The sequence below is a fragment of the Misgurnus anguillicaudatus genome, chromosome 18, assembly GCF_027580225.2.
Source record: "Misgurnus anguillicaudatus chromosome 18, ASM2758022v2, whole genome shotgun sequence".
In the NCBI taxonomy this organism is placed as follows: Eukaryota; Metazoa; Chordata; class Actinopteri; order Cypriniformes; family Cobitidae; genus Misgurnus; species Misgurnus anguillicaudatus.
Genome location: NC_073354.2, coordinates 19,280,421 through 19,352,509, shown reverse-complemented (window position 1 = coordinate 19,352,509; position 72,089 = coordinate 19,280,421). Strand labels below are relative to the sequence as shown.

The following is a 72,089-nucleotide window of genomic DNA, read 5'->3' as shown; positions in this document are numbered from 1 at the left end:
AAGGCCATACGTTGTAATGCATTGTGAGTTGCTTTGGATAAAAGCATCTGCCAAATGCATGAATGTAAAGTCTCAAAATCTAATTATGAGTTAGGAGCATTAAAGGCAAGAAGTATGCTTTGGTTCTTCAACTAGAAGTATGCATACTCCTGAGGATTATTTTGTACGTTCCAAATGACACTTTGCATGACATTGTTTCTCCATTATAAAGCTTTTATATTATTGTAACAGTGGGGGTTACGCATTTCAAGTAACGCGCATTACGTAATAATATTGCTTTTTGAAGTAACGAGTAAAGTAACGCATTACTTTTCTAAATGTACACATTAATATTTGAGTTACTTTTTTAAAACAAGTAATGCAAGTTACTTTCAGTGTAGTTAAAGGCGGAGTCCACGATGTTTGAAAAACGCTTTGGAAAATTAGACGGGCCGTCTACCAAAACACACCTTTAGCCAATCAAATCAAATCAAATGCCGGGTTGCGTATGTGTGGGGCGGGTCTATCAACAGAAGATCCAGATTCTATTGGGGTAGGGGCGTATTTGTTTAGGTGATTTCAAATGTCAACATTGGCTTTCAAACATCATGGACTCCGCCTTTAATTCAATTTAAAAATAAAATAATGTACTGAATTAAACTAAACATATTAACGTAGAATTATGCACTCTGTGCGCCTTAGCGGAGATGGCAGGCCATAGCTTGACATTTTTGTGATAAAAAAAAACACCTGCAAGGCCAGAAAGCGATCAAGCCTCAGCCAAGTAAGAAAAAGTAATGCAAAAGTAACGCAAAACTAACTTAAAAAGTAACGTAAGCATTACTTTCCATGAAAAGTAACTAAGTAATGCAATTAGTTACTTTTTGGGGAGTAACTTATGCATTACTTTTAAAAGTAACTTTCCTCAACACTGAAACACTGATTGTAATTGGGCTTTATTTACAAAAAAATTTACTGTAAGGTCTTACTGATAAATTTGGGTATCTTACTGTATTAAATTGAGAAGCATTTGTGGCTCAAATAGAAAAATATTTTGATTACTGATAAGCATGCACTAAATAAAGTTTCAGTTTGTTTTCCTAGATGGACATACAAAAAGACGGATGGCATTGAGGGTAAGAAAGGAAAAAAGGAAAGGGAACTCAGCGGAGGAGTCAGAACAGACTTATAAAAATAAAGACGAGATTCCCAAGTCAGTGAACTGAATCAAAACTGAGCTATTTTTAAAGTCTCAAGCCCCTGAGGCTTCAGCTGTCTGTGAATGAACAGCTCCTGCTGACATCCGTTACATCACTAACCTGACCCGAAACACCATCAGGTCCACACATTGGATGCGCAGATGTCTACTTCTACAGTATCTGCTGTGCTGATACATTAGTCTTATAGAAAGTAAAAACACTATAGAATGATTAATACTTTGTTGGTGGTTAGTTAAACAGTGGCCTAAATCTGTCCCTTTATTAATAACTGGTAATATCACATTGGTTAAGTATAATAGCCTTATACTGATGTGCTGACTATGCTGGCCGTTTTTGTTTCTGTGCTATTCTGTAAGTCGGTTGCTTTGCCCAATGACAGTACAGTACAGTATGTGGCTTTATATGTTTGTCCATCAGGTCTTTATTTAACTTTGTATATCCCGTAGGTGTGTATTACTGGATCTCTGTGTGATGTCAGACCATCAAGATGAATGTTTAAAACTCAGACAGACAGATTAAAATTACTGTATTCACCAGACAGTGCACACCATGGAGATGTAACCACTGTTCATAATTTCATCACTCATTTGTCTTGCGCGTGACACCGGTTGCTCGGGAACATTTCCGAAAACACGCCGGAGGTCTCGAGGTCTTCTCAGCCACACACGACGCCTGTGGGTGGCGGAAATGACCACCAAAGTAATCCTCTCTCGCACACTTTCTAAAGCAAGGACGAATGCAGTCCGCAACGCAGATGTTGGCTCGTCCCGAGCCGTCTCTGTGGTGGTACGCTTCCGCTGAGCCGTTATTAGAAACGCGGACATTACAAAGGCACGGGCTGTTGGCTGCGTCATGGTTATTCTGTTCTGTGTCAAAAGGTCACAGCAGGCCTTTCAGGCCACTACGAACATATTTAGAGTCTCGTGATGTAATGGCAGATGTATTTTTGTGAGCTCAAGTAGGTCAGATTCGGGCGATCAGATAGCACTCCGAACTTACGGCCTCGCCATTGTTATGTGATGATGTTAGTCTCTGGCGTTTCATTGGTTGTTTTTGGGTTGGCACTTGAGGGTCGTATATCAGCTGCTATCTAGTGCTAGGAGAAAAATTTTATTATATAAAACAAACTGCATATTTTAAGAAGTATTGAACACAAACTCTATATTTATATAATTATAATCATAATTTAATAAAAATAAATAAAAAGTTAGTCAAAATGGAAAATTTGGGTTTGCTTGACATGGCGTGGTCCCAATCAGGACAAGTTCAGTACACAGTTTTTGTACCAAATTTTGAGGTGGACTAGTCAAACCCAGTACAGAATTGGAAACCAAAAGAACAAAAAAATGACCTCTCGTTCATGTTTGTTGCTTGTTGACCAACAAAGATAATAAACTCATATGTACATAACTTGTAATCCGGCAGCTCTGTTAGTAGAGTATTGCGTTAGCTGCGCAAAGGATTGTGGGTTTGATTCCCAAAATGCACACGTACTGATAAAATGTAGCTTAAATGCACTCAAAAAATGAACTTTCACGTTTGCCAATTTTACTTAATTCTTATATGTTGTAATAGCTTTAAAAAAAAATCTATTTAACAATGTGAACTTAATTTAATCTAGTTGATTCAACAAAAGTGTGTCTTGTCAGCTTTACTTAAAATGATTTGTTCAGCCAACATACCATTGTTGCATAAAAGTAACAAATTTATACGTATGCAGTGATACGCGTCTCCGTGTGGACAGCCCCTTAATTAAACCCACCATTTCATTTTTTGAGTGTATTGTAAGTTGCTTTAAAATAAAGTGTCTGGCAAATACAAACAAGTAAATGTTGTGTGGATCTAATACATCTGTTCTGGTTAGGACATGGGTGAAAACACTGTAATCTTGTCTCCTATCTAGAAACCACAATACTGAAAAACATGAAAAGGCACGACTATAATTTTAACACTCTCAAGGGTCTCAAGCTCAGCCTCTGTGGCTTTGGGTGTAATCTGTTTATAAAGCAGCTGGCCTGATGTTTTTAGTTTTCCCAGCACTTAAGTGTATGCACGCACCTCCACGTTGAAGTCATTGTTCCAGAAGTGCACACCTTCAACAGAGGTCAGCAGTCAGCAAAAATGTTGGGAAATACCCTCTCGGAGGATTGCGGTTCGTGCATTTCAGATTTATATCTCAGTGCCAGGGGATCGAGATGAAAGGACTGTAAGAAGTCAGGTCTGGGTCTTGTTCATTTTCAGCTTAATGATTGGAGCGCTGGGAAGTCACTCGGAGAGAGGAGAAAGTGGAATTATGATGTGGCCCATAGTCTGTTTTCAGCATGGGCTCATAAAACAGTAAAACGTTTCGCAAGCATAGGCCCTTCGCGTGGGAATCTGTGTCACGCCAGGTGATCACACCTCATTTAGCCATATTACAAAATCTTTAGCAAAGAGAATCTCACAGTTTCAGACTTTTGGTAAACAAATGCTTTTGCCACTCTTTTAAAGTAGTAAGTTGCAAATGCCCGATTTGAAATTGATCTCAACTGTGGAAAAGGTTCTTCCAAGCCAGAAAAATAAGCAATGCCGGAGGCCTGGGAGTGGAATAATCTTCTCACTAAGTAAAGTTTAATAACAACAACAACATCTTGCAAGACTGGTGCAAAATAAAAATCATTCCAATTATAATCAACAGAATTTATTTACACTGTACACGCCAGATTCAGCGACAATGCGGCATGTGTTTGCTTGACTGAACGTTCTGTTCCAATGTAAAGTATGATACGTTGCACGGCTCTAACTTTATTTTCACAATATTAGCCTTATCCACCTTATTTTTGACACCATCTTTGAGCTCTTTTGTGTAAAACTTCCGGTGAGCCACTAAAGCTAGTGGTAGTCGTATTGCAAGGGACATGACTGTGCCGTTTTGGCTGGCTTTTTCATGTTTATTATGATATCCAAGAAGACCGGCATAATTTGTGCAGTTAGGGGTTGCCATAATAGCTGGTACAAATGCAATAAATCTCTACAAAACATTTGTTTTAACCATAATACATGCACAAGAGCCGAATGTTTACAGGTATGTGGCACACATGCATCCATTATCCACACATCCATCCAGTAAAACCTTATATAGACACTGCCAGTAAAAATAATTCCAATAGTTGTTTAAAAACAACTTATATTATGCTGATAAAATATGCTGATTTAGCTGTTTTATTTATTCTGCTACTATATATTATTACAAAAATGTGATTACAGTACAGAATATATCTGATATAAACTTAAGCAATAAGCCCCAAGAAGCAGTGGGTTACCAGTGCATTTTATAACAGCTTAGGGGCGTTAGCTGTTATAAAATGCACTGTAACCCCACTGCTTTGTGGGGCTTATTGCTTTTATAAAACAGTTACTTCATATGCATAGCAGGATTTCATAAAATAAAACACAAATAAGTTGTAATGTAGTACAAATATTACTCTTCTGCCAAACAAAGTAGTTCCTCAGAATCAAGTGTGTCTACAACAGAGCGCAGTTCCCAAGTAACACAGACCCAGCAAAGACACAATGAAAATATGATTTAAGACTGTGGCGTTTATTTTTATAAATCAACATTCATCTAATTTATACATTAAAGGCGGAGTCCACGATGTTTGAAAAACGCTTTGGAAAAGAAGACGGGCCGACTACCAAAACACACTTATAGCCAATCAAATCAAATCAAATGCCGGGTTGCGTATGTGTGGGGCGGGTCTATCAACAGAAGGTCCAGATTCTATTGGGGTAGGGGCGTGTTTGTTTAGGTGATTTCAAATATCAACATTTGCTTTCAAACATCATGGACTCCGGCTTTAAGATTTATACCGTGCTGTTGTATATAACTGTTTAAGTGATGTTTAAATATGCTTGGAAGCATGTTTAAACTGGGTGACAACTTAAAAAAAAAACGCTGACGGGGAAAGAGTTTAGTTTAATGCCTTCCAGAAAAATTATGTTAAATAAACATAAAATATATCAAATGAAAGAACAGACCCTCTGCTTTAAAAAAAGTTTCATCCTACCTTCATTTGTTTCACTGGCTATTGAAATGGACGAAACGGACGTCTCGCACAAAGAAGGGAAATACGTCACATTACTTACTTCCACATTCGAAAATAAGGTTAATACAATTAAAGGCGGAGTCCACGATGTTTGAAAAACGCGTTGGAAAAGGAGACGGGCCGACTACCAAAACACACTTATAGCCAATCAAATCAAATCAAATGCCGGGTTGCGTATGTGTGGGGCGGGTCTATCAACAGAAGGTCCAGATTCTATTGGGGTAGGGGTGTGTTTGTTTGGGTGATTTCATATATCAACATTTGCTTTCAAACATCGTGGACTCCGCCTTTAAAGCATAAAGGTGTCTAAAAATGTGTTCTAGTGATTGGCTGACTGATTCATTGTAATACATCATCTGATCTCTGAACAGCATATTTGGAATTGATTATTGTTACAGTAAATCAAATACATTTTCCTTGTGGGAAAGGGTTTTTTTGGGGGGGATAATGTCAGGGTGGTCTTTCAGGGTGGAAACTTTTGTATGCATAGAGGAGCATTTGTTTTGCACACGATAAATTCTTCTTTTTTTGGCATTAGGTCAAAATGGGGTAAAAACTCCTCACTTGTAAATGCCAGGACTGTTAGTTGAGCGGCTACTGTTTGCCCTTAAAGCAACATTCTGGATTTGCAGAGATTTATTGCCTCTGTGTGGGTACAGTTTACCTCCGGTCTCTCTGATAGGCAGAAAAAAACAAAACAATCAGACTATTTAAATCTCCTAAAAACATGTTTTTCATGCACATTCATGTCCAAAGATAACTTTAATGTCAATAACTGTGTGACCTATTGACCCTTAGCTTAAAAACACGTACAGTAGGATCAGGCTAAACCCAGCAAAAACCAATAAAGCATCAAAACATATTTTTGGCATTTTTTTTCATAAACAAAGAGTTTTATTTCATCATGCAATAAAAGCCCAGCTGAAGCCAGTAATTATTAGAGTACGTGCTGTTTTAAACGTCTTTGCCCAGTGCTGAACGGAGAAGTTGGGAAATGGGATAATTCTTCCTATTGCAGCTGCCACAGTAACAGAGGACAAAACAGGCTCTGCATTTCCTAATCACAGATCAGTTTGTCTCTGTTCCAAGTATTAATACAGTTAAAATAAAGCAAACACGTCATAGACTGTTTCTGCGCCAGAACTCGAGAGGGGGTGAAGTCATTGTAATTGTTCAGGGTGCCAAAGTTGAACACAAGAAGAGACTTATGTGAGGCAGATGTCATGGGTGATGTTTAAAACAGCCCGACGCGTCAGAGCAGCCGTGTTTAGATATCATGCACTTTTTTAGACACGTCAAACAGTAACAGGTCCAGTGCCATGACTAGGATTATTTAATATGCTCAGAGAAGCAATATATATTCATTTACAGAATCTAAATAGGAAGTTTATACTTAATATATAAATAATTACGATTAAGAAAGATGTAACATTCCAAAGTATAAACAACATTTTTATTGTTCATAGCAAGTCTCACAGAGAAGATTTAAAAAAGCAATAATAAAATGATAATTTTATAATAGCATGCCTGAAAAACAGAGATGGGTGATTTTCATGAAATCCAGTTTCCATTCTCACGAAATCCATGTCCATCATCAGAATTTTTAAAAAGCCCTTGAAGCCAATTTTTTTCACATATAAGATTAAGGTCTGAACTTACTATAACCATTATTTTTAGAGGATTTAAAACATATTTCCTATAAAATTATTTACATGTTTTAGATTATCATGATATAAAATTATCATTACCGCAACATGATATTATGCATTTACAAACTCATGTTTTGGTAATGAGAACTAAAAAGTTGTTTAGGTACTATGACAAACAAAATTTCAACTTTTATCTGGAGAAAAAAAATGCTTACCTGGTAGCCATTTTGAGTGTCACAGTCAATTATGTCCCTTCCAACATTTTTTAAAATGTTAGTTCCTTGAGGGCTTAAACAATTATTGAAAATTGTTGCGGAGGATGAGAATTTTTTTCTTGGACACATTTATATTCCTTATTATATCTCTACATTTACCAATGATCACCAAATACCACGTGTTTCTTTACTGTAAATGCTTATAGTATAACATGCACTGAAGCTTTTTATTTTTTAGATTTTTTAATTTTAAATATTTCCATGTCAAAGAACCCAAATCCAGTAATGGACACATTGCGGTAATGAAAATTTTCCCCTTAAATGTGGAAAAAACAACAAAATTGGTTTGTATGATGTCATTTGAAATCATGTGCAAAATAGTACATGAAGAGATGTTTGTAACTGTATGCTTATTATTTTGATACTCTTACTTTGCATTTACTTTTTTTATCAAAATGTTTCATGATACCTCATAAGTCTAATTTTGCGAGAATCACCCAGATTTGTGAGGAACGTTTTATCAATGGCAACCTGAAAGAAGCCTCAGGTTTTATGTAAACTAGATTAAATCAGTAGTCACATACATTGTATATTTCATATATAATGTTACATTATAGTTTTACCACACCGTCATTAGTAAATAAGACTTGTGCGTGTGTTCATAAGCTGTATTTTAATCTTGGATAATTCTTGGTTTCCGAAGTCTATCCATCAGTGCATTATCCGCATTAGACCCTTCAGAGGCCCTCTAATCATTTTCTCGTGTCCGAGATTTACTGCAGATTTAACTCAAAGGGCATTACAGGAAGCTGGAAAACACATTGTTTCCGAAAAGACCTCAGGTGATCACTCTGACTTTTCACATTTTGCTATTTTACTCACCCTGCTACACTTTCCTGGGGTAACGTAAGGTTAGAAGAGTCACCGTGCAAAATCAGGAGATGAATCACACCTACCCAGAATGTTACCCAAACCACAATTACGAGATCAATGAGAGCTTTGAAATATTAAACCGTCCTTCACTTCAAACAGATTTTTAAATTAGTCCACCGCATTCATTCACTACGGCTAAACTTGAACTTCTAAATTAAAGACAAACATTTTCCTTACTTATTTCAGAAACTCAATAATGTTTATTTCTAATTTTACTTCATACGGTTCGCGGGATCAACTCCGACAGTTAGGCAAACTCCAATAGCACGCACACACTTACGTACTGTATCGAAAAATGTCAAAGAAAATAAACAAGTCTTGCATGCTGTAGGACAAACAACCCCAAAATTCCAGAGCGATCTGGTGTACTGTGTGGCCGGTCGACAGTTACAAAGAGCTCCAGTGTGCACGAGGGTGGTGAAACGGGGCCTTACGAACATTCCAGCGGACCTAAGAAAGCTCCTCTCTCTGCGCCCGTCCCAGCGCCTGTTTTCGTAAGCTACTTTAGAATGTTTGTGCAACCGCTGTTGACCACTTTATTAAAAATATCTTTTGATGCTGAAACCATGTACATCAGTGGGGTCGGCTCAAACCGGTTTTTGCGAAGAGAAACAACGCTTTGTGGTGAATGAACGAAGCGTCTGTAAATAGAAACGAGTCGAGAAGATGGTTTGAGAGGTGTTTGGCGACCCCGTTTGCCTAGGGTGTACACGAGGCATACCGCATTTCATGCACTCACCTGTCAAATTCGCTTTATTGAATGCACTTTCTTGATTTTTAGCCTGCCTGTGTTTTTGTTCATCCATCTGGAATGAGAAACAGAAAACAAGAACAAAACGGAAATGGGGCAGCCTGTGCAAGTTAGGAGGCATCATGTGACGAAAGTAACAGTGTGCTGTGAGTCAATAAACGCTGTACTGCAGGGCAATCTCTGTGTAAGAATGTGTCTACAGTATGTCTAGCTGAAAACCACAAATGTATGTTGTTCAAATGTCTTACTGTGTATTTGTGGGTTTCGTTTGTGTGAAGCAATAAGCAATTGTATGTTTAGTGTCTGACATACATGAGAATAAGGTGCTAGCTGCATTTATATTCATGCATTTTGGGGACATTTTGTCCAAAGTGACATAGAATCCATATCCAATCCTGGGATTTAGTTTACTGCGGTGCTAATGCTTTATCAGTTGAGCTACAGGAATGCTAACTAGGTTACCAACCCTGACCCCTTGTTTTTGACACTCAAGGCCTTTAATACCTGATCACTGATGCCTGTATGCAAGCATAATACTCAACATTACAAACAAGGTGTTAACAACCATAGTCAGAAACTTTAATAGAGCCCCGACTGTGTCTTATTTACACATTTCTTTAAGAAACCGAGCATGGAAACCGGAGCTTCAACCGCAACCCGTACTGTGATGTAACATGAAGAAAAACAGAATATTCATGATTAAGGCCTTGCTATGTTTGGCCTAAGTAAGTTAGTGCAAGCTCCAGACAGAGGTGGTTCCTGGCTTGATGAAGGACAGGAAATGGTATTTGTTAATGGTGCCCAGTGGTACTGACCTCGGTTTAGTTTGGTTTTAGCTGTGGTAATCAGAAAGCGATATTATTTGGTGAAAAGCATGCTGCTCAGCATCGCTCTGTATTTTGAGTTTCCACCATGCCGCTTTAACAACAAACAGTGTCTGTTGACATGGTTACTAAACGCGTAATGGTTTACACTGGCAAAGCTGATGTCACTTGCTTGGTAGAGAGGATTTACATCACTCATTTCTCTCAATTTTTCTGTTTGCTTTGACGCAGCAGGTCATGATTGCTTGTGGCACGGTGTGGCAACATCCAGAGAGTTGGATAGGAAATCACCAAGACGCGCTAATTCAAGGCAAATGTCAACGCAGGGTCTTCCGTAAGATGATGCATTGACACTGTGTCATCCGAGCATGTTTTTCGTCAGGAGAGATCTCTGCCCAAAAAGGAAAAAGACAGGTAAAAGGAAAAGTCTACCCTCATGTGCGTCAGAGACATTGGCAACTCAAATGTTTCACATTCCTTATAGACATGAGAGGAATCCTAACCATCCTAATGCTTCCCAGGAGTTGACAAACTAAGCCTAAACATCCGCGATTCTGAGCTTAAGAGTACCTTTACCCGACAACAATGTACTAAAACAGACACATTTTTTGTTTGTGTTTTTTGTGTACAGATAACATAATTATCTAAACGATCCACGCTCACATTGATCCACGAAAACAACTAAAAATGCTGTGTTATGCATACCAGGCCAGTAGTTGGCGAGGTCGCACAATGTCTAAAGATGTGACACACATGCACCTGTTGTCAGCTAAATGTACATTTGCACAATAAACTAGGAAAGTTTTTCCTTTAGGTTTTTTTTGTGTACATTTTCAAAACAATCCCTGTTCACACAGATCCACAAAAATCAACTAAAAATGCTGTAGTTGGTGATGTCACTGAACACGTAATGCTGTCTCCGTTTTCATAAGTTTGCATGTTTGTAATTTACAGTAGACAATAATGGTGTTGTTTTTAAACACATCCCCGTTTGAAACCAACTTTCTTTTTTTATGCAACCAAAACATCTTGTCATGTACTGTACGTGAACGGCCAAAACTAAGTATAAGTTCCGTTTTTAGTAGAAAACGGCCCCTAACCTAAACTCAAGGTCCTGAGTCTAAACTTAAACCTAAACTCAAGATCCTGAGTCTAAACGTAAACCTAAACTCAAGATCCTAAGTCTAAACTTAAAACTAAACTCGAGATCCTGAGTTTCAACGTAAACCTAAACTCAAGATCCCGAGTCTAAACTTGAGTCTCAACTTAAACCTAAACTCAAGATCCTGAGTCTAAACGTAAACCTAAACTCAAGATCCTAAGTCTAAACTTAAACCTAAACTCGAGATCCTGAGTTTAAACGTAAACCTAAACTCAAGATTCTAAGTCTAAACTTAAACCTAAACTCGAGATCCTGAGTTTCAACGTAAACCTAAACTCTAGATCCCGAGTCTAAACTTAAACCTAAACTCATGTTCCTGAGTCTCAACTTAAACCCAAACTCAAGATCCTGAGTCTAAACGTAAACCTAAACTCGAGATCCTGAGTCTAAACTCAAACCTAAACTTGAGATTCTTTGTCTAAACTTAAACTTAAACTCGAGATCGCGAGTCTAAACTTAAACCTAAACTTGAGATCCTTTGTCTAAACTTAAACCTAAACTTGAGATCCTTTGTATAAGCTCAAACCCAAACTTGAGATCCCGAGTCTAAACTTAAACCTTAACTCGAGATTCCAAGTCCAAACTTAAACCTAAATTTGAGATCGAGAGTCTAAACTTAAACCTAAACTTGAGAAACTGAGTCTGAACTAAAAACGAATCTCAAGATTCAGAGTCTAAACCTAAACTTGAGATCCTGAGTCTAAACTTAAACCAAAACTCAAGATCCTGAGTCTAAACTTAAACCTAAACCCATAATCCTGAGTCTCAACCTAAACCTAAACCCATAATCCTGAGTCTGAACTTAAACCTAAACTCGAGATCCTGAGTTTAAATGTAAACCTAAACTCGAGATCCAGAGTCTGAACTTAAACCTAAATTTGAGATCCAGAGTCTAAACTTAAACCTAAACTCGAGATCCAGAGTCTAAACTTAAATCTAAACTTGAGAAACTGAGTCTGAACTAAAAACTAATCTCAAGATTCAGAGTGTAAACCTAAACTTGAGATCCTGAGTCTAAACTTAAACCTAAACTTGAGATCCTTTGTCTAAACTTAAACCTAAACTTGAGATTCTTTGTATAAACTCAAACCTAAACTTGAGATCCCGAGTCTAAACTTAAACCTAAACTCGAGATTCCAAGTCTAAACTTAAACCTAAATTCGAGATCCAGAGTCTAAACTTAAACCTAAACTCGAGAAACTGAGTCTGAACTAAAAACGAATCTCAAGATTCAGAGTCTAAACCTAAACTTGAGATCCTGAGTCTAAACTTAAACCGAAACTCAAGATCCTGAGTCTAAACTTAAACCTAAACCCAAGATCCTGAGTCTCAACCTAAACCTAAACTCGAGATCCTGAGTCTAAACCTTACTAAAACCTGCCTACATTTACTTTGAGGTATCTCGTATGTTTTTTAATAGGTCTCAAATATGCCCATTCACACATCTACACACGTGAAGCTGTTACAACATGGACAACATGCCAAAGTAAAGTTAGCATTCAGCAGTGGTTTTGATGAATTTGACAAAATTATGTCAGGCTGCTCTGCCTGTATTAGCTGGACTCATTATACTGGGCAGTGGAGGAATGCACGTTCCTAACAAGACCTGTAGCTTTTTGGTTTAAAGTTATTTCCTTTCCCTCTGGAAAAAGTCAAATTCAGAAATGTATTTCTTGTGAGTCCTGTGAGACGTTTGGCCCAAGTGTTTTAAGGAATCTGACAGGACGAATCAAACGGGACAAATCCCGCTTTCAGTGGGAAAAATAAAGAATGAATCAGTTACAAATAATGGTCTGAGAATCAGATTTTCATTTTGCTTAGACAAATATCAATTTCTAATTTCAAACAAATTCTCTAATTAAAGGTCATCTGCAAAGTTTATCTGCAAGAATTTGTCAAGTCGCTTGTAAGTTCCAAGTTTTAAAATACCTGCATAAACCAGTTTAAAGCACATGTGGTTTAATCATTACAACAAATATAAAAAGTATATAAAAAGATCTTTAATGGTTTTAGCTGCCATTGTTTTTCCAGTCCCCAATAATCTGAACTCCATCTCGTGTTCCCTTTACTGGAAAACAGTAATGTTTTGGTTTGGGATATTTAGGTCAGTGTGGTCCCAGACTACAGTACAGTTCTCTGGTTACACCGAATTCTGCCTTAAGACTCCTAATGCGACAAACAGTGGGTTTTACTTTTTACAATAACAAAAACGGTTTCGGGACATCATCATTTTAAAGCTTCAGTTTGCAAAGTTATATAATCTTTAGATCAATGTAATCCTGCATTAGAATATGTGATGTTGATTAGATGAGGCAGCTGTTTTGTTTAAACAAAAACTCTTCAAGGACAAATTCCATTCATTCTGGACATACAGTTTTGTAACATAGCAGAACTGCGAGTGACGTACGAAATATATTTACCAGATAAATTTGGCTTCCGGTGTCATTGTGAATAAGCGTCAGCATAAGAATGTACATGAGGGAGGGAATAATAGGGGAACTGATGGGCTTTATCATTTACAAGTGTACTTTAGCAGAGGGCTTTGAATGGAGTTTTGTGGGCGCAAAAACAACTTGAAATGACAAAGCCAACCAATCAAAGGCAAACTCATCAGGGTGTCGGTCTCCCAAGCAACCTGATATTGAACACATTGACTGCATCCGAAATGGCCTACTTCTATAGCATGTGAAACACCTGGATGGTTTACTCAGTTATAGGGGTCAAGGGAGCTGACCAAATTAATAAAGTAAATTTATTTAAAATAATTAATGTATTAACACATTTGCGCCTGATGCTGCGCGCACCGGTGGTAGATGTAATTTTTCGGCCCAGCATCAGGCGCGAATAAAAATAACATAAATTGTAGGCTGTTTGTTTGACTTTTTTCATGGTTGTTGTTAATATGTAATAGCTAAACAAACATATAGGTCACATGACAATAAAAACATGGTGCTGTATGTAGTATGTCTTGTTTGAATGCACTCTGCACCCAACATACAACAGTATACAGAACATACTTGTTTAATGGTCAAGAAGTGGATACTTCATTTCACAATTCAGTACGTACTGTCATGATTTAAGACGCATGGATTCACTTTAAACTAAACCCCATTAAATTCACACAGTACACCACATATTTCAAAAAACATAGTATACTAAATCACTATCACTTTTCCATAAATCTTTAAAACCATGAAGCGACCATGAGTTCCATCCCTGACAAGCACTGCCATCTGCTGGCTGTATTGGGAATTACACCATCTAAAACATTTCTAAGCTACTTAGTGGTAGCTTGCAACAAACTTAGTGGCTTAAAAATATAAACATTTAAACAGTTGAAAAACTTTATTAATATTACAATGTAATTTCACGTCATTCGGTTATGTTTTCTTTAAAAGAAAAAAAAGAAAAAAAAATCGAGTACAGCAGACTTATGCAGTACAGAGGCTGACTTAATGGGAACACAATCAACAGGAAGTTGTCTTGGCACTACAGGATGTGTTAGCTTTCTCATAACCCTGTCATATTCTCAACCGTCTGTGATGTCCCGATACAAGAATCTAGTTAAAATTCGCCTAGAAGAGACCATACGCTACGTCTGGTTCAAATAAACCAATTCAAATCACCATGCCACAGTAATTCAGCCACAAATAAATGTTTAAAAACATGTTCCCTCTTCTCCCTTATTTATATTATTTGAGAATTTTGGAGAGCAACAATGACATTATTGTTCAAGCCAATCATTTGGTTTCTAAGATGTGGCTAAACCAGAATGAATTACAGTATTTCTGTTTATGGTCCATTTCCCCACAATGTATCTTGTAAAATCTCAATGACAAAAACTTGATTCATGGCTCTGGAGGAGAGGTCTAATAAGAGAAGCTTCAAACCAAAAACTATTGTCTTTGTTTTACATCATTGACTTCCTCAAACAACACTTACCTTATGTCTAAATCACCTCGGTTGTTTTGAATATGATACTACCAAAGCTTGATGAATCTCAAATTTCACTTCCTCTCCTCCTTCTCGGATGGTGATTGCGGTACAATTTCCCATCTTTTCCAACATAGTTCTGACTCACAGCTGCCACTTCAATAGTGCCATGTTGGGTACAGCACCCCCCTGGAAACTGTAAATAAGAAACAAATCTTACCGGTCTTTTAGCACATCTTCAAAGTATATCTTGGGGCTAGTCTCAAAAGGAGGAAACATTTCTGCGGTTTTCCCGTGCACACATTGGTATATTTTGCCATGATGTGGGTGTGAGTGAGAAAGTCCTAAGGCCTTAGCAAGAGATGATCCGTGCTGTACCAGGGACTTCCAAGCAGTAACAGTGGACTTTTGGTACAGGACCTGGTAGTAACAGTGGATAAAACTACATCCAGCGTTCATAATAATCTCATTGTTTTATAACATCAGCTTCAACTTTGATAAACATCTCAGATTACTGTATACTCCGGAAGAAGATTTTGTTCAAGACATCGGTGTGGTTACTAATAATTACAGTTTCTGACCTGGTATAATGACAATATGCAAAATAATATAAAGTTACTATTTTTTTTATTAAAGCTGCCGTACATTGTATGTAAACTTTATAGGTACATGGTAATGATGTATTGTGAGTCTCAAACACTATTGTTTCCTCCTTCTTATGTAAACTGCATGCATGCAAAAGACCGCTATAAAACAGGCCAATCTCAACATCTGACGTTATGTATGACCCCAGCATTAAATTACACATTATTACAATGTTGTTACAATGCTAAAAACAAAGTTGTGACTGCTAAGTTAGCAGTCTGTGAAACAGCCAATCAGAGCAGAGCTCAAATTTATTATTCATGACCCTTTCAAATAAGGTAATAATAAATAATTTCATTCTAAAGACAAATCCTAGAGTTGTGAATGAACCAAGCGTGCCACACAAGCCCTGAAATGTAAAGACAAAACGTCTTGATCGCCCCCAGTGACTGGTCCCAGTATAGGTCAGAAACCCCGCCTCCCATGTTATTCAATGGGACTTGAGACCAACTAAAAAATTTAATTACACTTAAAAAAAATCAAAGCTGATTTCTGTCATTTACTGTAGTTTTTATCAGGCTGATGTAAATTCAAGTTTGTTTTTAGTTAGTTATTTAATGCTATAAAAACGGTGGTGTAATGTAATGATTGACAGCTGTGATATGCCAGGGCGGGGCCTTGATTTCACGGCTTTACTTCCTGCTAACTACTGCGCAGGACTGGTCCCGAAATTGCTACTGCGCAAACTCAAGACCCAAGATGTCAGCGCCGTTTCGGGACACTGGCCGCTTCACTTTTCACCAATGGAAGAGAGCTAACTGGCGCCGTCCATCTTTTTTACAGTCTATGAAATGGACATGTAAAACGTTTCTGGATAATTTTTGCACTTAACAAAGCCACGTACTTTCTATATAGATATCAGAGAACAATTTAACATATTATTTCAATGCATTCTTTGGTACCTTTAATATTACATAAGTCAAGAACGTGTCTAGTAAATATTTACAAACACAAAATACTGTCTTTCGTTGCAAAACCCTCTAAGTGTTTTTTTTTTTGTTGCAAAAAATTAACTTTTTTTGGACAAGACATAGTAAATACTGTACTTGCAAAAATGACTAAAGATGCAACTAGAAGCTTGCAAATGATAAAAGTCAGAATGTAAAAACTGAACCACACAGAGGGTGCCATGATCCATGTTAATCCTACATCCGGGTTGCATTTGGGTACAAGTATTCACAAGGGACCCAAGTTTAAATGTGAGCCATCATCGTTCATCCAATTTATCATCATGCACTTAAAGGCATTAAGTGGATTCTGCCAACAAAGCAAAAAAAATTCTGAATTGCCTGAGGTGGGGATTAAGCAGATTTAAAGCAAAGAAAGATATTCGATGAACATATAATGCATGCCAAGAGCATTCGGTTTATATCATTATATCTTTTTAGACAGAGGTGGCATTAAGCAGCCTTTGCATCTGAGCTCTTCTTTTATTTATAAGAAAAACTAACAAAATAAATAAATGCTTTAACTAAAACATAGCTTGAGTGACCGGGGGCCTATACCATGAAGCCGGTTTAAGTGGATAGCCAGGTAAGTTTAAGATTAGTTTGCGCCAACCCTGGGTTTTAGGTCCCATGAAAGTAGCGCGGCTTTAATCGGTGTTCGTCGCCATGGTATCTTACGCTGCACGGCTAACCTGCCCCGGGGCAGGTTATGTTCTGGATTCGAGATCTGAGACTGCAGTTTCACCAATCAGCTGCGAGCAAAGGAATATATAGGTGACGTAACTAATTTCCACCGCCTGTACTCTGTTACAATGGCTTCACCTTTTCTTCCCAATCCTGTGGACATCGGCGCGCAAATTGTTAGAAGAGCACTTCGTAGAGAAAGAGTTTTTAGGGACAGACAAAATCCTCTTGACTTTCATGATGATTATTTGTATGAAAGGTACAGATTTTCCGCGGAAGGAATAACATATATTTGCGGACTTCTTGAGCCGCATATTACAAATGTGACTCGTCGAAGCCATGCCCTAACTGTACCGCAAATGGTGTGTATTGCGTTGCGTTTTTTTGCAACTGGTACATATTTGTATGCGGTCGGTGATGCGGAGAACATTGGAAAAAACACAGTTTGTCGAACCATTCGCAAGGTGGTCCTCGCACTGCAAGGTTACATAAATAGTTTCATTGTGTTCCCTGGACATTTATCACCCATGTCCATAAAAGAGGGCTTTTATAATATTGCCGGTAAGATATTCATAGGGTCACATCACATGAACAAATGTAACATTTCACATTGTTTTTTTCCCTTCAAAAATCAGATTTCACTTAGAGCTCCTAAATGTATTAGTAGGTAAATGTTAAGACTGGTTGTATTTATTTTTTTAATTATTTTAAATCAGGATTCCCTAGAGTCATAGGAGCAATAGACTGCACACATGTTGCAATCTCCACAGCTCTGGGAGAACATGAGGCAGATTATGTGAACAGAAAGTCCTTTCACAGCCTTAATGTTCAGGTAGGTGTATACATGCAAGAATTGTTTTTTGCATTAACAGTGATCTTTAACGTAAAAGTGACTTCAACAGATAGGACAATGATTTACTGTACATTTCATCTGCAGATGACTTGTGATCATGAATGCATGATCACAAGCTTGGACGCCAAATGGCCTGGCTCAGTGCATGACTCACGAATTTTCCGTGAGTCTGTGTTGTGTCAGCGATTTGAGGAAGGCAAGTTAAATTTGGTAAAGCACAAAAACACTTTAACATGTTCATTTTAATTGTGACAGCCAAACTAACACAATTTTACCCTTTTCTGTTCCATGACAGGGATTTTTGATGGCCTGTTGGTAGGAGACAGAGGATATGCATGTCAGAGGTTTTTGCTAACCCCCTATCCTGACCCTCAGACAAGGCCACAAAACCGCTTCAATGTGGCCCTCAGTAGAACCAGGGTCAAGATTGAGATGACCTTTGGCATCCTAAAGGCACGATTCAGCTGCCTTAGGCGCTTAAGAGTATCACCAGAGTGGGCGTCACAGATAGTGGCTGCATGTGCCATTCTGCACAATATAGCCACTATCAGAAAGGAGAGAGTACCACCACAAAATCACCTTCTCCCTGATGAAATTGACCCAATTACAGTTGACCACCCAGCTGGCGCAGCTGTCAGAAATGCTATCACAACTCAATATTTTACTTAATAAAAATCACATTAACACTGCAGATAGGTCTCAAACTGTTTTATTTTTTATGTCATGTGGCTGGGGGGAGAAAAAGCAAGAGAAAGTTACATTAATAAATATTCATAGAGTTCATACTGAAAGGTTACTAGGTTAAATAAGTTCACATACTGAGGTCTGTTTGTTCCAGCTGCTTGATCTCCAATTTAATTTTTTTAATTTGGAGTGTTTTCAGTTCACAGTCAAGCTCCTTCAATTTGCAGTCCAGTTCAAGACTTCTTTTGTAAAGGGCCCTGACTGAGTCGGTTTCCACCTGAAACAATTCAAATCACAAACAGTCAGAAACTCTTCTGGAGGTTATTAAAAAAAAAAAAAGTGGCATGACTTTTTACAAACATAAGACAGACTAATTTATGTCAAGGCAAGGCAAGGCAAGGCAAGTTTATTTGTATAGCACATTTCATACACAAAGGTCATTCAAAGTGCTTTACATAGAAATGAGAAAACAAAAATCAAAGATACATGAATTTAAAATATCAATTAAAATAAAAAATAAATGTGATTTAAATAAAAACTGTTTAAATGTGTGAAAAAGAATAAAACAGGAATAAAAGTATAAAACAATTAAAAATATGAATAAAAACAAGAGAAATAGAAAATAATTAAAATAGTGCATATATAATATAGTGCAATCAGTTCGGACGCAGCATAGTGCTCATTCAGTAAATGCATAGCTAAACAGATGTGTTTTGAGTCTGGATTTGAATGTGGCTACTGTTGGAGCACATCTGATCTCTTCTGGAAGCTGGTTCCAGATGCGACTGGCATAATAGCTAAAAGCTGACTCTCCTTGCTTTGAGTAAACCCTTGGTATTTCCAGCTGATGTGATCCTAATGATCTGAGTGATCTGATAGGTTTGTATTCAATGAGCATATTAGCAATGTATTGAGGTCCTAGTCCACTGAGTGATTTATATACCATTAATAATACTTTAAAATCAATCCTAAATGTAACTGGTAGCCAGTGTAGAGACCTGAGGACTGGTGTGATATGCTCATATTTTCTGGTTCTGCTCAGAATCCTGGCAGCAGCATTCTGAATGAGCTGGAGCTGTCTAATGGTCTTTTTGGGAAGGCCAGTGAGGAGGCCATTACAATAATCCACCCTGCTGGTGATGAAAGCATGCACAAGTTTCTCTAAGTCTTGTCTGGAAACAAAGCATCTAATTCTTGCAATATTTTTGAGATGATAGTATGCTGATTTAGTTATTGCTTTGACATGACTACTGAAACTAAGGTCAGACTCCAGAATCACACCAAGATTCCTGACTTGATTTTTAGTTGTTTGACCCCTAGCGTCAAGGTATGCATTCACCTTGAGAACTTCATCTTTGTTTCCAAACGCAATGACTTCAGTTTTCTCTTTGTTTAACTGAAGAAAGTTTTGGCACATCCAACTGTTAACTTCATCAATGCATTTGCAAAGGGAGTCAATGGGGCTATAGTCATTAGGGGATAGAGCTAAGTATATCTGGGTGTCGTCTGCATAACTGTGATAGGCAATTTTGTTATCTCTCATTATTTGGCTTAGTGGGAGCATATACAGGTTGTCAAGTGTTTAAAGCATTACCTTGTTCACATTCCTTCTACAGCCCATTGAGGAAGAAAGGGCTTCAGTTTCTGGGGCAGGTGGTGTAAAATCCTAGAAAAAGATGATGTGTTCATGTGTAAGGGCCAGTCACTTGTGACATTCAAATGTGTGCAACAATAAAAAGCCCACTGCATTCACCTCAGCAACTGTGTCAGAACACACGGAAAGTGTGTCTTCATTTTCTTCACCCTAATAAATAAACGTAGTAGGCCAATGTAAAACATAACTATTATAAATCAGGTTAAGTTCATGGTGTTCTGTCTGCTGCATACTGACCTCTGGGCAGGAGACTGTGTGTACAAGAGCTGGCCTCATCAGGGACACTGCATTTCCCTGTACTGCAGAACATATGTCAGCCATATTTAATACTTTAAAAAGTAGTAATGCATTGCACACACATACCCAGTGTTACTTGCTTCGAGGAGCCAGCACCAGGGTCAGATTGCACAGCACCTGCAATCCCATCCATAATCGGCCGCCCCTTATTGTTACTCAAAGCCAACTCCTCTGCCACAGTGTATTCTGGAGGGGGTGGCCCTCCCCCAGTTTTCCTTATTTCACACTTTTTTCTGTTGGCTGCAAACAAGTATTTGTGATAAAATGTTAACAAAAGTAATAAAGTTTCTGGTAAAAAGGCTACTTACCACTTTGAATTATATTTTTATATTTAGTTTTGATCTGCTGCCAAGAACGTATGGAGTTGGGGTTGCATCTAAAAAAATTCAATTAATATAAAAAACCATACACACGCACACGTTAATGTTTAATACATTTGTTTCTATTATTATACGTATATATAACTTCACATTAATGGCCTTTACAAGGTATTTGTTTAACTTACGCATTAACACAATCTGCAATCTTCCTCCAACATTCTTCTCTTGCTTTGGCAGCAGATACAGTGTTACTGCGTGCTTGAAATACAGTTTTGTATTCTTCGTATTTCTGAAGAATAACCTCTTGCTCCTCCGCAGAAAAGTACACGGCTCTCGCTCTATCCATATTTCACGTAATTGGTTGTTCGGTGCAGACGTCACTCTTTTATGTGCACGCGTGCGTGGAGTAATCATAGCCTAAAGATCAAAGCCTGAGTTGACAGAGAAAGTTGATGAGCCGCATCATGGGACCAATAAAGCCTGATTGCATCGGTTTGGTTTTGTCAACTCAAAACCAATCCTGTAACCCCGAGTTTGTTCAGCTACCTTCATGGTATAGGCCCCGGATGGAATTCAAGCGTAGTTCAGGCAGATCACTGATCGCTAACTACTCCAGCTGACGCTCAGCTGCTTAATCACTCTCACCTGCTTTAATCAACAGTATTTAAGCAGTCAATCAGACGCTCTGTAGCTACTCTGTCGCACAGACAATTTTACCCACCACCTCCCCTTCACCTCCAATATCTCAGTTTCACAACCATTGCACCCCTTTTAATTATTTTCACGTGTAGCATACTAAAATGTTGGTTATGAGAGGCTGGGGGATACATGCAAAGGATGCATCTTAAAGGTGCAGTATGACAACCGAACCCCTTGATTCCTCAGCCTTTGGCCAAATTCAGATATTTGTTATAATATATAAATATATTATATAATTTTGGTATTCTTAAGTGGTCCTGACTGAAATACATTTGTATTGCCTTCCATAAATGTTGTATGTTACTGTGTTGTGTGTGGATGTTGCAGCAGTTCTCTTATCCGAGACATATTTCTCCCAAGGGGGACAATAAATACCACGTTGACCTTGAAAGCCAGCTCTTCAAAAAACAAAATTTGAACTATTTAAAAGAAATAAACATTTATTGCTTAAGAGACACAGACAGCATATAAAACTTTTATGGCTTGGAATATAAAACCAGCATTCATTCATAAAACAAATTTAGCTCATAATGAGAGAAACAGAAGTGTTTGAATGACTGTGAATTTTAGTGCAGGTTTAACTTTGAATAAAACACGGTGTGAAGTCGGTCAGGGAAAACTGGTTAAAATATACACCACTTGTGATAAAGTGGTTGATAATAACAACTCTGACAGCAAACAAGGTTGATCCCAAAAAGTACAACAGGTTAGATGAAAGTTGTGGTGAGCAGAAATTTACTGGCCTATTTCAGACATATGTTAATAATACTGTATTATAGATTTACAGGAGAAGCATTCGTTTGAATACTCAAGAATGCATGAACCAAATGATATCCCTTGACAAACATGAATGCATCCTGCTTGTGTTAATACAACATGGTTGCAAACAATGTTAATGTTAAACTTTACTGAGACCATAAGAGAGAGTTACACAGTGCAATTATACTACAGCATCTCCAAAGTGTAAATCAGCTTCATTGTGCTCTTTAGCTCATGTTGTGAGTTGCTGGTAGTGTAAACCGCTGGTGAAATGTGTGTATAGGAGCAGAGAACTGAGATGACAGCAGACATTAGAGGTCTATGTGGGTCTGTAGTATGAGCAGGAGGTATGCGATGAGGAACACGATGAGGGAACTTTCAAACTGGGACCCTGAGACGTTCCTACAGGGCAGAACCACAACAGACTTCTGCTCTGACTTCAGCTCGGGGGGAGAGACGATCATACCTTGAATCTGAGATAGAGAGACATCAAGATTATAGATATTATATGACAATATATAAAGCAATATTCATAAACACTTGATTTTTACCGCCTGGCGGTACGACTTTTAGCATAGCTTAGCATAATCCATTGAATCTGATTAGACCATTAGCATCAAGCTCAAAAATGACCAATATGTTTTCATATTTTTCCAATTTAAAACTTGACTGTTCTGTAGTTACATTGTGTACTAAGACCAACGGAAAATAAAAAGTTGCAATTTTCTAGGCAAATATGGCTAGGAACTAAACTCTCATTCCGGCGTAACAATCAAGGACTTTGTTGCCGTACCATGGCTGGTGCAATGATATTACGCAGTACCCAAAAAAAGTCCCCTTGGTAACTTTCAATGGTCTAATCAGATTCAATGGATTGTGCTAAGCTATGCTAAAAGTAGTACCACCAGACCCGACAAATCGGCTGATTGGATTCCAAAAAGGTAAAAATCAAATGTTTAACTCTAGTGGAGCTGGAAAATTAGCATATTTTCAAAAAAGTGGAGTGTCCCTTTAAGGGTTTCAAAGTGAAGAAATGCAGTATGTTCACCCACCGACCACTCATCCTGACCAATCTTGGAGCAGCGGACGTTCATGGGGAGTTTACGAACAACCTCATTAAATGCTTTGCCTCTCTTCCTCGTCCATCTGTATTTATCCATAGCCTCCGTGAAGGACAGATTGCTGAATTTCTTAGGACTCTCAATCATAAAGGGCCAAGTTCTTAAAAGAAAATGAAATAGTTAGGGTTTTATTGGTGAGGTAAATATGCTTTTTTTAAAAAATATTACAAAATCTGATACTTTATAAATATGCAGCCTGTTTTAAAGTAATATTTCATCCCCAAATGATTTGTTTTCATAATTTACTCACCCTCTTAATATATCAATCACTTTTCTATATATCTATAAGTCCTAAAATAAAGAAGCTCCAAAAAGCACAAGATATGGTGAGATGAGAAACATTTTTAAGTAATGGTTAAAAAAAACTGACGCCGTCCAAGTGCTGAAACTTGCGGAGAGCCGTTTGTAAATTCTTTATCTCATGTTTGTTACAAATAAAGTATTTTTACAGTACAAACCTTTTCTTACGTACTTGTATATTATTTTGTTGATGATATTGGATAGCCATACATTTAAAGCAATTAAAAGCCTGCTTTTTTACTTCCATGACTAAAAGAAAACGGGTTTTTAAGGTTTTAATAAAAAAATAAAATTTTCAATACAGGTGAAAAACAACACAATTATTTAACATTAATCTTAAACTGGTGATCTTCTTCCTCAGCTTAGTTTTTCAGTTTACAAAGTCCGTCATCTAAAAAGGGATTAGACATAGCGCCAGCGCAACAGGCTTTTAAAGGGGATGAGAGATAAAACTCTCATTGGTTTATTGCACGTTACGCCCAAAATACTCCCATTACTCATTAAAAAAAGGACCAACCCTTTTCGACCATGCACTCGGCGCACAAACCATTTTTCCCGTCGTTAAATTAGCAAAAGTGGGTTCGGACACGCCCACTTAGACATTGCGCTGTGCACTTTAGACAATGCGTTTAGATTGTTAAAATAGGGCGCATATTGTTGGTCGCAGTAAAAGTAATCCAATAAATGTCTTCTGAAGCAAAACGATAGCCGCGTGTGAGAACACTATATTCATATTTGAAGCTTATTTAAATTTTTTTAATTTAAATTTTATTTAAAAATTATTTAAACTGGAACAAGCATAAATGAGTACTAAATTCAAATATGGTGGCACATTGTTAACATCAATAGAACTGAGTAAAAACATTAATCTTAAACCTATAAATTATGCCTACTTACCATAGTCTCTAAATTATACATTAGGGTTTGAGTATTACACTGATCAAAGACTATCCTAAGGGTGCAATATTCCCTCAGTTAGCTTTACAGCGTCTTTGTAAAGGAGAGAGAAGGACAGAGATACTCTGGAAAGACAGAGGGCGCTTGGGGAAAAGCTTTAAAACTAAATCTGTTTAGGTTGCCAGGTCCATCCCCTTAAAATCCCCCTTTTCCAGCAGCTGAACACAATACAGCTCGGACCCTCAGGAGGTTGAATAAACACACCCCACCAGCAGGGCTCCTCAGATGTTCCTCATTTTAGATGTACGCAAACCCAAAGCACACATTCACCCACTCACACGCGAAATCACAAACAAGCGTGTGTGGACATATAAACAAAACACACAGTGAGTTCACTCTCCATCTAAACACACCAGTGGAAAGAATCTATACAAAACATAAGCAATATGGGAGTACTACAAAGACTACCGCGATACTTATCTGGTAGTCTAAAACTTGCATCTAAACCAACTACAGTTAACTCATTCACTATGCCTTTAGATTTACATAATGTAGCATCTCATATAGATAACATCTTCCAGATCTAACCTCTCTATAATTATCTGAGACATACTTATCTTTCTAGTTGACTGCTGAACAACCACAATATCATGGTTAGTGAACAGATGGGTTTAATAAAATGTATGTTCCCTAATGCACAATATCCACAAATGGCATGTGTTGGTGTTAGCATAAATGAAATTCAAAAAACATGTTAAAGAAACTGATGGATCAGTTTTTTTTAAGAACAAACTGGATTTGATATGATCTCTCGAGCGATCTGTTAAGAGGCCCGGGTTGTGGTTTCAGAATGTCTTTATGCGTTTGAGGTCTCTTGAGCCTCTTTAGAAGGAGACAAACAAATTTTACAATGTCCGTACCAGATGTTTCTGAGGGTCAGACAAACAATTTGTACTTTCTGATGTAATGATGGAAGCAAGATGGCATGATGGGAGCAAGATCTTCCTCATAAGTTGTTTAGATGACATCAGCAAGAACAGTTTATCATTGATAATCAAATCTTTGGCAGGCCATATTACGCGTCATTGGTGTTGACGTCAGAAGATATTTAAACAATGTGTCCCATTTCAAATTATTTTTTAATTTGTTTCATTTAGCGGCATCTAGTGGCGAGATTGTTAATTGACCTATGGCTAAGCCACGCCCCCAAACGTAATGAGCCAATCACAGTGCGCATAGCAACCAAATACACTTAGACATTCTTTCCTTCCGCGTCCATTGAAATGCATTGCAGTTAGTCAGTTTTCATTGGTTTTTATATGTTTTTTCTTGTCATTTTAAGTTTAAAATGGTCAAACGGGGTGCATGGGGTACATGCAACTCTGACACTAGGTATACCGAAAGGCTGGGCGACGGTGTGTACTTTTAAACTTTTCCCAAGCCACATCTCAACCGAGATAAGTGTGTGCTTAATCCAGATTAAGTTAACATCAACTAAACGTGGATAAATTAAACAAGGATGTCTACATTTTATGTCTCTCAACCCTGAATCTCTTTTGAATATAGGAGTCATTTTGAACCATTTGGAGTCATTATAGGAGTGAAGACAGGGTTATGTTGGTACTCTGCTTATATTATCCGCCTTAATCACCTCAGATTTCAGTTTAATTCAGATAAACAACTAGATAAAAACCAGATCTGCACTTGCAGTTAGTATGCCTTCACAATCTCTTATCCACTCAAAGGCTCTTTGTCAAGTCAAGAAGTTTATTCAGACTTACGTAACAGGTTCCTGAATCTTCTTGACCCCGATAAACTTGAGCTGGCCGGTGATTTCTGGTAAACTCTCACACCTGGCTAGGTTGACCCTGGGGTAGTAGAGCAGGTACGACAAACACATCTCATCCCGAGCGCTAAGTCCTCCCTGTAGAAAAGAGATTCCAAGTGTCAAGATCTTGAAATACGACACCAAAATTAAACATCTGAAGCACTGACAGCTAAAAGTCTGTGACGAATTATGCAACATACTTGACAAGCGCTGAGCAGCAGCTATACTGTATCTAGATCTCTCTAATATGAATCCAAAATGCCAATGATTTGGCCCTGGTTTTTATGGATTATGGACTGTCTACAGAGAAAAACTCGGCTCTGTCTCTCAGCCCAGCCTGTCAGGAGTCTACAGTACTTCAATGGCTGTGTGTGTACAGATAGACGACAGTGGCTGGATTCATCTACACAGACCGGCAACTGTCTGAGATTCTGAATATGACTAGATATGTGCACTGTCAGAAAAAGATCCATAATTGTACCCTTACTTTCGCTGGGGTGGTACCCTCAAAGGTTCATTTTTGGGTATACAACACATTGAAATGTTTTACCCTTGGGGTACAATATTATACCTTATGGAACAATTTTGTACCAGTTAAATTTTAGGGGTCCAGAACTGTCAACTGTACATTTAAAGGTACACAATAGAGGTCCAGTAATGTACCCAAAAAGGAACAACATTGTATTATGTTCAGTATACAGTACTAAAGGTACAAAATGGAACCTTAGGTTACTATCCCAGCGACATTGACATTGTATAAATCTTATAATGTTTTTACATGCTAATGATGTTTTACTTATGAAAATTTGATTGATTATTTTGTAAAATCAAGGTAAAACTATGCGTCCCATAAGAAAAAACAGATGAAATAAAAATCAATAAGATTAAATGGAGAGCATATGGAAACTTTTGCTTAAGGGTGCGTCTCATTTCTCTGTCTTACCCCTTCCCCTTACCCCTTCACCTCGGTTTTGCGCGTTTACCTCATGTGAGGCGAAGTGGTGTCTCAATTCTCAGTTTGATCAAGGGCTAGGGCCAAGGCGTAGGGATACATAGCCCTTGAAACGAAGTGTGATAATGACCACACTTGAAAGAGAGGGGTAAACGTTAATGTAGGAATTTCTCAAGAGAGCCGGCATCAAGACGTTTTATTGATGAACGTCGAACTGTCAAGGAGTCGCAAAAGTGAAAGTAACGCTATTTTCTGCAGTTTAATTGAGATTATATTATGACACACATGTTTTATGATACTTTTAATAAAATGTTTAAGCGGTTTTAATTGTAATGTTTTTGTTTTGAATCGCTAGTTAAGGCGCTAGCTAGCAGCTAAGTTATGGGCTATTTGTTGAGCTCCGCTCAGGCAATCGTTACCACAACCTGAGACAACAGCATCTTCTTTGTTTGTCAATGCTTGTCTGTTTACGTAGCAGCCGGTTAGTGGCAAGGGAAAGTGACGCAAACGGTAATCGGGTGGTGTCTCATTTTTTAGACGAACGATCTGTCTTACCCCTTTCCCCTTTACTCGGTTTCGAGGGGCAAGGGGAAGACGAAGACAAAGGGGAAGGGGTAAGACAGAGAAATGAGATTGGCCCATAGTCTCCTGTGTCTCAGATATTTCTTCTGAGAAAAAGACCCAGTTCAGCTTTACCAAGTCTGGAATCAAAAGTAAACAATACTGAAGATTTTATTATGAACTCAAACATTTCTATTCATATTTATAAAATAATCCAGATTATTTTACGCAATTCTAATTTTGTTTTACAGCTCCATACTCCTAATGTGTTTTAATAATTGTCTCATTTGTTTCTATTTTATTTCTCCTAAGAAATTTTAGGAGAAGCATCTGAGAACTTCATGAAATCTCATGAGCTATGAAAGAGCAACATTTAAGCAATACAGTTTTCCTCTGGGGAGGCACAAATCTGAACAAGATGTGACATTGCCAAAATTTACGGGGCAAGATGTTTACGTCACAGGCCCTGGGACAATGTTCCCAGCTGTCCCATGCCTACTTTGACTGCCTTGTATATTTGATTTGGTGGCTTAACTCGCGTAATATTCCACATATGTGTTGCCACATGGAGTTCTGTAGAGAAACAAAGACTTCAGGCGAAGTAAAAAACATCAGATGGTAAATTTTCACAAGGGTACATGATTCTGGACAGATGTTTCTATCAGTAGACAACTGTAGATGTATTTAATGTCAATCTCACATTAACAGACAGGTTATAATTTTTATAAATATGTATTATTTCTGCCACTTCACAAGTTTTAATTTTGGACCTAAATTTTCACATGACAAATTAGAAAATAAATAAATATTTCTTACATTATATTTATGCATTTGGCAGATGCTTTTATCCTAAGCGACTTACTGTTCATTTTATCAGTATGTGTGTTCCCTGGGTATCAAACCCATGCCCTTTGTGCTGCTAACACAGTGCTCTATCAGTTCAGCCACAGGAACACTGTATACCAGTGGTGTAAGAAAATACGTACCACCAGAATATTAAAAAAATATAAAAAAATCTATATTGCATTGCTTTTGATGTAATACTGTTGTATGGGTGTATGTGTAATGTGTGTAAACTGAGTGTGTGTTTGTCTTTTGTTGTTTATCAGGAAGTAATCAAATATTAGTAATTTAATATTAGTAGTGTAAAACCAAAACTATAACACAAATATAATTTTGGTTTGTGAGAACAAACATGAATTTGAATCTTACCCAGGTCATGTTCATTCTGTCTTTAGTGCTATATCTGCATTCTGTGATTATAGAATCCCCCTAATGAAAGAAACACACAAAATTAGCTTATAAGATATTATAAGTAACATACAAAAAACCTTTTATCCATTCAATTTAAAAATGAAAACCATTTGAGCAAAAACTATTAGAACCTCTCTGATTATTATCACAGACCAAGATAACAAGTTGCAGCTCATACATTGAGTCACTCCTCGCCTCAGGGCCATTTTAAATAGACACCACCAGTTCTACAGATATACAAAGGCCTTCTAAAATGGACCTTTTAACATGTTGAATTTATTACCGCACTTGTAGGTAACACTGGGCCAATTTCTGTAATTGCTTAAATATTTAGTTCTAAGATGCTACAATACTTCAGCTTTCTACATTCTGAGAATCTAGGACAGTGCAGAGACATCATTCAGAGCAGACACCACATTTAAAGCAACACTATGTAGTTTCCATGTAAAAATGACTTACAGCTCCCCCATGTGGTTGAAAAGCGCAACAGTGCCTGGTATCAGACACTTTACTGCAGGCAGGGGGAGGGCGGGGCTGTATTTCCTACCCTCCACCGCCACTTTCAGAGTGTGCTTGTAGCAGCTAGGAGGCTGCTCAGGTTGCAGCAACAGTACAATTTATCCAGTTAAGAGTTGTTCTATCACTGAAATAATTTTAGAGACATTATTTAAAGGTAAAAAAAAAACTACATAGTGTTGCTTTAATATGATAAAACCAATGATGTCCATGAAATTGAAGTCAATATTTGCTTTCATTATCAATAGCAATATCAAGATTGTATTAAATCTTGGTGCTTTATGAAGAATTGAAATAATACTGAACACGTCTTGATTGATATGATGGTAAGAAATTAATGTAAGTTTAAAAGTGCACCTATTTCATTGCTAAAAGGTTATGTTGTGTATTAGGCCATCTTAAGGGGATCGCACACCGGCCGCGCAGCTCAGCACCGCGCAGCTCAGCACCGCGCAGCGCCGCGTCGCGCCTAGGAGAACTCGGAGGTATTGTAAACCGGAAGTGCACATTAAATAGCGCAAGCTTCATCAGATAGCATCTACTTCAAAATGTAAAAAATACATTAGCAGCCAATGTTAATCATTAATGATGTGGGACACATGTGCTGTTATTTAATGTTAAAATATGTGAGTGGCGCTCTGTGGCGTGACAGGGATTTGAACAACTTCCTGAGTCACAGCTGGGCGGCGCGGACAGGCGCCACCTGTGTGCAGACAATCATAGAAAACAATGTGTTACATTTTTTTAGAACGAGAACGGCGCGGCGCTGAGCTGCGCGGCCGGTGTGCGATCCCCTTTAGACTCCTCTGTATTCAGGAGAGAGTATCAGCGTAGTGTATGCACTTTTCTTAGTGACGTATGACAAATTCGGAGGGCGGGGGCACATGAAGCAAGCCTGGTTCTACCAGACTCTCATACATTTCATTTGTACAGAGAGTCTAGCCTCTCTCCATTGAGAAACATTTACTTCCTTGTAGCCGGGTTCTCTGTTAAAGTTCAACACTATTGGATCTGCCCAGAGTCACTCAGGATCTGCCATAGCCAATCGTTAACGTGTGGTTGTGACGTATATCATGCGCCAAAACCGGTCAGAAACAACGTGTCCGTATGATTAGAGGATTGTTTAGAAAAAGATATCAACAAGAGATGTCGGTTTTGTTCATCGAATTTACACTAAGGACAAAACGCCGCTCCAGTCGTTGACGCACAACGACACACAACATCAACGTCATCGTTCTCAGCCACTCCCTCTGTTCGCTGATTGGTCCTACAAAATTTGTCGAAACGCTAGAATAGACCGAAATCCCAGACGTAGTACTAAAGGAAAATGAAATTGAGCGGAAGTGCGTAGGAGGGTGCAGCCAGGCTAACATGAAGCAGCAGAGAAGCCTCCATAAACTGCGTACTCTCTCATCTCTTGTATGCGGACGCGACCAAGATGGCGGTGTTACTGAAAGCTAGTTATTTTAGTTTACAAAGTTTTAAATGTGGATTTCTAAACAAAAAAATGCGGATTACTCTCAGAAGGCCATTGTTTATCACCGTGGAGCCATTTAGATTTATTTTGTGAAGGATGGGTGCACATTTTTTGGACTCCAAGGACGTGGACCCATAACTGAAAAATCTAAAATATTTTCTAAAATAACTGAAAATGTGTTTGTCTAAAAAATGATGAACATATGCATCTCGGACAGCTTGGGGGTGAGTGAATCATGGGTTTAATATAATTTTTGGCCGAACTATCCCTTTAACACAGTGGTCTCAAACTCAAAGGAAATGTAAAAACGTGAATGGGACAATAGGTGCTCTTTAAATAAGGAAAAATGACTATGACATATTTAGAAAAAATGAACTAAAGTTTTGTGTGAACTGTCTCTTTAATGCTCTGACACTTCATGCCAACCCTTGGAGCTTTAAAGAGTATTAAGATAAGATGAGACCAGATTAGGCCTTAAACCACAAAAATGCTATAATACTTAAATAAAGTGTGACTCACAGGTAAAATGAGTCTTTCTTGGCTGAGCGGCTGGAACTCTTGGAAGTTGAAATCGAACTGGTCATCTAAAGCCAGGTGCTGGAGCTCGACCTGTTGACGGAAATGTCGGGCTCTGATAGCCCGGCCTGCCAGGTGAGCATGAAGCAGGACAGCAAACACATGAACTCCACTGGGCATCTCGCTGTTTAATGACTTAAAGGAAAAAGATGCATAGAGAGAGCGAGTGTCATAACACTCTTGTTGTGGAAGTACCAGTACTGTAAGTATCAGTAAGTAATCTTTTGGCCGGTAATGTAAATAGGGATAAATATGGTAAATATGTTTTTCCCTCCCACCTCCTCTAGACACTCTTGTGTGCAGTGTCCTTCTGTTATGTAATCCTGCATGCCTGGCGGTAGCATGTGGAATAGACTGACCCACACTCCTGTCTCAATGACTCCAGCATCATATCGCCTTAGAATGGGGCTGTAGTACAAGCGCAGGCCTGAGCTGTCCACTATCCCTGTGATGAGACCAATACTCTGAGCATCTCTGAAGATTTTGGTTTAACCCTTACAGAAAAGCATTGGCTGAAATACACTGTAGTGTACTGTATCATGAAGACTACTAACTATTTAATACTCAGATACATAGTAAAACCGACATTAAACTCACATAAATCATTTTCGAGTTACTTTAAACATGGCTGTATTGTTGAATGTTGGGTACCTTTTTGTAATGACGGGTTATCAAAGTGAATTTCCATCTGTACAAACACTGGATCTATCGAGGTTCCTATAGACATTCCGACATGTGAAGGATAGGTGAAGCCCTAGAACGGGTAAAAGAAAATATTTGCATTGCAACAAAGCTCATTAAAAAAATTTAATAACAGAAAAAGTTGATTATGATATTTATTCAATAAATTAAAACTATTGAAAACAGTTCAGCATGCACTGTCAGACAAAAAATGGCCAAAATATGTATCCCAGCTGTCACTGGGCAGGTAAAAGTTTTGCACCTAAAGAGTTTATATTAGTACCTCAGAGATACATATTTGTACCATAGAGACCATAGTAGTACAAAGACACATGTTAGTACATCAAAGGTACATATAAGTACCAAATATATACAAATCTGTACCTTATGGTGGACTTTTAAAGTGTACTGCCCAAGAGAAAGCTGGGGTACATATTTTGACAATTTTTCTGACAGTGTAAATAAAATGTTATTTACCAAGTAATGTATATACTGTGTATATATTTTGATACTAAATAAAGAATCCCATGATTAACGTAGTGACATATAGCATCAAATTAGCATTAATATAAAAACATTAAAGAAAGACCACCTCTCCCCCGATAGCCCAGGCGAACAGGATGGTTTCACAGGTGAAGAAAGAGTCTGGCATATTTGGATGATAGCATTCGTGTTCCTGGTTGATCTCACTTTTGTTCAGATTGCTATCACACTGGTAAAGCAGAATGTGATGGATCAGATTCTCATGACCCTTCTGAATCAATGGCTCAATTCTGAAACAGAACAAAGATTAAGAATATATACATAGTTAAAGTAACACTTATTTAAATAAATCAATAAAAGTAATGAATCTGATTATCTGTTCTAAACTGATGCAAGATATTTTATAGATTATAAAACAAGAAAACTTTCCATTGTATGTCTCTGTCTGAGCTTTAATAAAGCATTTTTCTTCTACATTGTGCTTTTTGATCCTCTGTGTGTGTGTGTGTGTGTGTGTGTGTGTGTGTGTACCTGGTAATTATCACGTTGTGGGGACCAATTGTCCCCACAAAGATAGGAATACCAGTATTTTTGTGACCTCGTGGGGACATTTTGACGTCCCCATGAGGAAACAAGCTAATAAATCAAACAGAATGATGTTTCTTGAAAATGTGTAGTAGAATGGTTTCTGTGATGGTTGGGGTTAGGGAAGGGGGTAGGTTAGGGGAATAGAATATACAGTTTGTACGGTATAAAATGCATTTCCCCACAAAACATGGAAACCAGAATGTGTGTGTGTGTGTGTCTGTGTGTGTGTGTGTGGGGGGGTTTGCAAATGTGGTTTACGGGGACATGAATAGTGTATAATGACATGTTAACTATTCTATTACCATGGTTTATGGGGACACAGGAAGTGCTAAATGGTAGTTTTTCATAGATTAAAGACTGGCAACAGGTTTTTGTGACATTGGGGTTAGGGATTGGGGTAGGTTAGGGCAGTGGTTCCCAAACTTTTTCAGCGTGTGGCCCCCCCTTGTGTACGGTGCATTCCTTCGCGGTCCCCCAAAGAAAATTTGTGACAAAAAAAAAACATTAAATTATACAAAAAAGTAGTGCTTTTGGTTAGTAGCCTTATTTTTTAGGTTTAATTACACAGAATTCATGATAAATTAATGTATTTCATAAAATGTCATAAAACTGGGGCCCCTCTGGCACCATCTCGTGGCCCCCAGTTTGAAAACCACTGGGTTAGGGGAATAGAATAACAGTTTATACAGTATAAATTGCATTGCGTCTATGGAAAGTTCCCATAAACCATGTATGCCTGACTGTGTGTGTGTTTGGACTGTTGTGTGCTAAAACCAGCTCAGATATCCCTGGAATAGGAAGTGGGGGATTTCATTATTTTTCTCCCCACAGTGGGCTTCTTCGGGAATTCTAAATAAAAACATTTCCAACAGTGATCCGTGTCCTAATCGTCCAGGGGTTTCTGTCTGAATCAATGGGACCTGGGGCCAAACAGTGGCTGAATAAATATTCAAACATTCCTTTTCCACCACTTCTTATTTACCCACTGGGAGCTATTTTGGGTCCCAAAAGCTAATGAATATGTTCCAAAATAATCTGTTGGAGAATAAAAAAAATATTTAACTAATAGCAGCGTTAGTGTCTCATGATCATCCATACAGTATCTCAGATCCGGACCATCTCCAAATAATTGCATGGTTATTATACTGAGCATTACTGTGAACCTGGTTGTGCATGCATGGTTGATCAAATGGTTGTCAAGGAAGTTACAATACTTTTGTATTCACCTGTAAGAATTTACAACAAGGTTATTTTCTTTAACTTAAATTAATACATAAGCTAATGTGGACTAAAAATTATAATTAAAGGTACAGCGGAAGATTTTCTTTTTTCTGGGTGCATCATCAAGACTATTGGTCATCCCAGTTGTCAATCATTCTGGTGATATGTTGACGTAAGGCCGTCGTACGTGTTCGTCCCTAGGTTCTCTTTCTGCACATGCGCACTTTCAGATGTTTGGTGGTCTACGGTTTCAGACATTCATTGAAGCTCGCGTTCTCATCGTGTTTTTTCAAAATGTCTAAGGGTTGCAAGAGAAAAAGTGTCTACGAATTGTATGACAAGAAGAGAATGGCCACTGAAGAAAGAAACAAGACCAGAGTGTTTTTGGGAGACTATTTCACACGCTGGCAAGTGGTAAAAGCAGGTTGGGATGCAGGTAAAGTTTGGAATGCTATTTGGAGAAATCCATTTAAAATCACTGCTAGTAAAAGTTGATGTAAGCTATGATTAGAGATGCTAGCCCTGGCACAAGTCACAAACCACGCAGACACCTGTTTGAATGCATATTTTGTAGCGATTTTTGTGTGAGCATATCAGTGAACACCCCTGACCACTCGGTGAGTTTCACGTCTTTGTAAACAAAGTTTTATGCATTTTAGGAAGGATTGTTCCAGTGCACCTATACACCCATTGTAGAGGTAGGAGGTGAAACAACAAACACCCGAAAAGTCTCGGGGCAGCCGCATATGTCAAAATTTCAGTCAAAACCGTTCTATTTCATCATAAACAATCTGAAAACAGGGCTTTAAGTGTAAAATACCGAACTTGTCCTTTAACTAATGTTAACAGAAGCAACTTTTGAATTTAAAAATGTATTAGTAGATATCATTGCGCCTCCTGCAGCCATGTTACGGCAGCAAAGTCCTTGATTATTACGCCAGAATGAGAGTATAGTTCCTAGCCATTTCCGTCTGTCTTAGTACACAATGTAACTACAGAAGAGCCAAGCCCCAAATAGGAAAAATATAGAAACTCTTTGCCCATTTTTTAGAGCGATGCCAATTGTCCAATCAGATTCAATGGATTAAGCTATGCTAAAAGTGCTAGCGCCAGACCCCGAGATTGGCTGAATGGATTCCAAAACAGTAAAAATCAAGTGTTTAACTCTAGGGGAGCTGATAAAAGGGGCATATCTTCAAAGTGGAGTAACACAAACTAATATGCGGAAGTTTTGCTCATTGTTGATTCATGTTAACTAATGCAGTTAACTTTATTAAAGAGCCCAGCAAGTTTTCCACTCACCCTTCATACAAGATGTCTTTAAAGGTAGGGTAACACATTTTGAAAAATGCTAACGGTAGCCGCCTAGCAATGAAATCCCGATCCCACCCTCAAGTCAAATCACCATCCAAAGTCACGCCTCTATCAAAACACATGAACACGCACAGATCAGACGGTCACATCTCATGTCTCATTCAGCAGTGAGAAAACTTTGCAGTACAAAGTCAAATAACACTTCCAAAATAACCAAACAACTGGTTTACATCAGAATTATTTTAAGGACACGTTCGGTTGTGTAGACGTAGTAAATATATCGTTACGCTAATCCGTAAACGAACACAAATTTCATAAGCAACACAATGTTTCATCAAAGTAGAATATCTGAATTAATCTCAATACAAACATATCGCGTACCTACCTTACCAAAATAAACAATGCAACGACCCTTTCAGACTCTTTGCCTCCTGCAGCTGTTTGGATCTCGTGGTAAGCAGTAAAGTTACCGATGTTAATTTGGGTTTTTGCTCTTGCTGATCCAGGCAGTTTTTGCTGTTGTTGTTATAAAAGATGTCTTTCGTTGTGTGCCTCTTGTGTAGGTTGTCAATTCAGCAGAAAAGTTTGCTGTTCTCACTGTTTACAGGCAGGAGGTGAGCGCACGTGAACGCGCCGATGACGTATGGTGTCTGCGTGGACTCGCTGCGTGGTTGGCATTCAAATTACGCTTACGTATGAGGGACAAAAATGGAAACGTCCGTTCGGACCGAAATCTATGATTTGTTGAACATTTTTTGGCCCTACGCCTTCCACAGATGACATAAATTTCTACAAATACATTTAAACAACTTAACACAGTGATTGCTATCAGGATGTGAGGAGACTTTTAACCAGCATAACAAAAAATGTTTCAGGATCAAATCTGTTACCCTACCTTTAACTATAGTATGCTTATATAAGAAATTATCCATTCAATACATTTTACTTGTGCATATGTGTATTAAGTTTAGTGTTAGGGAGTGTAATTACTGCACATGCAGATTTATGAAATGTAATACAATTTAAAAACAATTATGTACATAATCTTTACATTGTATAAATTGTTTTCTTGTAAGTACTTATGTAGTAAATCAAGGCCATACTGTATAAAGTCCACGTACTTCCCAGGATGCCTCTGGTGTTACATAGCCATGACCAATTAAACTAAATATGCACAATGACAGCAAATCTGAAACTGAACAGTGACAAAACAGTCTGAATATAGACAGTGAGAGCATAGTGTCTGGAAAATCTGTTCCTATTTGACAGTTACAGTTACACATCTGCTTCACGAAACCGGGAGGAAACAGAGCAGGAAATATTCAGACACTGGTGTGGTTATGGGGGCAGCCGCTGGCATCTGACATCACAGCCTGGACCTTTTTAAATTCCAGGAGGAGGTTATTCAGAGGTCAAAATCAATGCTTCAATATATATACTGTACAACATGTAGATATGTATATACATACAGTATGTATACATACATAGTTACATACATACAGTCGGGCAAAAAGATAGTAAACCTTAATAAACTGAAGCAATTCTTTAAAGAGGAGTGGTCCAAAATGCCACCAATTTACCTCCAAAGGTATTTTGGTTATTTGGTGTGGCTTATATAACGCCACAATTAAGGTCTGCTTGCTCCTAAATTTGTTAAAAATAAATCACAAACGTTAGTAGGCCTATGTGTGTTTGCTGTACAGTACGTTTCATCGCCTTTAATATACACACTGACTAAAAGTCTCTTCACTGTAGCGTCTTTGTATTTAGCACACTACACTATATGCTGGACATTTCAGTTAGCTAAATGGGTCACATTCATACAGTGAACTTCTTGCTTCTGCGTGCGCAGGGTTAATGTTATTCACAAAAATTGTGCAGCTGTAGCCACAGTGATAAATTCATAAAGATGACTGCATGCCTACCAATCTACCGCTGAATTTTACTATCAGCACAATTGGTTAATTAAAGGTTAGCCCATCTGAAAAAAGATGTTTCATAATTGTGGCGTTTTATCATATGATCAAAGTCTTTTAATCTTACCTGTTCTGCCTCTAATTAAGAAAACTTCAGAGGTTAAGAAAACTCTTTCATCTGCAGTATAGAGAGTATAATTTCAGTAACCTGTCTGATCTATAAATAGTAACTGCAAAAAATAATAAGCAGATGAGACATGAGAGAGAAAGACAGAGACAGAGAAACATACACAGGTGGCTACCCAGAAAACTAACAAAAACAACAGAGATAAGGTAAAACAAACCAACGCATCTGGAAAATCTTATCTACTGTATGTTTGACAAATATATTCCCAAAAAGCTTTATAATGTCAGATGGTTTAGATACAATGTAGTAAACCAAGTGCCATCTGTAAATAAAATGCGGTTGTATTTCAGCAGTAAAATCTTCTGAACCATTCTGCAATTGTTTGACTGATTGGTTGACTATTAAAAGTGTGCAAATTCATGTTTTTTACATATTACGTTTTATTTTTAATTTGAATGTGTTTAACAAATAAGTTTGTGTAATAACAACAGTCTTAAATTATTGGCAGTATAAATAAAGCAAACAATGATATGTTTTTTTATCGGTTGTTGCGTGAAATCTTACCCAGATACAACAGTGCTATTTTCTGATTGGCTATTGTGTAGCCTCTTTCTTTTTTTTGTATTGGCTCGCTCGACTAGAACTCTAGGGAAGACGGGCTTGACAGAGGGAGAGAGAGCAGTGCGGCCAGATACATTTTAGGCGCTGCAGCATATTAAATATGATAAATAGTGTTTCCGCGTGAGAAATACAATGTGTGGCGGGAGTGCATGCATGACAAAAGACTGAAAGCCCGGCTATTATCAGCGGCCCCAAAACACTACCGGCCCACTGGGAAAAGTCCTGACTCTCCCGATTGCCACTTCGCTACTGTCATCATCACCTCAATCCTGGCGACGAAGCTTGTTGTGTTGTCATAGTGATGAGTAAAGCAACGACTGCGTCTGTCACGTGACATCTACCGGTAAGCAAAAAAAACTTTAGCGTGTTCAATCTGCACCATAGAACTGTCTTAAACAGACTATCTGACGGATTTTAGAAGATTAAATACAACCCGAAACTAAAAAACAGACCAGGCCTTTATTTGAGACAGGCGTTTATTTACCCAAACCTGTCGTCACACCAGGCGTCTAAAAGAGACAGGCGTCTATTTGGGACTCGGCTATTATTTGAAGTTTTACGGTAATTGAAATTTGGCTCCCCCTGTGATGTCAGAAGGGGATAATACTGCCCCTTAATCTGCAGTTTCTAACCACCGCACTGTCATTTAGTGAAGAGATCAGCTCATTTGCATTTAAAAGGACACACCCAAAACAGGACATTGCTTACACCTACAAAGGGGCAATTTTAACATGTTATAATAAATGATCTATATGATCTTTTGAGCGAAAACTTCACATACGTACTCTGGAGACACCAAAGATTTATTTTACATCATAAAAAAGTATTGTAAAATGTCCCCTAAAATCCACTTAGTTTTTTTTATCTGAAGCAATAACAGTCAGACATATTAAAGGGTGTCTAACAGTAAGGACCGATTCACACCGGCTGCGTGGCGTATCTGTTGCATGTCAGTTGCGTGGCGGCTGCGTCGCGTTTTCTGTGTCTGTACATACCAGAAGCATGCCTGACGCAGCGCTAATGCGCTGCTGTTGCTATAGGTGACATATATTTTGCCTGAAAACGCTTCCAAGACGCTTGCGTGTGGCGTGAAAAATAGGCGTCGGTCCTATTCCTAGCATGCACGCGTTTTCGGCGCGGCTCGATGCGTGCGTGTCATGCAGGCGGTGTGAACTGTCAAACCTGCTAACATGGGAGCCTAAATAAAAACGGACACGCCACGCAGCTAAGATGCACACGCCACGCAGCCGGTGTGAATCGGCCCTAAGTCTACAAATATTTGTTATTAAGAATGAAAGTAAGTGGGCATGCATTCCCCCTTTAAAAGTTGAGGTAATGAGTCTGTTACAACACATTGAGCTGTGGTGCTCATGTGGGCAATGTGATTTTGAATCCAGCTTGTGATTATCAATGTGTGGAAACAACATTTCATTGTATTTCTGGAATTTATTTACATTTATTTAATTAAAATTAATATTCATTATTTTACAAATTTGAACTGTTTAAATCATTGTTGTACTCACTCTGATTATATGATGTTTCCTCTTCATCTTTGGGATTTTAAATATTCGACACCAGTATGTTGTATCCTTTTCAGGCACAGGAACCTACAAAATTTGAAAATGTTATCAAAATGTTAACATTAAATAATCAATATTTGTAGAAGTCACAAAACAGTAAGTGACAGTTTATCCAAAGTGAACATTCTGTCATTATTTACTCACCCTCAAGTTGTCTATACATTTCTATGTTCTGCTGAACACAAAGGAAGATAGTTTGTGCAATATTTGTAACCAAACTGTTTTTGAGCATCATTGACTTATATAGTATTTTTCTTTCCTATTATGGAAGGCATTGGTGCTCCTGTTTGCTGCTTGATTACCAATATCTTACTTTGATCAGAACAAAGAAATGTATACAGGTTTGTAACAACATGAGGGTGAGTAATGACAGAATTTTCATTTTTTTAGCAGCAAACAGCATTGTTTTATTATAATAGATGCTGGAGAGTGTGGACTTCCAGCTTTTATGAATCCTATCTCCTGTTATTTTCCAGCTAAAACGTTCTGTATTTGTTATTAGGACTGTAAATATGTACACTTATAAAATCAGAAAGGAGCCTTGTTTTTATTCAAAATAGGCAATCAGGAGGATTTTGTATTTTTAAGGGATTCATATGTAACCACTTATATCAAAAACAGTTCAAGAACATTGATTTGAAGCATGTAAAAATAGACAAAACAGTAGGTACACCATCGCCCGAAGCTAAACCGCTCCCTGTCATTCTCAGCAAATCAAAGGATCCTGCAGTCTGGTAAATGCACTCCCCTCACCTTCTCATTTTGAAGGTCAAAGAAAGCTGTTCCCGCAGGGATGCTGGAGCTGGTTCCGGGGTTAAGTAACCGTAGGCTCTTTCTCCCTCTGTTCATCCCGTGATAGTTAGGTCCTGACTCTCCCACGTCCTCATCGTGGAACGCCCAGATCACTCTCACCGTACTGCCCTGGGCGGTGACAAATTGTGGGCAATTACAGACTCAAGTGCAAGAGACCTCCTATATAGGTAATAATTAGACAACAGTTTAGGGGAATGGAGTTTCTCCCTAATGAAACACTGCACTATTGTTCTATTTCCTTGGACAAAAGACAACGTGTTTCAATTAAAATTATGACTGAAAGCCCAGAGGCAGAGCGTGCGAGCTCCCAAAATTGGATGTAGCAAAAAATCAAATAGCAGCAGGAGAAAACTGATGGAAAATGGCCAGAAGTTGTACATGGCATTTCACTGAATTGTTCATTGACTCTCAATTATGTTTCAGTTACATTGCTTGGGTTACACAGGGCTGTAGTTTCTGGGTATGGGGGGAGATCACCCCCAAATAATCAAAACTAGCAATTGATAAGCTCAGATGCAAAAGCCGCTAACCGCCACCTCCATCATAAATGACATGATGCCCTTAGCACGGATCATTCGATCATCAAACACATAAAATCTGTTTGCAGATCTGTTAAATGGCACATTGATTTTTCAGCAAGGTCCTCTAAGAATGAGGGTGCGAAACGACTGTGGATTACATTCAAACTTGTGTCCCTTGTGTGTCACTTGTGTTTCTTTAGTTTTTTTGCAGCTGTTGTCTTGCCCAAAGAAGAAAGCTTTTTTATTTATTTTTTTCAAAAAGCGTGCACGAACTTAGAGGTTTTTGCAGCAAAACACAGTCAAATTTGTTAAATACCAATGAAATGACTAAAAGTGACATTAAAGGAATAGTCTACTCATTTTCAATATTAAAATATGTTATTACCTTAACTAAGAATTGTTGATACATCCCTCTATCATCTGTGTGCGTGCACGTAAGCGCTGGAGCGCGCTGCGACGCTTCGATAGCATTTAGCTTAGCCCCATTCATTCAATGGTACCAATCAGAGATAAAGTTAGAAGTGACCAATCACATCAACGTTTTTCCTGTTTGAGACGAGTAGTTGTACGAGCAGGTTTGGTGGTACAAGATGAAACGTGGCGCTTTTCTAGGCGGATTTAAAGGAGGAGCTACATGTTGTGGCGTAGTAGCACTTTTGGGAGTACTTCGACTCGACGCAGTAACACCCTCCCTCTCCCATTATGAGAGGGAGAAGGGGAGCGGACTTTTAAGGCGGGTCGAAGTGCTCCCAAAAGTGCTATTACTCCATAAAATATAGTTCCTCTTTTAAATCCGCTTAGAAAGCGCTACGTTTTATTTGGTACCACCAAACTTGCTCGTATAACTACTCGTCTTAAATAGGAAAAACGTTGATGTGTTTGGTCACTTCTAACTTTAACTCTAAATGGTACCATTGAATGAATGGGGCTAAGCTAAATGCTATCGAAGCGTCGCAGCGCGCTCCAGCGCTTACGTGCACGCACACAGATGATAGAGGGATGTATCAACAATTCTTAGTTAAGGTAATAACATATTTTAATATTGAAAATGAGTAGACTATTCCTTTAAGGCATTTTAAAAACTGACTGACTAATAGCCCTTTCATTGCCATTAAAGGAAAAAATATTTAATTGACACTTCAACCACGATCAAAACATAGTTAAGCCCTTGGTTCCGCATATTTCTAAAATAAAACATGAAAGACATTTAAAACATAAGTTGTATTCATATGAGTGTCTCCTTGCATTTCTACAAAAGATGAAAGCCGTGCAAGCATGAATGAATCATTGTAAGGAAGAAACATGTGGTGGGTACACTTCCTCCACTTGACAATGGCCAAGAACAAAAATGCAGATGTTATTTAATAGTTAAGCAAAAAAACATTAAAAACACATCCTACCGTAATGACTTTGTCATTGTCATCACACGTCTGGATGTTTCTTGTGAAAGCCAGGACAGTATGTGTATCATTTTCCCTTCCGTACAGCAACTGGTAGTTCTGCATTGGGTCTTTATGGACCTTTCTGTTCGAATCTGTGAAATAGTCCTGAGTGAAGAGGAATCAAGTAAAAAAAAACTCTAATTAAAGGATGTTAAATCTAATCAAAGGAATTTTGCTAGTGTTAGATTTAAAATCTTTGGTTTGTTTATGCATTTACAGTAGTTAAATCCAGCCGGTGAAAACTCAACTAAAGTCATTTTTTTGTGATTTACTTTCAACATAAAGTGATCCCACACTGTATATAATGCAAAGAACATTCTGTAACAATATAACAATTGCACTAGCAACACTAACATGGGTTTAATCCAGTGGAAGACATAATTGTAAATATTTGCACATTTTTTGCAGTTTGGATATGTGTCTAAAATTGTGCACATAGAAATATAACCTCAAAATGTTAGTTTGATTGCTTGCATTGACAAGTGTTTTCAATGGCACATTCAAACACAGTTACGTAGACGTTTTGGAACAAAAGCAGTAATTAGTCATGCTTACAAAACACAGTAATGTATAATTATGAAAGAGCCTTTAATAAACAATACTAATCAACAGTCCTTGTCCACAGTAACAATATTTAAATGAAACCTAAACATATATGATTGCGATATCCATCAGACAATTTAATGGGGATTGCACTGTACTGCTATCTCTGTATTTAAACCATAGTTTCAACATAGGCATTAGCAGTAATGTCTAATATCCTATGTCTAAGAGCTGTGTGTGTGTCTGATAGAAATCCAAGTCAGGGCAGCTTAATGAATGTAGTCAGGAGATCAATTACTGTGAAAAATCTATGTACAAATCACGGAAAGTACAGTATAGGGTGATTGTCACGAAATCCAGTGTCCATTCTCACGAAATCTGTGTCCAGCATCAGAATTTTTAAAAAGCCATTGAAGCCATATTAGATTAAGGTCTGAATTTACTATAACCATTATTTTTAGAGGATTTAAAAATATTTCTTATAGAAGAATTATTTACATTTTTTAGATTATCATTATAAAAAATTATCATTACCGCAACATGATATTACATTAAATATATGCATTTACAAACTCATGTTTCAGTAATGACAACTACAAAGTTGTCTAGGTACTATGACAAATAAATTTCAACTTTTATCTGGAGAGAAACAATAAGAACTGATTACCAGGTAGCCATCTTGAGTGTCACAGTCAATTATGTCCCTTCCAACAACTTTTTTTTTTAAATTGTTAGTTCCTTGAGGGCTTAAACAATGGTTGAAAATTGTTGCAGAGGATGAGAAAATGTTTCTTGGACACATTTATATTCCTTATTATTGTCTCTACATTCACCAATGATCCTCAAATATCACATGTTTCTTTACTGTAAATGTTTATAGTATAACATGCACTGAAGCTTTTTATGTTTTAGATTTTTTAATTATAAATATCTCCATGTCAAAGAGCCCAAATCCAGTCATGGACACATTGCGGTAATGAAAATGTTCCCCTTAAATGCAGAACAACAACAAAATTGGTTTGTATCATGTCATTTGAAATCACGTGCAAAATAGTACGTGAAGAGATGTCTGTAACTGTATGTTTCTTATTTTGATACTCTTACTTTGCATTTACTTTTTTATCACAATGTTTCTTGACACCTCATAAGTATAATTTCGCGAGAATCACACAGTCGTGTTATAGTCATAAAAATTTGATTAATTTATTCGTGTCCATGGCATGAGATTCAGCTTTTTTTTCGTGCCTTGAGCACCAATGTCTTTTTCGTGTCACTCGCACAAATTTCTATAAATAGTTTTACGTGTCCGTAGCACTACTTTCTTTTTCGTGTCATTTTATGTATTGTTTTCTCTTTTTTTAATTTTCTTACCATTGATGCTTGGGGTTGGGGGTAGAATCACTTTCTGTATTTTTAGACCCAAACCCCAACTCCAGGTAAGAATAGTTTTAAAACCAGAAGAAAAACATGTAGAAACCAATACATAAAAGCACATCCTTACCCAAACCCCAAATCTAACCCCAACCCCAAGCGACAATGATTTAAAATTAGGGGGGAAATGAGAAAACAAATCATAAAATGACATGAAAAAGACATTTGTGCTCAAGGCATGAAATAAAGCTGAATTTCGTGCCATGGACACGAATAAATTAATCAAACTTGCCGTGAGATCATGTTGCAGAAATTAATACTTTAGATTTACATGTTTGAACAGGGATCTGTATTGTTGCGCACACTATATAAATTCATTGTTGCTATCCTAGTGTAAATCTAAGCAAAAGATGTATCTAGTGTTTATAGCTCAACTGGTAGCACTGTGTTAGCAGCACAAAGTCCATTGGTTCGAACCTCTGAGAACACACATACTAATAAAAAAAATTACATATTGAATGCACTGTAAGCTACTTTTATTTTTTAAGTGTCTGCAAATGCATGTGTATAATGAACACGTGTCAGGAATTTCCCCTGGCAAAAAATACATTTTTAACTCATTTAATGATGCTCTTTTATTGTGGAAGTCATACACTCGTAAAAATAAATGTGCTACAAAAGGTTCTTCACAGCGATGCCATAGACAGAACCATTTTCATATGCCTTTTGTGAAATAGAAATGTTATTTGGATGCCAAAAGGTTCTTTATGGAACCATGCCAATGTGTAGGACCTTTTTTGTAAGAGATTTTAAACTCACATACATCCATTCAGACAATATTTTTATCCAAAGCAATTTACAACGCATTCAATGTATACATTTTCAGTATGTCCTTGGTATTGAACCCACAACCATTCCACTGCAAGCGCCATGCGATGAGCTACAGAAACACAGTTTTAGTATTAGAAACACAAAATCGAGTATACAGGCTCAAGTCTGCAAATGAAATAATTTGAACTAAACAAATATTGTCATGAAAAGATTTACAAAGTCATGCAGCATTTCAGATCTCAACTGTAATCTTTCAAGGTAAGTAAATGTTTATAATTTCTATAGACCACATGAGCTGTAGGTTTGTGATGAGATTCACATGGCACACCTAACATGCATTCGCGCACTCACCAGTAAATATGGACTTCCGTTAAGCACGCCACCAATTACGATATCAGACGAAGCCATCGCACCGGTTGGTGACAAGCCAAATCCGATGTATCCTTTCGTTTCCACTTCTGCTTCAAACGTTATCGTTGACTCGTCAAATCCCCATTTAATGTTGTATCTCCCATTCGCATCTAAGGCAGCTGAATGCACAAATCTTGTGCTTTGTGAGCATGCTGAGGAAAGCAGTGAAGTTAAGAAAACAGCGCAAAGAAGCTTATTTTCACACATATCGCGCACAATCGACAAGAAAACCAACGGACGCGTTTTATCCATAGAGCAAGTTAATGGAAATATGCAACTTCCGAGGGTAAGAGTGTTTGTTTGCTTTGGTGTGTGTATTGGAGAGATCCTGTCAGGCACTGGCAGCCTCCCACCACTGAACTGTTGAAACTTGTGATTTTTCCCTTTGATGTGAAATACATAGAGCTTAACACCATGCCGCGAGCGACGCGACGCGACAGTTGACTACACTGGAATCGAGCGACGCGTTGTTTCGTAACGCATAGATGAGATTGCCATTGCAAAGGCTTTTAGTGCGGATTTCAATGCATTTATAAACCTTTGCAATCCCAGATTATGTTATATAGAGTTTACTCAAGTTTACTGTAGTAAATTAAAAAGATATGGGTTTTTAACACTACCAGAGTAAATACTGAAGTATTCCATCAATTTACTAACCTGTAAAAAACAGCTGGTCTCCTAGTCTGGTTTTATAGGTGGTTAAGCAAAAACAGAGTTTTTGGACACTATTTAGCTCTTAGCTAAAGGTGACCAGATTTTTTTAAATAAAAAGTGGAGACATTTCCTAGTTCAACGGTCAAAATATCATTAAAATCTTTATTTATGAATTCAAAAATGGGGACAACCTTTTTAAATATTTTAGGTTTTTTATTGTTGTGGGTTTGTGGAGGAAATATAAAAAGGAATGTCCCTGGAAAATGGGGACATCTGGTCATCTTATCTTAGCTGGAAGACTGGTTAGCCGGTCTTAGCTGGTTTAAGATGGAAGTAACTCAAGCTGGTCCTCCCAGCCTGGTTAAGCCCCCCAAAACCCCTGCCTGCTACACCATCTTGACCAGCTAAAACAGGCTGGGAGACCAGCCCACCAGCTGTTTTTTTTTCAGTAGGGTAATTAAAACTAAAGTTTTCATTAGTGTCAATTTGAACTACAAGGACCTGTTATGATTAATAGTAAAAAGGCATGACGTTTTATTGTACTCTGTTAAACATATCATTAACTTTAATAACACCATTACTGCTTTAATTTTGATTAAATTTCTTTGGATGAAAAGTGAGCTTTGATCTCATGTGTTCTTCATTAACATTATAAGGTTTTTGTTTTTTTTCTAAAACTCTTGTAAAGCTGGTACGAAATGTTGGCGGGCCATAATAAATATTTATATCTTAAAGACAAGATTAGAAAATCCTCTACTTAGAGAAAATTTTCAGTCATGCACATTTTTGAATTATTGTATGAAATAATCAGTAAGCATTTAAAACATAGGATGAAACAACACAGTACATCATTCTAGCACAAATACAGACACACAACAAACAGTTTTCAATGAATTATCTTAATTACCTACCATTTAATTTGATTTGAATTAATAATTAATGTTTTTATTGTTTTGGACTGGAGCAGAGTACACGTAAATCATGTTTTATTTTTAGCATGGAGTTTTGCAAATGTTTATGTAGATTATTATACTGTACTAAACCAAAGAAGCAAGCAGGTTTTAAAGTGTCAGCGAGCCAAACTGTAATGGGATTGGTTTGGTTATGCAAGAATTTAACTTTTGAAATGTCTTTGCAGTCTGCATTTGTGACTAATGCCTGCCATCTAGTGGTGAAAATGTGTGGTTTTAAGCGCACAATAATAGTCAACCAACCATTCATCATCCATCCATCCTTATTCAGAACAATGACATAAATTTTTGTTATTTTAGCAATTGTTCTACAGGTTTTGTATTAATTTTATAAGCCATTCAACCAAATCAGTACAATTTCTGTCCCCAGGACATGTATAAAAATGCAAGAAACCTACATTACTACAAAATTAAATGACATTAATTTAATTAATTACATTACTACTTTAAAACATTAATTAAAACTACATAGAACACTGAAAACAGCATTTGCTATCTGTCAATGCTCTTTATCACTATACCATCTTTCCTTTAAATATTGTTTATCTTTTAAAAAAAAATCATATTTTTTTTAGATAAAATGCACAGTTTTAGGCATGTCCCCAGGATTTCACTCAGTCCTGTTATTCCAACCCTGAAAATAGGAATATTCCACAAGTCACATTTTCAAGATGAAGTTACATTATCTGGATCTTCTGAATGCCATGTGAAGATAATTTTCAGATTCAAGATACTTTTTACTTTTCTCTCTTTTTTTTACTTATTTTCTGTATTTATTATGATACTGATGCTATGACTGTCAGCTTCAAATTTAATGTTCTGTTCTGTTATCTATATTCTTTCGTAAATCATTAATATGCTCAATGTCGTCATGCTATATGCTATTTAGTCCAGCTACATTTAATGTATTTCATGTAATAAACCAGTTACATGAGATTTACCAATACCTAGGTCTGTCACAATTATTAAATAATTGCCTCATCGCAATCGTTTGACCCCATCGCCGTGATGATTGCACATCTCTCTAAAAAACACAAGGGGGAGCTGCAGCGCCTGTATAAACAAGACTGTATCAGATTACTTTTAAAAATGTGTTGTGTATAAATATTTACTGCCAGATAAACCTTGCAAAATATTTAATTTAAATAATCACAAAAATCTGTGAAAATAATTTTATAAACAAAAAATGTATGAGAATTAAATGTCAAAGCAATAAACAGGCAATTAATCATCATAATCGTTTTATTAAACAATTAACCATCAGCCAAATTTCATAATCGTGACAGCCCTACTAAAACCCATTTCAAAATATGTGTGTTATTAGATTCAGTGTTGAAAAGAAGAATTTTTTAAAATGAAGTCACATGCAAATGGTACCAATTTGGTGCAATGGCTTATAAAATTGTAGACTAGGAAGCATATCTTAGCTCAGTATTTGTAGGCCTATATTACTGTAAGAAGGTTGTCTTGAAAAAAATGAGAAATATTGTACAAAATATTTAACATAAAAATTACATATTAAAATTGTGTTTTGTTTGTAACATTTTAATTTGATTGAAATTCCCTAAAAACAAGCGTTTGTTTGGCCCTTCTAATTAAACCCATACATCCACAACAAAACGTCTATATTGTCACGGGTGTTTGTAGTTTCACCTCAGGACACAAGAGGGCAGTAGAATACAACAAATAACTGAATGGCCCAAAGTTCAGCTCATTCATTGTGCCAATTTTGGTTTGAGAAATAAATTTGTACTAAACTAAACACAAGTCTATTGAGAACCCATAACTTTTTTTTATTATGATAGCCTGCTTAAGTTTTGGCAATAAGCATTGTATTTTAATTAGGTGAAATATTTCTTTTTGGTGCATGTATGGTTTCCTAATGTTTTCATGATATTACCATGAAATTACCAGTAATGACAACAAGGTGGTTTAATGTGTTAACAACGCCTTCGTGTGTAATAGAGTTAATTCCAATAGGGTGGTCTTTTGAATCTCCGAATGAAGCGTGAAATTGCTTTTATCTTTTTGAGACGTACAACACCCCTCCTAGGTTTCCAAGCTGATAAAAAACAATTGTATAAACCTTACTCTTCCTTAATGTTCTTACTCAGAAGCCCTCACACAGAAGCATTAAAAACAAAAGTGTCTGCTCTTCAGGTGATGTAGCTCTCCGCTCCAGAGGCCTTTGCAGCGGTGAAAGCTTCTTCTTTGAGACTGACCCATATATCTATATATAAGGCAGAAGGACATTACGACAAATGGATCCTCGTAGTCACATATAATAAACAGCACACCCTTGACTTCAAAAGCATGTGCGAGTTAAACTGTTAATAATGGCTTCTGACTACTCAGCTTTCAGTATATAATCTAGTACATTGAGGATATTTAGCCTTCACTTGCAGCAGCTGCCCACACTGAGTTGAGCACATGGATGTAGGTTGAAAATAAGCTCATGAAATACAAACTGCTAAATTATTTGTATTTATTAATTTATTATTTAAAAATTATTGGTTGACCAAAACCCCCTAAAAAACAGATAAAACCTGTATTAAAAAAATATAAGAACATAATAACCTTTTTTGGCTGTATGGTTTCATAACTTTAACTTCTTAATAAATACAATTTTTTATTAGAAAGCTGTGTATAAATGACCTTAATATTAAATTATTTGATTTTAAGGACACATACTTCCTCATCTACTGCTCTCTCACTGATGCACATCACACTGCACTCCACCTCCTGTATCGCTGACTTACAGACAGACAGTGTGTGGAGGGTTCAAAAGGTCTCTGAGGGCAGTCAAGTCTCTCTAAACATGCTTCCCCTCCATGTGTCTTTCCATTCTGATGAATCTTTCTGTCTGTTTTTGACACTCTCTCACACTATCTGTTCTCCTCTCACTGATGCTTTCCAGTCTGTCTGGATGACTGTCTTCCCTCCCAGGCTCTCTCTCTCTCTCTCTCTCTCTCTCTCTCTCTCTCTCTCACCCCCTCTGATTAACCCTAGGCCCCCGCTGAGCTGACTGCCAGACGGAGCCATTTAATTTTCACTCGGATCCTTTTCATTTCTCTCCTCCAGGCAGATCCCTCCATCACCTCGGAGTGAATAAAATACGGGTAGCTTTCAGGGGGACACTCTCTCTGCGAGAGGAGACTCGTGGAAAAAAAGCCATGGCACTTACGTATGTAAAATCTGAGATGTGCATGCTTTTTAATTTTTGCTGTCCGTTGGGACGAGCGTATGTTGTGTTAATGTTCAACCTCTTTCATTTTCCATCTGTTTTATCGTTGAAACATAAAGATATTGTGCGCACTTTGGGCTTTTTCACCCTGTGAGATTTCTGTAAGGGTGAAAGAAATAAACAGTTATTTCAGTTATCCTAAAGTTACATTTGGTAAAAAAAAATCAATTTTCCATCTGTGATCTTTCATTAGGACCAATGCCACAATGTGAAATCTAAACCATCTTTTTTGCAGATTAGGTTGGTCTGTTTTGTAAGTGTGTGTATAAGACATCAATATAGTGCAGTTTATGCACCGCTGTGTTGACCAGCGAGATTTGCCAGGTCTTAAATAACAGGGTAGGAGTCAGGAGGTTTGCATTTCACGCAGTATTAAACTTGCGTAAGTGGGGCAGTTCCGGACAAATAGCCAGTAATGCTATTGTATTTCTTGTAGAGCAAGGAAATATTATAGTTTGGATATGTTCTGTGTTTGAAAATACTGCCTTTGTCCATTATATATACTATAACGTTTTGGCCATTAATACACATGAGCCCTGTGTCCTTCCAGGAGTTCACACACATACTGTATAAAGGTTAGAGACGGTCATAGTGAACAGTAGGCTATGTATTACTCCAGTTGTGGGGTTTAGCATCTTCAATGAAACACAACACTGGCAGGCAGACCAACCCTATGATCACAATGCTTGCAGGTCTCTTCTTATTATCCTCTACCAGTTTTAAGAATCAAACCAACAATTTCCTGTTGATTATACTGCATCTTGAGATCCAGCAACCACCTGGTGATGTCATTTACATGGTTTGTCAGGTAAACCAAAAAATGTGCTTTAAAGTGGTAATGTCTGAACTTTTTTCAATCCAAACAATCAGCCTGACATTACATTAGGTTATATGGTAACACTTTACAATAAGGTTGTATTTGTTAACAGTTAATGCATTAGCTAACCTGAACTAACAATGAACAGTATTTCTACAGCTTTTATTAATCTTAGCTCATGTTAATTGCGACATGTACTAATGCATTTATAAAATCAAACGTCATAACTGTTGATAACATTAATTAATGCTCCATGAATAACTGTTTTGAGATTAACTAACATTAACAAGAATTAAAAGGAACATTTTGAATTTTTAAAAATCTTATAAAATGGCCTGTTCTGGTTCTTCATTCTGATTGGTTGAAACACATTCTAAGCCGTGATAAAATACCCCAGTAACCCCACGGTTCAGACCGCATTACATAAGTATAATTGCGCCACTGTTGCTACGTACTGATTTATGAAAATAAACACCACAGTCTTTAAATATATTTTAAATTTTTCTACAATTGCACAATTAATGGCGATATCCATACATGATAAATATTGAGTCATCTCGTCAATAAAGAGAAAACGCTTCTCTTTATTGTTCTTTAACATCAAATCCATATTTCTGCTATTATCCAATAGATGGCGATCTTACCCAACTTAAACACTGACGCATTCACCCAACACTAAAAACACAGTGTAAGTTTTGATCAGGCTCTGAATCTGATCTCTTACAAAAGTTCTTCACAAAACTGGAATTATTTCAGCTTACTATTATAATTACAACTTATTTGTGTTTTATTTTATGAAATCCTGCTATGCATATGAAGTAACCGTTTTATAAAAGCAATAAGCCCCGCAAAGCAGTGGTGTTACAGTGCATTTTATAACAGCTAAGGGGATGCCTAACAAAGCCCCTTAGCTGTTATAAAATGCACTGGTAACCCACTGCTTTGCGGGGCTTATTGCTTTATTTGGTGTCCCTAGAGGTCTTATGTAAAGTTTTAGCTCAAAATACCATTTAGATAGAATTGCCAAATTCAAATGACCTTTTTTTTCAAAACTTGCAGAGAATGGTTTACTAAAAACAAAGTTACTCAAAACAACAAAGTTGTTTTTTTTTTACATTTTCTAGGTTGAAAAAAAGCACTGGGGACCCAATTATAGCAATTTTAGCGTAGCGTAGCGCAAGTTCTACCAGGAAACTCGAATGTTACGTCATTCATTTCACAAGGCGCAATCAATCACCCCTGATACTGAGTGTATAAAAGCCTCGTACTCACCTGTCTTTGCGTTCGCAGTTACTGATGCCAGCATTTACAACCCACCCTCCCTACCACCGTCACCAGGTCGGTTCCGCCCATACTCGAGGGGGATTAGATTCTGGCCTGTCTTCATCTCCAGACAGGAACCGCAAGAATCCGTGATCCTCGGATTTGAACTATGGTCGGGGCCTACGCCAAAGAACTATACTGTGTTACATTCTAACCTTGGTTGCTAACTACTGTTAAATAAACTCATATATCAAGTCTTAACCTATCTTCAAGACTTTCTGGTAGAACTTAAACATATAAACTTGAAAAAAGTAAGATTTTCATAATATGTCCCCTTTCTAAAAACGATATTGTTAATTGTTTATTAATGTTAACTAACTTATTGTAAAGTGTTACCAATTATACAAACACACATTTTATATACAATATACAGTACTGTGCTACAATGTCTTAAGCTACAATGTTTATTGAACATTTGTTAAACCCAACAGTAAATCTTATGATATAAGCTATTAAATCATTAAGAAAGCATACAAATATACTGAGCTGTAAATATGCACATGTCATATCATGTTTAGATATTATTTGGTTAATTTTATGAGTAACAATGATTAAATGATGCATGTGTTTCATTTTAAGCAAAGTCTTAAACTATCAAATGCAATCTACAACTATACTGAATTTGTCTCCATCTGTAGGCACACTGAATCACTACAAGCAATACAATAGCAGGTGAGACCACAACAGCTGGAGAGGGAAGGACCATTAACACCCATACACAAAGCTGTTACTAGGTGTTCCCAGTTTTCTTCATTTTGAGATAATTATGTAATTGCTGTCAACACTGAGCCAACATCAGTCCCGAACACATTTTTCATCTGCTTCTCTTTGACACCTTTATTCTGTAGCTTTTCATTTGTGTTTCTTTGCCATTGAAAGCCTGGAACTGAGGACGAGTTTTACTATGGCACGTTTGCGTTTGCAAACCCAGCCAGTAAAAACGTGAACTCCACTGACTTGCTGTTTGCAGGCAGCCCTGTATAAAGGCAGCCCTTTCTGTATATTTGCAACAGTAGATTGGAGCGTTTATAGTACAGATATATGGCTGTCTGTTGAACTGCATAAATCCAATTTAAGCTGTTTCCAATGAATGGATACTGTGACCCAGCACGATCACCTCGCTGCACTAATGGAAAAATAAACTCATGGGTGAGAATTAGCCTTCAGGTGCTAATTACAGTCCTTCACCTGCCGGCTGTCTCCTCTGAGGAGCTCCAGGTATGAGATGAGTGAAAGAATAAATGCTTTCATAGTCTGCACTTTCCTACAGGAGACTACTGAGACAGCACAATTGGTGGCTTTCACATTCCCCCAATTTCACTATATGGTTAGGCAGCAAAGTGGCCATTGAGCGTGACTGATTCACATAACATCCTGTGAATAGAAAGATTCGGTAGAGCAGATTCGAGTAACACACTCGCTATTGTTTTAGACTGCATTTTATGATCCCAATATTTCAGAGAATGCTGCTGTACGACACTATAAAGTAAGTAAACTTTGTCTTGGGGCAATCAACCGCCTTGCCTGTATTTTAACCCCGAGAGCTTATATTTTAATAATAAAATGCCTTTCGCAATATTTCCCAACATTTACAAATCAAAGTATGTTTGGAACATGAGCGTTATCTGAATGCCTCAAAAGCATGAAGTCAGATTATCCATAAATAAGAGGCAAAGATGATAAGGCGCCATTGCGCTAAAGCAGGGGCAAGAGTTCATGTATCTAATTCTAGACTTCAAAGAAAGTCTTGCCTTTTTCATGTTTAAACATTCTTTCAAGAAATGAGGTCAAGTTTTCTCAGTGATTCAGAAATTAAGAGGCTGCCTCTTTGAAATGTAATCATAGAGGAGAACGTGTAGAAACACACAACTTTCATTGCATTTTGCATTTTAATTTACATATTAGGCCTACACAGATTTAACTTATCTTGACTATTGTGTTGCATTAAAGCAGTAAAAATGTAACAACTGAAAATGTGATTGCAAACATAGTAGCCAACTTTTAATGATAATAATAACATTATTAATATTATTATTATTATTATTATTATTGGTAATGTTATCATCATTATCATCATCATCATCATTATCATTATTATTATTATTATTATTATTAGTTGTAGTTAGCAGTAGCAGCAGCAGCAGAGAATGTGCTTTTTAACATAGTAGCCAACTTTTAATAATAATAATAATAATAATAATAATAATAATTACCATTATCATAATAATACAATTATTATCTTTATCATTATTATTACTGTTAAAATTAATGTTATTATTATTATTATTATTATTATTATTATTATCATTATAATCAGTATTATTATTTTTGTTATTATTATTGTTGTTATTGTTATTATTATTAATAATATTATAATAATAATAAAACATTAATAACATCCTTATTATTGTTATTGTTATTGTTATTATTATTATTATTATTATTATTATTATTATTATTATTATTATTATTATTATTATTATTATTATTATTATTATTAGTAGTAGTAGTAGTAGTAGTAGCAGCAGCAGAAGCAGCAGAAGCAGCAGCAGCCACAGTAGTAGTAGAGAATGTGCTTTCTAACATAGTAGCCAACTTTAATGATAATAATAATAATAATAACAATTATCATTATCATAATAATAAAATTATTATTATTATTATTATTATTATTATTGTTAACATTAATGTTATTAATATTATTATTATTATCATCATCATCAGCAGCAGCAATATTATTATTAGTAGCCAACTTTTAATGATAATAATAACATTATTAATATTATCATCATTATTATTATTATTATTGGTAATTTTATTATCATTATCATCATTATTATTATTACTATTATTATTATCATTATTATTATTATTATTATTATTATTATTATTATTATTATTATTAATAGTAGTTGTAGTAGTAGTAGCAGCATCAGCAGCAGCAGCAGTAGTAGTAGTAGTAGTAGAGAATGTGCTTTTTAACATAGTAGCCAACTTTTAATAATAATAATAATAATAATAATAATAATAATAATAATAATAACAGAAATTACCATTATCATAATAATACAATTATTATCATTATTATTACTGTTAAAATTAATGTTATTATTATTATTATCATCATCAGCATTATTATTATTGTTGTTATTGTTATTATTATTAATATAATAATAATAATAATAATAATAATAATAATAATAATAATAATAATAATAATAATAATAATAATAATAATAATAAAACATTAATAACATCCTTATTCTTATTCTTATTATTATTATTATTATTGTTGTTATTATTGTTATTGTTATTGTTATTGTTATTATTATTATTAGTAGCAGCAGCAGCAGCAGCAGCAGCAGCAGCAGCAGTAGTAGTAGAGAATGTGCTTTCTAACATAGTAGCCAACTTTAATGATAATAATAATAACAATTATCATTATCATAATAATAAAATTATTATCATTATTATTATTATTATTATTATTGTTAACATTAATGTTATTATTATTATCATCATCAGCAGCAATATTATTATTATTATTATTATTATTATTATTATTATTATTATCTATACCTGTTGTTTGATTTAGTCATAACAACTGAGCACAAAGCTTTGTGATAATTTACTGATAATGAAGGTTGCAGTGTATTTTGTTATTTGATAATGTACAGCAAAGAGTTTCCATGTTCAGTTTTAAACCTTATTCTACTGTACTTTGACATCTACCCAGAAGGCAAACACTAGACCTCATTCTGACTGATGCTGATAGCTGATGCTGGTGTTTTCAAGCCCTGTGTGTGTGAGAGAGGTATTAGTTATGCAGGAGAAGTCATCGTTAAGCACAGTGAAGCGCTCCACGGAGATCTATAGCAGCATGATGAGGAGATGAAATTAAGGTCAGCAACACCACAACTTTTCCTGTCACAAGAAAGATGCAGTGAATTGGTCAGGGAGAAATGACTTAAACTGTCCCTGGCTGTCTGCGTGGGAATCTGATTTCTGGAGTCATTAATATTGTTCAGTAGCCATTAAATTGGCTTGATTTTACCTTCACTATAAAGCTGTCTTTATATGAAGCTGGTGAACGATGTGCAAGGGAAATTTTGGCTATGACATGCAGTACCAGAGACTAACGGAATATCTTCTTCTGCTTTTTACTATTTGATTACTACTTATGCTATAAATTATTTGATAAAATTACTGTTTTTAAAAAACTTTTACAATCAAGGATTTTATATTGGCAGTGATGAAGTTTAGGACTAAGCCACGCCTCCAAGGTTTGAACCGTTCATGAACCCCATTTACTTCCATAGTATTATTTTTTCCTACTATGGGGGTGAATAGTGTCCACGAACGGTTTGGTTAAATATGTGTTGTTTTTTGGCATTATTCAACCATACAGTGCATTGAAAACGTGCAAAAAAGAGAGAGCCCGCCCCCATGCTGTTATGATTGGCTGTGATTCATGTGATTGATTTTGTCACGCCCTGGCATTTGTTGTGTAAAAATTGCTTGTTGCTGTAAACTCATTGTATTGTGTCTCAACCCTGTATCATGACATTATGTACCTACTGTCACGTAAATTTGTGAGTCTTTTCCGTGACACTGACACGCTTTTCCGCCTTTTTGCGTGAACATGTCACGTATTTCTGTTTACGTGTCATTGTCACGTATTTGTTACTCAACTGTTTTGTCCTATTTTCAAACCATTAACGCTTCGGTTTAGGGTTAGATTTTGATTTTGCGTTAGGAAGTCATTTTAAGTATTGGTTTAAACGGTTTTTTTCATGATTTATGTTTTTATATTTTATGATTTTTAAACCATTGTCACCTGGCATTAGGGTTAGAGTTGGGTTTGGGTAAGGATGTCATTTTGTGTAAATCTAACCCTAAACCGAAGCGACAATGGTAAGAAAATAGGACAAAACAGTTGAGTAACAAATACGTGACAGTGACACGTAAACAGAAATACGTGACATGTTCACAAAAAAGGAAGAAAAGTGTGTCAGTGGCATGGAGGGACTCGCACATTTACCTGACTATGGGTATGTAATTTCGTGATACTGAGTTGGGTGTCTACATAATGTCAGGATCCTGCCAAAGAGTTTTGTCTTCTATTTTTGTTTTGTCATGATGGCAGGGTTCTGGCAGTCCCATGTTCTATGTGGAGGCTCATGGCTTTGTGTATCGGGTCATGTGCCTTCGGTGTCTCGTCTCTTGTCCCCCCCTCATTTTCCTGCTTATTGTTAATCATTAGTTTATTCCCATCACCTGTTCCCTTCTCGTTATCTTGTTTGGTTTTCTTATTTAATGTCATTGTTTCTTTACGCCTGTGCAGGATCATTTTGTACCAGCGTGTGTGTGTGTGTGCTTGTCGTATGTTCTCCAGTCTAGAAATTAAGTCATGTTAATTGTCAAGTTGTAGTCTAGTTTTGTGTTAGTCTCTGTTTATCTTTATATCTTGTTGACGTGTTTTGCCCCCGCGTGGGCTTTTGTTTTGTCTAAGTGTAATAAAAGTCTTTTGTTTAACCCCACATCGTTGCTCTTGGGTTCATCAGTCCTAAACCCTGACACATAGCAAGATGATGTCTGTGTAAGAGCCATATGTCATAGTTTTATTTGTTATGTGTGCTTAAAACTGTGATTAATGAGCAAATAGTATGTGTGATCTGATATTTTGGAAAACTTTTATTTTGAAGCTCCAATAAGATAATTGGTCGAGTTGACATAGTTTATAGAGGGTATGCACATGACATCACCGTTGGCGAGAGGGACTGCGGTTACGCCCACTGAGTGGCAAAAGACAGAGCGGCAGCATTTCAGTACAGCGTGATATCGACGAAAACACAGTGAAAACGCGTTGAAATGGGAAAAGCGGTTGTGCGATAGACTGTACTAACAGATTAACAAGAATTCAGAGCTATCGTTTTACAGACTGCCAAAAAACACAGAAAGGAGAAGTAAATTGATCGTTTATTCCAACGTCGACAGACCACAGGTGGGTGGATGAGTTGCTAGGGTTTTACTTTCTACATAGTTTTTCAAGTATTTGTATTTTATCAGTGTTTTCTTTGGAAAACATACATTCCAAAGCATATTATCATAATTTTTTACTCTATTACATTTGATAAATAATACGTTTTTGTTTTACATTTAATATTTAAGTACTTTTACTTAAGTAAAAGTACACAATTTAAATGTAATTAGGTATTAAATACATTTTAATATGCGATATTGAAGAATACACATATGATTATATGCTTTAGAATGTAGTGAAGCAAAATTTTTCCCAATACAAACACCCTAATAAAGCACATATGCTTGGAAAATGTAACTAATGTAACTAAGTATTGTCTACCTCTGCTACTAAGTCCAACTAAATTTATTTTAAGCTGATAATATAGCTGATTTTCGCAGCACCCGCTATGAAAACCAGCCATTTTGTTGAATGTTTGCCACTCAACAGGAAAGATTGGAGCAACACAGTTTTTAATAACAGTCATTTTGTTAATAAATACATTTAAAAAAGGATACTGTAAGAGACTGAATGTTGTCCGAGTTCAAAATTACGCTCTAATTCACGGAAATAAATTGTTTGATGGATAGCCCTTACATTCGTATTATCCCATAGTCTAGATTGTTTGAGTTTATTATTATTATTAAAAGAATTAGTGACCCTAAACTTTTAAATACAGTATAGGCCTGTAATTTGTATCTCATTAAAACCTGATGGGATTGTAAGGAAAGTCAAATTGATTAAAATCCTGCCGAAAAATCCTGAGAAAGACACAGGGTTCTTTTTGTACGCAGTCAAGATTATAATTTCGAGCTTCAGGTGCATGCCAGAAAACACTGCCTCTCTATGTTAGGAAAAATGTATGACTATGGAAAATGTTTTGAGATGCAAGATAAAAATATCATGTCTCTGAGGTAGTTTTTCAGAAAACCTTTGGAGAATCAACATATCAAGCTGAAGTGAATGAAAAACAGTCGGTATACATAACAATATCTCAGCTGTCCAAGTACTGCAGCAACTCAAGAGCTCTGTGTTCTCCTTCACCAGGTTTTCTATAGGGACCAGCTATAGTCAATCTATGACAGGCCTCTCAGGTTCAGCAAAACCAACGTGTCTGGCAAGAGAACATATTTTTTCTTTCTTTTATTTAAGCTTATTTTATCTTTCCCTCTCTCGTCCCCTCTTTCCCCTCTTTTTCTCTGAAACGTCAACCCAGAGTGTGGTCCAAAAGTGTACTGAGAAGCCACTCAGGGTTTGATTGCCCTCAGCAGGGACAGTGTGCCATAGCTTATCTGTCCGTTAACTGACAGAAAGAGAGCCCAACAGTAACAGGTATCAGCTCTGTTACACCAAAGGAGCCCCAGGGGAGACCGACCTGCCCTGTTCTACACATATAGTTCAGTCTCTCTGACACTATAGCCTGTGGAAACCATGGCACTAATTTAATATTACTTGTTTTAAGAACAAAATAATAGTAATGCGATTTTGATCAGCATATTTTGACACATCTGACTGACTTCTTTTGACTGATTGCTTAATTCTTAGGGGATGATGTCATAGTTGTGGCTTTACCTCTGTGTGGAGGAAAACACATCAAAATGTAATTTTGCAAGTGTGAAGCACATCTGTCAAACGTCTCTGACAGGAACAGAGAGCCAAAAAAGTGTAAAACAATATGGTACGGCTGTAATTTTTCTTCCGAAGACATTTCTTCCTCCAGAACTTGTCAAAAGTCTCGTTTTTTTCTTAAGGCAATTTATCAAGAACAAGAGTTTCTTTCGTGTTTTGGTGGCATCAAAGCATTGGTGAGGGTTGATTCATAGTGGTGTCCCAGCATGCTACTGTCAGTCTGAGGGGTTTTCTGCTGAGAGATCTCCTTGACTGGCCATCTGAATCCACAGGAACATGTGCTGCCCACTCTAGCCGATTTGACAGATAGCTGGGGTTTTCCATGCTAGACGTCCTAATGTCTGGAGATGAGGCTAAGCCGTTCACAACCATAAAGAGAATTTTTATTATTTATTTTACGGCCCTGTGAAAGATGAAACTGTAGTTGTTACCGTGGGAGCTATTTCTACCTAAAATACTTTTGCTGTAACCTCAGGATAATTTTTTACATGAATTAAATCAAGTCATTTAGCCATATGAAGCATATTTTTGGTTAGTTGACGAAGCATTTTTTTTTAAACCGTACAGTACAAATGTACAGAGAGCTGTTTAAGAGAAATTATGTATGAGAGTCCTAGAGTTTTATTTCAATCTATAGTTCATGTTGATAGCAATATGTTAAACAATGTATTTTAAACAATGTTTTTAAAATAGATGACTCTGTCCAAAAAAAGCTTTTTCAATACTTTTTAACCTTAAAAACGCTGCTTAATAAAATGCCAAAAATACATTTTTACAAATGTTAGGCAAAGGACATAGTTTTGAAGAGCATAGTTTTGATTCATTTGATGAGTTTCCTCTAAATGAGAAAAATAGAAATAATGAATAAATGACATTTTGAAGACTACATATGAGTTTGGTTCCAAAACGTGATAAATGCCTTTTTTAAATGAGTTACCGCCAAAATCAGTATTGTATCTGGTCATTATTAAAAAGTAAATGTTTAATTTTACGCAAAATATATGCGAGAGGCACACAAAGAAAAATGCCGGATGTTGCTTGTTCTCACATGATAGCATCAAGCTTCTGTCATGCTAACACATTGAGCCCGGGTGATCTTATGAAAAACTTTCCATTATTTTATCCAAAATCGAGCAAGACCAAAACATTTTACAGCTGATCGCTGTCAAACAAGTTAGGCAAAGGATGACTATTTTAAAGAGCATAGTTTTGATTCATTTGGGATTTTTTCTTTGATGTTTGATGAGTTTTCTCTAAATCAGAAAAATATAAATAAATAATTAATTAATAAATGACTCTAAATTTTGAAGACTACATATAAAGAGTTTGGTTCCAAAACGCGATAAATGCCTTTTTTTAAATGAGTTACCGCCAAAATCAGAATTGTATCTGGTCAGTATTAAAAAGTAAATTGTTAATTTTACACAAAATATATGCGAGAGGCACGCGAAGAAAATCTAAATCATAACAGCAATAAGTGTTCTAAATATGACATAGTAAGTTTTTTTGATTAATGTCAAAAAAATAATAAATAATAATAAAAAATAATAAAAAATAATGCCTTTTTTATAATAAATCTTTAAAAATCAAAGTATGGATTTGAATTTTTTATGTTATCTTAACGTAAAGATGCTATGTGAGATGCTAAGTTTGTAACAGTAAAAAGTGGGTTTCATCTTGTCACTTTCTTGGTATAAAAACTAATTTTTACCCAAATTAGTCAAAATTAATTTATTTTGTTTTGTAACCAAACTCTTCATAAGCAACATATAGCTTGTAATAACTAAACTCACATAGCTTATAACACATGATTCTAGGGGTTAATACGCTCACCTTTATCCCTCCAGTACCTGGATAAGACTTCATTAAAGGAAATTAGGTAAAAGAGAGATTGATAGATAGTAATGGAAAGAGTGCGAGAGTGACAGAGAATAAGATGACTAAAGCTGACATTTATAAGTCATTTACATTCTGTTCCCTCTCATTCCTCCGAGATGAAAATTAACTCCAACACCGAATTAATAAGAATCCTGTTGAATCTGATTTGCAGTCGGTTTGTCTGCGAGATGCAACGTTTTAGGGACTATTTTATGCCCGTGGCTGGAGTCTGACACCTTTATCTGACATCACAAATGTGAAGCTCGGAGGGGCAGAGAGGCTTGATGCGCCACTTTTTTTTAGCCGCCTCCCGGGGGGGACATGAAAAAACACAGCCAATGAGATAAAGAGGTCCTGCTTCCGCCTGCGAGGAGCTCATGAATTGTAAAGTAACAGACAATTTAGCTGTTTTGTAGTTAATAAGGAATGAACGTTCTGCCTTGTAGAAGTTCCCTCATGACCTTCTACCAGAAATAGAGGCCTCACCTCTGGGTAAACCTGGCCTGCGTACTGTGAAAGGGTTAAAACCACATTAGGCGAGAATGGGCATTCTAGGACTGTGAGACCGTAGTGCAAATCAAGTACATAAGAGTCAGTATGCTTACACACATACAGTATACATCCATGCGTACACACCTACTGATGTTGACCCAGCTATAGGGTCATCTCGGGCTGTCAGTGGAGCCGTGGTCTTGAAAGATATGGGGACAGGAATATGTGAGGTCTTCATGACATCATTAATCACTGTCACCCACACACGGCAGCAAAGTCTCCAAACCGCAAAGAGCCCCGATCTCTGTTTGCTTTTACCTTCATCCAATGCAACATATTGCCATCACATGTTGGAGACAGTGAAAGGAACGTTATATCATTTTCTTTTTGATTGACACGGCATTTGGCAATGCCGTTGCGTTGTATTGGAAGTCTTTTTGAAAAGATTTTCTAGATTGCGTTGTGGGCATTTGGAAAGAATAGCTTCCGTCGATTATTCAAATGCAATCTGACGTTAAAACCTTACGTAAGTAAAGTGAACGAAAAACAAAACTGGATCTGTGTGGGAAGTGCATGATGATTTTCCTTTGAAGACTGTAACCGTCCAAACCGCCTTTGGATAAGACAGTGTCTTTTAACCATTGCAATTTTTAGCATTTCTATATGCTAAAGAAACAAAATCTCTTTCTTCATAGCTTGAACATTACACATGCCGTTACTGGATTTCTTTTTAAACTCATGTTTATTCATGATCACGCTTTTTCATCTGCCAAGTCATATTTCATGGATCTGGAAATCTAAAAGTTAAAGCGAGTCTTACCGGTTTGGCTGGAGGACAATACTGTAAGTCTAAAAAATCTCCAAGTACATCTGATGTACATTACATCCCTCTATCTCTACTGTAGTTGTCCTCTCAGCAGATCTGTTTCTCCACTGAGATCTGCTTTGAAACAGAGGGGTTATATTACTTCTTAACAGAAGAGATTCAAAGGTAGCTGAGAGTCACTTTTAAACTACTGGTCCCATTGCAGACACTTAGGGAGTGTGATGTTATAATTAAAGTATAATTAGCTCAGAATTATTACAGAGTTGAGTGCTATTCATCTCAAATACTGCTAAATAATCATTTTATTCTTGGCACGGTGCTGCCAAAAATGTTGTTTTATGAACCAGGGGTGCGTTTCCCAAAAGCATCGTTAGCCAGCGAACATCGTAGGTTCCATCGTTACTAACATCGTTAAATGATTTGGTGTTTCCCGAAACCATCGTTCAAACGAACATTCGCAAACTGCATCGCTAACTTGTGTCGTTGGAACGACAGCTCTTGACCTGTCGTTAGAAGCATCGTTCCTTGTTATTATCATGTGTAGACTTACGTTGATCATGCTTTTGAACAAAATAAGCAAAGACATGTACAGTCAATATCCATCATTCTAAATATATTACAATTTTATTTAACGTCTTTAAATTTGTAAACAGAATGAAAGCGCTGCATTTGAAAACTGCGCATGTGTGCAGACCTATGAGCTTTAAGACCCTGAGGAATCCCTGGGAGGAGTGACGTAAAGGGGGAACTTGCGCGTGTATTAAATATCTTGAAAATAAACAATAAATAACTAAATCACGATAACAAAATCAGTCTTCCCATGCAATATATGTTATTTACAGCAATAATCTGAAATTAAATCAATTTGCACAGATTAATTAGTACTTCCACGTGACATCATCAATTATGTTGTTAAACCAACATCGTTCAAACTACGAATGTGCGACAAAGTTACTATGCTTTTGGGAAACAGTCGTGACAAGGTAGTTAGTTTCTCCAACGATGCATCGTACTATGGTCGTTCAGCAACGAGTTACGTCGTTGTTTGGGAAACGCACCCCAGGATAGTATTGTGGTAGCAAGCGACTAAAGTGAACAACAAAAGATGTTTTATTATCTTTACAACAGATACATTTCACACACAGAGATGTCCAAAGAGATTTTTTGCCTTTCAATCAGATCTGTTACCTTTAAAAAGCAACTCGGTCCAAAAAACAGCATTTTATGCCTTAGCTGAGTGCCTCCGAGCCAAACATGATCAATAGCGCTGTATTCCAAACCATTTTTTGGTAGAGCCGTAATCTATTTTCATTTATTCTCAATTTGTTCAAAGCTCTCACCGACTTAATTATTGTTAACAGGAAACAAATGCGTATTTTTGCTGAGCCATATAGCCTTAACAATGTGCAGGGACATTTGCCGGTGTGATTCATGACTGTGCCAAACAGGCTGAGATGCATACAGTATATATACACAGGCGAGCGCACAGCTGGTGGCCAACAGAGTTTAACTTTCCCTCAGCAATAAATAGAGGTTGCAGAGGGAGTGTGAAAAGTTCGTTTAGATACATCAAGAAAAAAAAGGAAAATCCAGAACAAAGTATAAAGCTGAATACGCTCCTCTGGGAACTGTATCTTCCTCCTGATTTACATAAAGGTCCGTGCATCAAAAGTACCGGATGCCCTTTTTAAAATATTAATGCACAGCTAGTTTCTCTCGCTCGCACCGCTTTGTAGCGAACTCTATCAAAGGCAGAGCGAGGCAGAGGTGGCGAGAGAGGGATTGCTGTGCGTGTATGCGTCTCTGTCTGTTTGGGTATGTCTGCGGTTAGTGTACTTTTGCTTTTGGCCCATTTTCCATCTTCGTATTTACTGGCCGGCTTGACAGCTTCTCCGTTCGCCTTTTATTGTCACTCAGACAGCAGCCATTTCGCTTATCTGCCCGGGAGAGAATAAAACAGTCTAGCCTTGGTTAAAATGAAGTTAATGTAAGCATGAATGTACTGGGTGAAGATGTCAGTCGTCTGCATAAGCTATGAAAAATGCTGTCAGGGCAGTTTCACTATGTTTGAGTCACTGCACTTCTTCACTTTGAAAAAGTTTGAGTTTTTTTTGGACCCACAGACATCTCAGCAAGAAAAAGTACATTTTAATTAAAGGATAGAAACTTAGGTTAAGACTTGGACTTGAGTCACAGTAAGTCACAAACCATACTCAACTCGGGACCTTGAGAGAAAATATACAAGGAGAAATGAGGAGTTTAAATGCAACCTCCCACCCCCAAAAAACTAAGTGTTTTCTTGTAAATGAAGCTCTTATGTTTAGGTTTAATAATTTCAATTTAATGGCAATGAAAAGGTTTTTAGTCAGTAATTAAAATGCCTTGTTTTCACAAAAGTCAATTGAGTCATTTTATTGGTAACAGATCCATGTCACTGCCACATTCGGGTTGTATTCAGGTCCAAGTACTTACAAAGGACCCAAGTTTAAATGTGATCCATGGCCGTTTGCATGCCATCATTTATTCAATTTGTCTTCTGCGCACTTAGAGGACTTGGTGGATTTAGAGGATTTCTCTAATCGATGTGGCGTTTGGCAGATTCTGACAACAAAGCGATATTTCTGAATGGCCTGAGGCTTGGTGGATTTAAAACTAATTTTAAGCGAAGATATTTGCTGAACGAAGATATTTGGTCAATATCTGTAATGTTTTCAGCTACTTGTAAATCGTAAGAAAATTGCCATTCTAAACAGTGACATGGGGCAGTGTAGTAGCCGGTCAATGACGTTTATATCCACGTAAATATTTGGTACCAACTTTACCGACATAAAAACCACATGACAACAGTTTCGTGGACAAATGCGGAAGTTAGTGTATAGACGCTTTCAGCAGTAACGACATAAACAGGCGGCTTTCGTGGTCAAAACGTAACTTCCAGTAAACTCCGCTAAGAATAAATAACAACAAAGTCCTTTAACAAGTAGTTTATTTATATAACAAGCAAAATAAACAACACGTAGATTACATAGGAAACCAAAACATTTGTTATTTTTGACGAGGTACTTGTTCAAGAGTTCAGTTCCAGAGGTCAGACCATTGAAAAAATTGAAACCGGAAGTAAAGTTCCGCCCAGACACATAATCGGGTCACCGCATCTGCGTCTGATGAAACCGTATATAGCGTCTGTTGGGCTGCTCGCTTGTTAATTGACTACAATTACTCTTTGCTATCTGCCGCTGGTTGTGTCAGCAAAAACAGCTCCCGTAAGCGTACGGGCCAACCAAACAACCCAAGAAGAGTTTGGGACAACGAAAGGGGAAAGAATGAGGATCAATATCGGTGTTGCATTATCTGTATGGAGAGAGCTTCGCGACAACCTTCAACTAGACAGAGATGCCGATCTTACTTGTGATTTACTCGACAGGTGAGTTGTTTTGATTCGTTAGGGGGCGTGCACACCAAAGCTTTTACGCCCGCGGCCCCCGCATGTTTTTAATTGATTCCAATGGAAACTCTGCGTTTTTCAAATAAGCCAGCAGCTAGCGTTTTTTTCCCGCTCTGAAACCCGGGGATCTGCGTTTTTTCAAGAGTTGAAAGAGATTTAAGTTTGAGTGAAAAGCTCCGCTCATCAATGTCAGTTCTCACACGGCCATCCAATCACAATGGAGGAGGGGCGGGACATTACCACAGCAACCAACCGGCTCACAGCTTATCAGAGCTACCAAAGCGCTCAGCTGAAAACCAGGTGGCATTTGGCGTTCTCAAGGCGTTTTTAGCTGCATTTAAAAGTTTTGGTGTGTCCAGCCCCTAACCCTTCAAAAATGTTATGCTATTATATCGATCACAAGATTAGTTTGTAGACTGTAATCAGTGGGTCTTCCCTGCGTACAATATAATGCACATCAAGAGGTATTGTACTGCAATATAAAATAACGCAACATTCAGTGGTGTCATGTCAAAATTTTCATTTTCAGACACTTACTAAATCTAGTACTGGATACAGTTTGTTACCATACAGTGTAGCTATCATAATTTTACATCATAACCTCACAATAAAAAACACTTAATTCTGTGCAGTGTTAACACACCATCGAATTGGACTAATACTGTAACATCTATGACTAACAATTTAATTTTGAACATTACATGAAACCTTACATAATGAAATAAAACGTCATCAAATGCAACATTAATAAAACTTGATTAATTACCTTATCCGCTAACATGACTTCACGTTCCCGTCTTATTGATGGCCATCAGCGGTTGAGTTAAAGACAACAAATCCCATAATTCCACACTTCTTCAGAGCGTCATAAATCTACGTCATTGTTATTGTTTTTATCATGTGACAATTCTACAAATTACACCTTTAATAAACTATTCGTTTTAAAATTGCATAGTAATAAAGATAGACAATAGAAAAAAACTGAGTAAAACAACATAGCTATAAACCTCTTATATCCTTTCTTTTTAATAAGTTTAACTTGTTGTGGTGGTTTCCCAGACAGGGCCTATAGCCCCAGACTAAAATGCATGTTTGAGCTGCCTTAATAATAAAAAAACTTGTGCTGACATATCTTAACATATATCAATGCCATTGTTTTGTCTCAAGGTGCACAACAGTAATGTCTTTTGTAAGGTTTGTTTGTAAAAACTACTTTAATGATCTAATTTAACTAAGGCCTGGCGGTTGATTAATCTGAACCCTGTCCAGGAAACCGCCCTATTAAGTTTAACTTATAGACAATGAAAATGTTTTTACATAGGCTTTATGAAATAATTAGTCCTACCACAGCCCATAGAAAACTATTACAGGATTTGGGACTCTACATTAAAGATTTGCTGACATACAGTAAGAGTACTGTACAATTATTGTTGACCGTATAACTCTCCTTAAAATCTCATTATCAAGTAGAACTTTTGAGAAATCAAAGAAATCTCATTTGCGATTTTTGGCTAAGATTTGCAAACATGTCTGCCATGCAAACAACTTTAATTACAATAACATATTGTGGCTTGTGATTGGTTTTTGAAGGTTTGTTTGCTCATTCTGACATTCTTCAAAGTATTTATGTTCTGCTGAGAATATTATTAACAATCACAATGAGTCTTATATTGCATCTGGTAATACATCTTTATTTTTGTTATTTGTTTACACATATTTTCTCCAGGCACAATATTAATACAGATGGTCTTTGTCTATGGCAGCGGAGCTAAAACAAGTTTAATTTGCAGCTTTCTGATAGGATGCCGCTCTTCATGTTTACTGTCCGTTTCTCGCACACAAACTACAGTATCAAAAACGCACGTAGAAACAGTTGTTTCAATATCCCCAGGCTTTAAAGACAGGACATGAGACGATTTGTATTTGCGGGTAAGCACTCTTGCGTCCTTACATATTGTACGTGATTGTTATTTTCGGTCTATGCTCGGAGGGAATAGCAATAAATCAAATTAAAAAGTAATTTCTCCCCAGTGGTCCTCACCAAAGTCATTTCTGCTTCATTTTTCATCACATTACCGTACTCATTTATCATGTTTTATTGTAGTCTGTGCAGTGGTCTAATTGGAGAAATATTAAGGAAATATTAAACAAAGGTGTGTATGGAGGTCTACCTCATTAAATTTAGTCATTTCGTTACCTGATCATGTTTGAAAATTACAATTTTGGAAACATTATAACTAGCAACACAAAGCCATGTAAATCTTACCATTTAGCGTAATTCACGCAGACGTTGATTGCACATCCTCGTTCATCTATTATCTACTTTACAAGCACAACAATCCTCAGGAATTACATTTCGCTCCATGAAACCGTATAGTCTAACCCGACTTAATATCCTACCGTGATTAGTAGAGCATCCTTCCATCTGCTTCTAATAAAACAACGGGCTGTGTGGCAAAACTGGTGTAAAGCATGGAGCAGAGTCTTGTTTACACAGCCTAATTCTCAAAGGTAGCTCTCAAAACGTCACTCTTTTATATGAGCTCTTTGGCAGACAAGTGCAGTAACAAACCTCAAAGCTGTTTATGAAGTATAACTCACTGCGATGACAGAGAAACTTATGGCGCTAGTACCTTAGTCCCGATCATAACCTCCCTGTGTAATCTACTCGCCCATAAATGAAGACGTCCCTACAGTAGTATACCGAGCTCAAGGGACTGGAACTAAATAGGGCAGTTTGTACATGACTTTCAAGCAGATTTATTCTTTCAGTTTAGAATAGCATACTCAGCTGGCTATTAATCTAATGGTAAATGGAGAGAGAATCAGTAAGGATACAACAACATAGTTTTCCTCAGTGTGTGTGAAGCACCAAACTTGGATTAAACTTGGCCAGTTCTCACATCAGCAAAAAAAGTGTGTCTTGTTTCTTTAATACTCCAGAGTTAGAGTAACTGTCTACAGTATGTGGGTTCAAAGATGGTTCCTACAGTACACCAAGTTGAGCTTCAAAACTTGGTACTCATCGGTTGTTTTCTATGCCTTTCGTGAACCTCACCGCTTCAGCAAGTTTTGGTAATGTAATCTACGATCGATTTTTCTTTCCTTCTCCAATAAAGTTTTTTAGCTTTGCTTCGGGGCACACTGCAAATGGCCAAATGAAAAAATAAGGCCATGTGCCTAATTACTCATGAGCTTACCAGGTAAATTATTTTTCATGGTTTGATAGTTAACGTTTACTTTTTAACCGCCAGCTACAGCAAGCTTCTCCCCAGAACCAAGTTTGTAAATGCTTGCAAATGCAGCGTTTAAGGTTGCATTCACCCAACTTAAAACAATGCACATTAAATTCACCTATGCTTGTGAGAAACCAGAACCGTACCTTGCCGAACGGGGAGAAGGTTCTGATCCAAGTGCATTGGATACGCTCACATGTGCAAGACCTCCGACTTGTGCCAGACTGGAATCTATTTCCACACCCAGAAGGCTCCAAAGCCCCTGGGAAGAACAGCAAACCCAAACCTCTGTTGCGAGCTGCAGTCTACTTCCCAGCCAGTCCCCCCGAGGCTCCTAATCATAGCTGCAAACCCAGGAATCAGGGTCACCAAATGCAAAGCAGAATTTAACTGAAAGAATCACATAGCGTCTGTGCAATCTTGTCTTTGCAGAGAGCTCCGGTATGCATTGTTATGGGCTCGGTCTGCTTTGCATATATTTATGCAAACATAAAACCACTGTAGCGTTTCAAGTGAGTCTATACCGTAAAGACCGAATATGGAGATTCTGACATCTTTCCATTTTTCCGTTGATGTACGTGCAGTTGTCAAATCATAGTTGATGACTGCAGTTACGCTACCCATGTCATGATATTTAAACAATGAAATGCTTTTGGACAGATGTTTTATTTTTTATTTCCTTGATCACGAAACGTCTTTGCCCTAGAATGCCGAAAGACACACCGGTTTGTGTAATCAGAGAGTTCTGCTGTTTCTATGATTACCAAAACAGCTTAGTGCCCTGGTCCATTATGATCGTCTCACATTCATCCTGATGTCAATTATAATGTCGTTTTTTATACTTCTTTCCTCATCAATCAACATGGGGACCGCATTAGCTTTCAGTACATGCCATGCAACTCCATTCCAGATGATTTCCTCTCAGTCTATCATGACAGGATCCACCAAGGTTTCCACTTTAAAGGTTTGGACATTGGAGGCAATTTACTGCGTTTCCTGGTGGGACACATGCCCTTCCTGGCACTTCATGAGGAAGCAATTAGATACAAAGTGATGTAAATACAGCCAATGCAAAACCATAACAATGACTTAGGCTTGAAGGTATTGCTTTGAGAGCACAGGGTAAACACAGTTGAATTAGATTAGGGTTAATATGGCCTACCTAGATTTTAACGAGGTTAAATTAAAAAACAGAAAGAAATGAGATGATGCTGTCATTCATCAAACTTGAAGGACAAAAGCATCTTGTTTAAATTTAAATTATATTTACTGCTGAGAGAGAAAAACTAGTGTGGTTGGGAAATCAAGAAGACC

The 72,089-nt window shown here is 37.1% G+C and overlaps 2 protein-coding genes across 2 annotated transcripts; both read right to left on the bottom strand.

The window, feature by feature from the left end:
- Window positions 1-18,691: 18,691 nt before the first annotated feature.
- On the bottom strand, window positions 18,692-21,181 carry LOC141350289 (uncharacterized). The gene is made up of 7 exons (XM_073855373.1): window positions 21,021-21,181; window positions 20,824-20,891; window positions 20,582-20,755; window positions 20,456-20,517; window positions 20,318-20,368; window positions 20,159-20,230; window positions 18,692-18,841 (listed from the first exon to the last, which is right to left on the bottom strand). Exons 1-7 carry the CDS (start codon window positions 21,179-21,181, stop codon window positions 18,692-18,694), a joined length of 738 nt encoding a protein of 245 aa, XP_073711474.1.
- Window positions 21,182-22,252: 1,071 nt separating this feature from the next.
- Window positions 22,253-46,605, bottom strand: moxd1 (monooxygenase, DBH-like 1). Its single transcript, XM_073856004.1, has 12 exons — window positions 46,179-46,605; window positions 43,041-43,187; window positions 41,060-41,227; window positions 40,255-40,333; window positions 33,049-33,233; window positions 32,427-32,529; window positions 32,054-32,220; window positions 31,719-31,910; window positions 29,165-29,224; window positions 26,393-26,535; window positions 23,346-23,514; window positions 22,253-22,766 (listed from the first exon to the last, which is right to left on the bottom strand). The coding sequence occupies exons 1-12, from the start codon at window positions 46,488-46,490 to the stop codon at window positions 22,605-22,607; spliced, it is 1,887 nt and encodes a 628-aa protein (XP_073712105.1). The 5' UTR covers window positions 46,491-46,605; the 3' UTR covers window positions 22,253-22,604.
- Between the last annotated feature and the right edge of the window lie 25,484 nt (window positions 46,606-72,089).

What these genes read in the sequence shown, in the direction of transcription:
- moxd1 (XM_073856004.1), bottom strand. Translation starts at nt 46,490, where the DNA reads ATGGATAAAACGCGTCCGTTGGTTTTCTTGTCGATTGTGCGCGATATG. An exon ending in ACGGAAGTCCATATTTACTG is followed by an intron (nt 43,188 to 46,178) that starts GTGAGTGCGCGA and finishes CTCTTCACTCAG; the next exon opens with GACTATTTCACAGATTCGAA. An exon ending in ACAGAATGAACATGACCTGG is followed by an intron (nt 26,536 to 29,164) that starts GTAAGATTCAAA and finishes TCTTTTCTACAG; the next exon opens with GGAGGACTTAGCGCTCGGGA.
- LOC141350289 (XM_073855373.1), bottom strand. Translation starts at nt 21,181, where the DNA reads ATGGATAGAGCGAGAGCCGTGTACTTTTCTGCGGAGGAGCAAGAGGTT. An exon ending in CTCGAAGCAAGTAACACTGG is followed by an intron (nt 20,518 to 20,581) that starts GTATGTGTGTGC and finishes TATGTTCTGCAG; the next exon opens with TACAGGGAAATGCAGTGTCC. An exon ending in ACACAGTCTCCTGCCCAGAG is followed by an intron (nt 20,369 to 20,455) that starts GTCAGTATGCAG and finishes TTTATTTATTAG; the next exon opens with GGTGAAGAAAATGAAGACAC.